At 41.8% G+C, this 72,089-nt stretch overlaps 2 protein-coding genes and 1 pseudogene across 8 annotated transcripts in view; 1 reads left to right on the top strand and 2 right to left on the bottom strand.

The window, feature by feature from the left end:
* Kansl1l (KAT8 regulatory NSL complex subunit 1 like) overlaps positions 1–14,507 on the bottom strand; it is an 88,583-nt gene extending 74,076 nt beyond the window's left edge. For 4 of the 7 annotated variants that reach the window (XM_038338403.1, XM_038338408.1, XM_038338409.1 and 1 more), the window contains exon 1: positions 14,378–14,507. The gene's annotated coding sequence lies outside the window, so the exon portion shown is untranslated. Of the gene's footprint in view, positions 1–873; positions 1,192–12,981; positions 13,956–14,377 lie in introns of those variants that run through there. The other 3 variants (XM_038338405.1, XM_038338406.1, XM_038338404.1) reach the window with 3 other exon arrangements.
* Positions 14,508–28,560: 14,053 nt separating this feature from the next.
* On the bottom strand, positions 28,561–59,101 carry Acadl (acyl-CoA dehydrogenase long chain). Its single transcript, XM_038338959.1, has 11 exons — positions 58,959–59,101; positions 51,345–51,500; positions 49,812–49,949; positions 49,202–49,366; positions 45,334–45,400; positions 42,176–42,340; positions 41,527–41,628; positions 40,077–40,190; positions 33,676–33,803; positions 32,392–32,478; positions 28,561–29,202 (listed from the first exon to the last, which is right to left on the bottom strand). Exons 1-11 carry the CDS (start codon positions 59,033–59,035, stop codon positions 29,109–29,111), a joined length of 1,293 nt encoding a protein of 430 aa, XP_038194887.1. The 5' UTR covers positions 59,036–59,101; the 3' UTR covers positions 28,561–29,108.
* Positions 29,433–29,532, top strand: LOC119822038 (annotated as a pseudogene).
* Positions 59,102–72,089: the final 12,988 nt, after the last annotated feature.

Here is a 72,089-nt window from a genome sequence, read left to right as displayed (position 1 = left end):
CACTTGGTGAGAAACCTTTACAAAGGCAAGCCAGTACCACTAACCTCCCCAATAGTACACTTAAGAGGAAAACTTCACAACATGAATTTTAAGTTTTTAATGACATTTAATACACTGGAACTATTATATTCCTTTATTTTTTCAACATTATATTATTATGTGCACCCAGATGCTAGCTCTAACTGTACTTCCTTCACTTTTATTTTCTGCAAAACACAAGTGATCCAGAAGAAAAGGTGTAAAAAAAAATTATTTGTTACAAAAAATAATCAGAGGGTTAAGAGCAAATAGCCAAGTAGACAGTATCTACATCATATAAAAGGGAATTATTAATAGCTGGGATAAAGAACCCCTATGAATAAGTAAAAGACAAAGAAAGAAGGCACTGTAGATAATAATATCTAAGTGCCCATTAACATATACTTGCTTATAGTAGTAAGAAATGCCTATCAGCAAAGCGAAGTCCACGTTTCTAAATACCAAACTTACAAAAATAACTTGAGTTTGAAACATCACTTACGATGAGGAAGAAGGTAAGCAAAATTTCTCACATTCACTGAGGCCACATATTGGTTAGGCAATTTGTACACAAAGTAGAAAATATGAGTAATGGCTATAGAACCAAAACATTAATTCATTTTATCAACTTAGTTATAAGATTTCAGAGAGAGAGAAAAAACACGATGGAATAATATACTAAAGTGAAAAGAGTATCTGTATGAAAAGACTTTAACAGTAAAAGAGGTAAAGAACAGTGTAGGCACACAAACATCAGCTTTATACTATATGAAGACAACACAGACATAGAAGCATATCATGTGTATGGATGCTCAATCTTATACATCATAAAGTGAACTAGAATACCCAGCATACCTGTAAGAGTAGCTGCATCAAGTTCCATGAAAGAAAGTAAGAGTGATAGTTTAAGAGGGTTTTCATTTCCACTATAAATTTTATGATTTTGGGAAAAAACAAGTGTTAAAAAATATTAATAACTAGATGATAAAAATATGGATGTTTGTATATACACACTTTATGTAAAATGTCTCATATAAAATGTGCTTATAAGGCCAGGCAGTGGTGGCGCACGCCTTTAATCCCAGCACTTGGAAGGCAGGGGCAGGAGGATCTCTGTGAGTTCGAGATCAGCCTGGTCTACAAGAGCTAGTTCCAGGACAGGCTCCAAAGCTACAGTGAAACCCTGTCTTGAAAAACAAAAAAAAAAAATGTGCTTATAGTCTGCCTTCAAATTTGAATTATCCCAAAATTCATACACTTTTGTATAACTAAGCAATGATCTCTAGATATAAAAGATTCTCATTCATCCGAAATGTTAAAGGGAAAATGAAAAAAACAAGATTGGCTCTGATTTTGATAGAAAAAAATTACAGAACATCAGGGAAGTGGTGTTAAGAGCACTTACTCTTGGAATGGACCCACTTTCTGTTCCCAGCAGCTACAACGGGAAACTCATAACTGCCTGTAACTCCACCTCCAGAGGATCTGAAGCCCTTCTTCTGGACTCTGAGGGTACCCACATACATGGCATACAAACACACATACGTATTAATAAGAAAACTTTCTTAAAAAATAGGAGAAAGGTCTCCCAGGATTTAAATAATAATTTGATCAACTCATTGACCTAAACTTTATAATCTAGAAAGCCCCACTATAGTATTTCTATCTCTTACCCCACTCACATTTCTCTCAGTGATTTAGACAAGATGCTATGGATAAACCAAAGTGGCTAGTAGCAGGGACCATAAAGTAAAATATCATGAGGTAAAAGAGTTATTAGTTCATCTTGGGTCTTGGATAAAGACAAGGAAAAACTACAACTACAGCTAAGTAGAGTAAGAACATATTAAGAAAGAGAAGGAAAATAAATGCAGAGATTAAAGTGACTAAGGGCCACTCCCATAAATGGTCCTTAGTGAGGGAGGGGGAGGGAAGGGGAGAGGGAGGGAGAGGGGAGGTGGAAGGAGTAGGGAGGGGGTGGAGGGGGAATGGAGGGAGGGAGGGAGGGAGGGGGCAGAGGGATAGGGAGAGAGAGAGAGAGAGAGAGAGAGAGAGAGAGAGAGAGAGAGAGAGAATAAATGAGAAACTTATAAGCTGTCTGTTAAACTAAATGGCTCCTGAAATGACCTTAAGAACACCTGCTGCATTTGCATCTGCATAATCTCTCCTCTTGAATATGAACTAGCCTAAGTAGTGTACTTCGGGTTATTGAATCCAGCAGAAATAAAAAGATTTTGGATTAAGCCAATGAAGAGACTGGCTCCTCCACCTTACTGTAGGCTTTCCCCCTTAGAAAAGAAGCTAACTGCTTGTCTGTGAGCTGGAGCAACCCACATGACAAATAAATGTGAATCATCTCGACACAAACTCTCTCCCAGTCAAACTCTGAGATGACTGCAGCACTGCTAACACCTACTTAGAGCTGATGAGAGACCTGGGGAGAGCCAAGACAAGCCAGAAAATAACGTTTTCAATAACCAAATTTGGCGGAATTTTGCTACACGCGAACAGATAGCTACTTGTTTAAGTTACTTTATTACTTGAGATTATAATTACATTTTATAACTACATTTACCATGAAGATCTTTATATTATAGTCTCCAGAAGGAAAAGCCCAGACATATCACAACCCCTACTTAAAATTTCCATGAGGTTCTACTGTGTAATATTTCCAAATGTATCCTTATTTGGAAAAAGAAAATACCCAAGCAGAAATAATGTGTACTATTTGTGTTAGACCCCCTGTCAGCTGACATGTGGGTGCTGGGACTTGAACTTGGATCTTCTGGAAGAACAGGGATGTTCTTAACCACTATGACATCACTCCAGACCCTAAGAGCAAGTTTTAGTCTATGTTTTAATCTTCCAGAAATTAAGCAAGTACCAAATCAAACAATCTTTTGATTTGGGTTTATTTTTGGTTTTTGAGATATAGCCTCACTATGTGGCTCTGGCTGGCCTGGAACTCTGTAAGTAGATCAAACTTACAGAGAGAGAGATGCCTACTTCTGCCATCTAAGTTCTAGGATGAAAAGCATGTATCACCAGACACAGTCAAAAAATTAGTATTTAAAACAGTAGTTTAGGTGCCTTTGAGAATAGTCAAAACGTTTATGTTTGACAATGTGAAAAAATTAAATGTGCATATTACTAAAAACCACTGAGTTTTATGTCACTCATGCTAATTCTGAATGATAGCTCCGTCATCATGTGGGTTTCAATTAATTTATTCTTTGTTGAATATACTTTGTTAGCACACAAAATAGATAACTGGATTAAGGAAAAACATAAAAATGATGATTTTAAAAGCACACAATAGTGGATAATTCTATAAGTTCACCTCAAGATAATATTTTATAGTTCAATATAATTGCAGTTATTTCATAGAACTTAAATGCTTATCCTGTGCTTTGGAAGTCAACTTTAGAAAGGCAGAAAACTTGGCTACAAATCAAGCAATCTGTCTTTATTGAGAATGTAACAACCAGCCACACTACATACCTTTTTCATGTTGAGTACTTACAAACGACAGCTAGAAAACTAGTTTTAAAAAATTAAAATGCACAAATTTATGGAAATAAATTAGTTTGCTTTCTTAAAGGCAGAAAACAAGAAAATAATCCCTGAGCCATAAATCTGCATTGGGTAGAAAGAAGCTAGAACCTTCATCTCCACCTAATATGTACTAAATCTGAAAAATCAACAATTCATTTAAACTTTCATAGGTAAACATGTGTGATACTATCTTAAATACTAGAAAGATGCAGTGAGCATGACAAATAAAAATTCTACCGTCATAAAGTTTACAATAGAGGAATATGTTAGAGAGAGGAGAGGGGAGGGAAGGTGAGAGAATTTATTTTAAAGAACAAAGAACTTTTTTAAGCTACGTTCATGTGAAACATGGCTATAACATAAGTGTGGTGATTAGAATACATTTGAATAGTTGGTCTCCAGTTGGTGCAACTGTATGGAAAGGATTAGGAGATGCGGTCTTGTTGGAGATGTGTCACTTTGGGCAAGCTTTGAGGTTTCAAAAACCCACACCACCCCCAGTGTCTCCATCTGTCTGTCTTGTGCTTGTAGATAGAGACATGAGCTCTCAGTTACTGCCCCAGGGCCTGCTGCCCACTGCCAGGCTCTCCATCATGATGGTCAGACTCAGAAACTGTGAGCCCAAATTAAACTCTTCTATAAGTTGCCGTGGCAGTGATGTCTTATCAGAGCAATATAAAATCAAGATGATTAGATACAATATTCCAATAAATAAAGGTTTGGCAAATGTTTACAAAGCTTAAGTACAAAGCATGTTTATATTGGCACCAGGGCACACTGGTATAGATGGATGGGGTGTGCCTCTCAAGGCTTCTCTCTTGATGATGTCTGCTCTAAGACCTCAAATAACAACAAGCTAATATGAATCTGAGATGGACGCCTTCCACTCAGAAAGATCATATAAAGCACTGGGCAGGAATGAACTTGGTGTGCTTGAGGAAATAGCTATGTCCACAACATAGTGACTTCAGAAAGAACAGAAAATAAGACCAGAGCAGATAAATATATATGATATAGCCGGACCACTGAATTTTATACCTAAGCTGAAGAAGAGTCATTAGAAACGTAGGTGAGAAGAAAGACATACATGGATCTAATCTACATGGGAAGCAGAAAAAGACAAGATCTTCGGAGTAAATTGGGAGCATGGGGACCTTGGGAGAGGATTGAAGGGGAGAGGACAGGCAGGGAGGGAACAGAGAAAAATGTAGAGCTCAATTAAAAATCAATTTAAAAAAGATTTCAAAGTATAACAAGGGATATAAAGTTCAGGTTGGCTCTTTGGAGGCCATTTTAGATTTAATTTCAACATGTGAGGAAGAGCAAAGACAAAATGAGAAACTACACATTTTCTTAACAGCAACAAGCAAATTCTGCATGTAATTAAAGTTTAATTACCCAGCTATTTTAGAGCATCTGATGAAGCTGGTACACACTGACAGAGCCCAGGTTACAGTGCTCTGACTTAGGATATTTTGATGTGAGCTGGTGCAAAGGTCATACTCATTCAGTAGAAATCATAATTCTAGTTTGAAATTTTGATTTTTCCTGGACTCAATATGTATCAGGATAGCCTCAATGTTGGGCACACCTGCCTGTAAGCCATACAATCACAAGGACACCACTGATACTCTGCAGTGTACTGAGTTGCTAAGCTATGAGGTTTGATAGGTGAGGTGAACTAAATATAATTTTGATTTTTTTTAAAAAAGAAATTTAGGTGAGGAAGTAAATTTGATTGATTCTAAGAGAGAGAGACAGAGTGTGCACGAGCAAGTTAGCTCACTCTGGCTGTCCCTGGAATGCAGGGGAACCAAAGAGGCAGTTTCTGAATCAATGCAAGCCTAATTTGTTGCTTGGATTAGTGAGGTATTAATAAGAATTATGAAAATTCAATTTAAATGTTTCAGGTAGAGTCAATAAAACTTTGATGACCAACATTTTACAGGGTTTAAGAGGGCAAGAAAGGAGGAATCAAAAGCAACCGTTGGTTTTCTACCTTTAGCAAATGCATGGTCAATGGTGACATTTTGGAAACAAGACATACTTGGGAACCTTCTTGTTGTTGTTGTTGTTGTTGTTCTTCAAAGTTTTGTCAGGGTCATATTATATTTAAAGTATGTATCAGCCACCCGTGTGGAATCAGCCAAACAAGGCTAGAGTTCAAATGAGAGGTCAGAATTAGACAGTACTTGGAGAACTCATAGCATATAAACAGCATTTACTCTACAGGAGTTTACCTACGGATAGGGTAAAAACTAATTAATGAAAGTCCTAACAAAGGCTCAAAAACAAATTCTACAGATCAAAAATACAGTGTCAGGGCATAAGAGATAGCTCAGCAGGCAATGATGCTTGTCACCACCAGAGCCTGCAACACAGACTAAGGAGCTTAGTAATGGTTATGTGAAAGGACTACAGGAGAGGACTAGCTTGCAAAGGAGAGCAAAACAATAAATGGAGGGTGAGTACAATCAAGACAACCAAGTATTTAAAAGTGCATACTAGGTCAACTAAGAACAGGCAAAGGTGAGCAGGAATATTACTCTCAAGAACACTGCTGAGAAGCCGCCTAGCTTTCGTTTCTGGTCCAGTAAAGTTAACTGTAAACTAAAGAGCACTGAGCTCCAGTCTACTCCCCCTTTCCAGCTTGGAGAAAGGGAAGACCAAACCCTCTCCCCGTCCTTCTGAATCTCCAAGTCAGAGAACACTACAAGGCAGACCTAACCACCAGACCATGTGGTATCATTTTATTAAATGTCTGACATCTTATTATTAGAGTTCATTTTAAACAGCACATCATATCCAGCTTTCAATTAAAAAGCTTACAAGGCACTCTAAGAGGAAAAATATGGTTTTAAAAGATGGGATCACCAGAATAAGAATTTAAAACAACTGTAATTAATAACCAATAGGCTTTAAATCAAGAGGGGGAGGAGAGACGACACATAACCGATAAGTAATGCGAGTAAACTAATGAAAGTCCTAACCAAGAGTCAAAAACAAATTCTACAGATCAAAAACACAGCCCTGAGCATAAGACAAGCTCAGCAGGAGAAGGCGCTTGTCACCAAGACTGAAGGCCTGAGTCCAATCCCCCAGACTCACACAATGAAGTAAGAACACAGTTAACACTAAAGAGACATCAAACCAGATTAAGGAAGCTCAGAGAAAACCAGCAGAACAAATGTCAAATCAATTCAGATAACTTTAATTTATATGATTTGTCACTTAATAAATTGTGTTCAAGTATTATGTGAAATTACTTACTACATAATAGTATGTTCACAGCAAATAATGTATTTTAGATTATATACTAAAATGTCTTATCATATTTGTTATATGTCTGTTTATGGTGCAAGTTCCATGGAACACAGTCTTGCCCTGTAATTAGGACAACTCTCTAGGGCTCATCTATAACACCAGCCCTTGGTTTTAGAGTGGTTCTTACACTGGATAGTAGTACTGGATAGCCTCAATTCATAGTCCTTCTATATCAACCTGCATAGCGTGCCTAGTTTTTTGGTTTTTGTTGTTTGTTTTTCCCAAACAGGGTTTCTCTGTGTAGCCCTAGCTGTCCTGGAACTCATTATGTAGATCAGGCTAGCTGCCAAGTTGGAGATCCACCTGCCTCTGCCTCCCAAGTGTTGGGATTGTACCTAGTTGATAAAAGAACAGATTTTGTTTATTTAGATGGAGATAGAGACCTAAGCCACAGCTCATGCTTGAAAAGTAAGAGCTCTAATACTGGGCACTATTTCCAGTCTTGCGTCAGGTACTCCTCTGACAGAATGAACGCTGCCTGGGGTTTCAGTGTTTCCAATAGTTGGGTCCTAGGATATTGTTTAGCCCATGGGAAGCTTTTTTCTTTTTATTTTTTTTCTCCTCAGGCAGTCTTGCTAGTGATATGGACTCTTAATTCACCATACTCTTGCCTCTACAGGAGAGAGCTAACACCAATGACTCACACAACAGGCTCTTAACAAAACAGCTTCAACAAACACCAATCCTAAATGATAAAACTGCTCTAAAATTTTAACAAAGGAGATTTATGAGGCATTTTGTTGCTAGGTCATCAGGTAAAAAGGTTAGAAAACATCAACACAGAATGGAACTGCCCAGAAGAAATATAAATATGGTATGAGCTACATATGTTATTTTAAACTTACTACCAGACATTTTAAAAATAATTATTTTATTTAGCAAATGAAATTATGTAACCAACATAAGAATTTCTTAATGAGATTATATATATATAATAAATGTATTAAATGTATAATAAATCTTCAAAATCCAGAGTTTCTTGAGAACAATCTTAATGTAGCAAGAGCCTCATTTCAAATGTTCAAGTCTGTGTGACAAGAGATCACTGTACTAGTACATGTAAAGTGTACTGTTCCTTAAATAACCAGGAACCAATCATTAAGTACAAAATTTCAATCCACAAATTTATCTCAACCAAATATACGTATATTTTAGGCACCTACAGCAGTCTAGCCAATACAGAGAAGAGGAAACTCCAACAATTCCCTAAAAAGCATCTTGATCAGCTTTTAGCTACACACAGGACAGGGAGATTTAATCCTAGCTAAATCTAAAAATGGTTTTCTAATTACAAAACTAGTGTGTTCTGAGATTCCAGACACCATTACTATTGGTGAGAATTATTTACTTTGTGTGCACCCTAGATACTCAAGTACAATGCAGCACTCTCCCCAAGTAGTTTAGTCTAACGACCTCAAAGCAAAACAATTGGGAAAAATAAGACTTTTTTCCCTGCCAAAGACACACTAAAATAGCAAGCTAATAGGATCTTTTAAGTGCATACTACAAGGTTAAAACTGCCAGTAGTCTTTGAAAGAAGACAGTTCTTCTGCTAAGGCAAGAGCTCCTAATAATCTAAAAACCAATTATATTTCATTTTTACAGCCAACTGATTTTTCAGCTTACATTTCAGTTTAATTTTTTTTTAAATTTTTCCAGACAGTTTCTCTGTGTAATAGTCCTAACTGTCCTGGAACTCGCTCTTGTAGACTAGGCTAGCCTCGAACTCACTGAGACGTGCCTATCTCTCTGCCTACCGAGTGCTGGGATTAAAGGGATGTGCCACCACCACCCAGCCAGTTTAAATTTTTTAAAAAAATTCATTCATATCTTCAGACAGAAATTCGATGGTTTTACAAGTAGCATAAAAGAACCTTATCACAAAACCATAATAGATAATCTGTCAGGTAAATAACCCTTCAACAAACAACCCAGATCCAAATATATACTATTTTTACAAGACTGAAAAATAACAATAAGAGATTTTCTAGAGGACAAGCAAACATGTATAACTTAAATAATAAACACTTTACAGTTTTTATTTTTGTATAAATTAATTGTATTATTATAAAACCAAATTAATCCATCAAAAACTAGATTATACTGTTAAATCTACACCATAAATTCTAAAAGTCTATAATTTGATCCAAAGGACATTCACTGAGAATTCAAAGTTTACTTATTCTGAAATTGTGCTATTACAAATAGGTTTTGCCTTATCCCCAGAATGTTTTCATTAGTAGCTTAAGCTGTACTATTAAGAATCACAGCACATCCATATTTGAGTCTAGCATTAACCAAAAGTGATCTAATCCTCTGGAGATTGTGAAATACAGGAAAACCAGTTACCCTTTAAACCCTGCATCTATATAGTGAGATAGCTGCGAAGGAAATTACTATTGCGTTGGTTCACACACTTAGTAGCCCAATCTTTAGAAACTAATAACTTACATATTTCAATTGATTTTGACATTTCCTGAAAAATGTTTAAAAACCTCACACTTAAAAATATAGATTAAGGCCGGGCGGTGGTGGCGCACGCCTTTAATCCCAGCACTCGGGAGGCAGAGGCAAGCGGATCTCTGTGAGTTCGAGGCCAGCCTGGTCTACAAGAGCTAGTGCCAGGACAGGCTCTAAAAAAGCTGCAGAGAAACCCTGTCTCGAAAAACCAAAAAAAAAAAAAAAATCTAGATTAAAAACCACTATTCCTCCTGAAAAATGATTATTAAAATTAAATCTGATTTCCTATCCCTCGTATTGCTTCAGATTTTTGTTGTTTTGTATTCTAAAATTTAAACAAGCATTGCATATTGTTTTTGAAAAATACTCTCTCCAGTTTAACCCTAAACATTCAATCTACTTTTAATTATAATTTTGATAAACCCTATTCTTTTAAAAGCATAGTGAAAGACACAAATCCATCTATAAAACTATGATGAGCAATGATGGTGCATGCCTATAATCCCAACACTTGGAAAACAGAGGCAGGAGGATCTCTGTGTGTTTGTGACCCAAGCTGGGCTCTCAAACTTTATGAATAATATAACAGAATTCAAATTTTCTAACTTGTTTTTATAAAGGCAAAATACAAAACCACTAAGGAGAATGAGTTCACACTGGTTGAATTTTTATCTCATAAAACTAGAAACTAGGAGCTGGAGAGATGGCTTAGGAGTGAAGCACACACATGTTGCTCATGCAGAGTGCCTGAGTTCGACCCCCAACACCAAGGGAGGCTGGCTCACAAGCACCTGTAATTCTGACTCCAAGAGATCCGACAGACGCCCTCTTCTGGCTCCCATAGGCACTGCACTCACATACACAAACGCACATGGCACTCAGCTAGCTATAGATGATTAAATTTTAATGTTTTAAAGTATCAAAAAAATTAATGAAAGCCGTAAATAGAAAACACAATGTATTTCCAGATTTCATTAAATGTTCTTTTAGGGGAATTCGGTTCTCTACAGAAAACTCTGCCGTAATTGACATGAGCTGAATAAAGTTGGCTCAGCACTTTGTAGTCTATGATGTTTATAAGCAAGAGCTTCTACTTTGAAAACTATGCCTAAAAAGGAATTATCATTGAAGACTAAAGAATTTCATTAAAGATAAAGCCACTTGGGTGGCCACAGAACAGATCAAACAGCTCATCCTTGAAGCAGAACTCTTACTATTCAGCTCTATGTGCATGACTCATAATATAAATGAGCTTTATTCCTCTGCACATAAATTTGGATGCAGAAATTTACGTTTAAAAATGCATTATCACACATAGGCCCAGTCTGTTCAATTTTACCTCATACAGTTCAACACTGACTAATGACCTACTACCATGCACACTTCTGGGGGTCGGTTTTGAATTACTAAAAACATACCTAAGAATTCTGGGTCTTGTAGAGCTAGAAAAGAACCTGAAACATTGTTAAGTTCATAAACAATGTAAAATAGTAACAAATTCTCACTGGTATAAATAGCTGAATTTTCACATCAATATAAAAATAAGTGTTTTTGAAAATATAAAAATAACATCTGGTATTAAAATTTTCCATTGTGGCCAAACAAAATTCCAACACTAAAGAGAAACAAGAAGGTAAGCTACAGGCTAGATTGGACTACAGTGTGACTTCGAGGCTGACTCAGGTCTCACGGTAACATCCTGTCTTTAAACGCGCGCGCGCGCGCGCACACACACACACACACACACACACACACAAAGAAAAATTCCACTGTGAATTATCTTCAATTTTCACTAAACACTATAAACTAGCAAGAAGCCGGGCGGTGGTGGCGCACGCCTTTAATCCCAGCACTCGGGAGGCAGAGGCAGGCGGATCTCTGTGAGTTCGAGGCCAGCCTGGTCTACAAGAGCTAGTGCCAGGACAGGCTCTAGAAACTACAGGGAAACCCTGTCTCGAAAAACCAAAAAAAAAAAAAAAAAAAAAAACAAAAAATATAAACTAGCAAGTATAATGATATCATTTTTTACTATCACATTTTTTTAATCTTTCGTAACTAGGAAAGGAACCAAATTCTGTAAAATGTCCATTTAGCGCAACATTTAAGTGAAAATGGGGGGAAAAATCTTAAAAATTATATAGTTTCTTTCCACTTCTAACTCTAACATCCTGAATAGAATATGACGGATTAGGAGTTATCGTTTGTATGTTATTCTGTAACAGTGAAGACTTTCAGAGCAGACAGGAGACAGGCTGCTCGCACTCATGTCCCGCTGCCATTTATACTACATAGCAGCCTCCTTTTTTCTTCTGTAACAATTTGATAAAGCAGATCAATACCAACCTCAAATGTAATCCTAAACCTAAAGGAAGCAGCTCCTACTCCTTCAACTGTCACCTAATGTAGTAGAGACAGGCTCAAGGGAAATGAACAAGAAATATGTGAAGCCACGAAAGACATCATGAAAACAAGAATGGCTTACTACATATAAGGTTTATGTGATAGATTAAAGGGCAGCAAAGATTGCTATAGGTAGTTAAGCAGGTAGGCTGTCAAGAACAATTGGAAATAAAAAACTTTAGACACTACCATCTTATTTGTCTAACAGAATCTATGGGAGAAATTTAAATGATTAGAATGAAATTTTCCTGTTAGCTCCTTGGAAGAGCGATAAATGAATAAAGGAGGTGAAGCCCTGTGAGTAGTGACTCAGCAGAAAGAGTGAAGAGCTTGGCTATGCCATGCTCACAACAGTGGAAGTTTCTGGAACTTATAACAAGTACTCCAATGGCTCAATCAACTATGACATAATCAATCAACCAAGACAAAAAGGAAAGAGACAATTTCCTGACTTCTCACAGGCTTAAAAAAATAAAGTCAAAACATTAGCAGTCAACTGGCAAGTCTTCATTGTGCATCCACTATTTGATACACCGCGTGCAAATATGAAAGTTTTCTCTCAAGTAGGTAACTAACAGTAAGTTAGGAAATTCAACAGTTACACATTTATGTCCCTAGTTAAATAAATAAACCAGCACTGGGTGATGAACAAAGATGTGACAGGAGGCACATTGATACCTCTATGTGAGTACATTAATACCACATTCGCAAAGCTGGGGATGTCATAAGAGCATAAAAATAAACATACCACTCAGACCCAGAAACTCCTCTCTTACAAATCTACCTTGTGGGGCGGAAAATGTAGTATTTTAAAGATCTTACAAAATATTAGAAAAATCCCAAACATCTGCCAATAGGAAAAAATTAAAATATACTCATATGATGAAACGTTGTATAGCTATTAAAATTATTTTTCAAAGAATATTATTAATATTTAGGAACACTTAATGTTTCTGAATTAAAACTAACTGAAAATGTATGCTCTAGTTTTAGGAAAAATTACACACAGATAAAAAAATACAGAGAAATAAAGTTTTCCAGGCAATTTTATATGTAAGAAAATAAGCAGTTATTATTTGAAAAGACATCTATTACCAAGAACCTATAAATATTTGATATTTACAGGCTAAGATTACGACTTTCACAACATTTAAGAAATTATTCTAGAAAGGCCGAGGAAGGGGAGTAACACTGTAGATCTAAACTACGAAAATAATAGCAGACCTTGCCAGTGATCTTTAAAACCGGGAAGATAAACAAAGTTACAGCATAGTTAGGGCTGGTGGCACACGCTTCCAAAAGTCAGCTCTAAAAGGACTTGGACTACACACAGCAAGTTCCAAAGTCAGCCTGTGTTACATGCCCGCCCTGAAACAAAAGTGCAACAGATCTGTACTAAATCGAATATAACTTATTTCTCTGCTTACTGTGAAAATCCCGAATATATGCTAGCTTTGTTAAACCTGACGTTCTGTTACACCACATTACGAGATTTACAGTCACTAAAAAGCACGTGATCTTTATTACACTCTTTAAAGGCAGGGACCATATTACGAAACGGTTTACTAGAGGAAACAGCCGTATCGGCAAGGCTGTGACTTGCCCGAGAAAACAGCGAGTGAGTTCTCTGCAAACCGCAGAAATCAAGCACCGGTGTTAAGCCTCTTAGGCAATCTGTACTCCACACCTGCACCCTTTCCCCCTCCTCCACTGTCGATTTATTTTTAGAGCTACTTTTCCTACCCCCAAATCCTGCCTAGTTTGCCAGCTGGGTGCTCAGTCAGAATTTCGGGTAAGTTCGGTTGCTAACAAACTTGTCCCATCCAATCAGGATCTAAAACCTTCGACACGTTAAACAAGTTAAAGGCGGCTGCGGCCGGCGCCCGCTCCCCTCAAGGCAGAGCCCCGCAGCTCCTTCCCGGGGGTTCGAGACCACACGACGCCGGCCAGCTTTATTTCCCCTCACCAACGCTACTTCCCTTTCCCGAACCGAACCCTCCTCCCTTCGGCACCAAGAGCGACACGAACTCGGACGGACGTGTTACTCTTCAGCAAACCACTACAACCCCTTCCATCCCCAACAATTCTAAAGGCCAGACCCATAACGGCCCAGAACAAGGAAAAAGAAAAGCCGCTGCTGCTAAGGCGGACAGCCTGGCTCAGCTCTAAACTTCCACACCGTGTTCCCCACGCCCGCCGCGGAGGCTCCGCTGCTCCAGACGGGGGCGGGCCGGGGGAAGCCACATGTTCCGCCTTCTGCGCACGCGCCAGCCAAAACAAAAGGGAGGCGAGCCAAGCCCCGCCCCTCCCACGTGACTCACGTCCAGGCCCGCCCCCTGCCCCGCCCTCCCCTCCCCGCCGCGGCTGCCAAGGCTGTTAGGTTTAGCCGTTTAAATTTGGCTGCGATCCGACCCCTGCCCCGAAGCACGGCCCCGGGTCGGGGCCCGGAGTCCAACGGCCAGGAGGATTCGGGGTGCAAGGGGACTGCCCGGCGGACGCCGAGCCCGCGAGTCCGCCCGCCCGGCGGTCTCTCCGCTCTTCCCGCCCCGCGCCGCCGCCGCCGTCCCCCGCCGAGGAGACCCACCCCCCTCTGCCCGCCGCTGCGACGCCGGCCACTCGCCTGCTGGGGCGCCCTGGCTGCCCTCCGCCGCCGCACCTTCGGTCCGGCCGTGGTGGGGTCCTCCCGCCTCCCCCTGCCCGGGGCGCCGCCGCCTCGTCTCCAGAGCGCGCCCCGCTCCCGCCCCGGCTGAAGCCGCCGCCGCGGTTTAACAGTCCGCCCGCTGCCCGCAGCTCCGGGCGCTCGGGGGACGGAACCCTGCCGCCGAGGGGGGGCGGCGGGGGAGGGCGGGGCCCGGCTCCGGCCAATGGCAGCGGGGGAGGGGTGCGCCATGCAAATGAGACGGGCGGCGGGGAAACCCCGGCGGGGGCGGGGCCTGCGGGAGCGGCTGGGAGCGTTCTGAAAGCGGCCTGAGCGCGGTGGTCGAACTCTGCCCGTGCGTTCCGCTCGGCGGCTGCTCGGCGCTCTCTCCGCCCTGGGAAGAGCTAACCCCGCCGGTCGGACTGCCGAGCGAGCCGAGCCACTTCCCGCTGCGGTTTCTCTAGGTCTGAGACAAACGCGGGTCTGCGCGTCCCTCTCCGCTCCTCCGCAAGCCTGGGCGTCCCGGCCTGGGCCGGGCAGAGGGTTAGCAACCTTCCTCCGCTGCCGAGGCCCGTGTCTCCGTGCCTTTGCTTGTCTTTAGGGCTCAGAGACTCAGATCCCAAGTCCTCCTCAGATCTCGGACCTCCTAGAGTCAACTAGGTGACAAATCTGCCGTGGGTACTTTTGAGATAGTTTATGACTGAGAAGCGCTGCAGTTAGAGCGTTAGCGCAGAAAAGCGGGATTGTAGACGGAAACGGTTGACTAGAGAGACACAAAAACATCTCTTGAGTCTTGCACCTGGTCCAGCTTGCGGCTTTACCGTTGATCGCACCCAGGCATTTCCCCAGGCTTGAACTTGAGGCTTAAGAAAAAAAATAACCTAAATATAGCTACTTAGATAATAGAAGCTTTGCTAAGCAGATTTTCACTGGAATGCTTTAGGGAGTGGAAGGCACTAGGATTTTAGATCCAGATTTATCATTATTTCTACCTTTTTATTTGGAAGGGATCACAGGGCAGGGCCGTGGAGGAAGCGTGAAAAAGTGAAGTCATCAGGAAGTAATACTTAGACATTACCAGAATTGGAAAATTTGCCACTACTTCTCTTTCTAGTACATCAAGACACATAGCTGAAATAATGTTTAGGATAAACTGTCTTCAGTAGGGAATAGTTACAAAATTTATTCAAAACAATAATCGCTCAACATGGGTCAAGGGAGACATTTCAGGAAATATTAAAATGAATTAAAAATCATGACCTAATGGTGTGTTGGAGGAAAAATTAAACATCTACTGGCTATTTGTCACATTTAAAGGGCTGTCATAGTCTCTAAGTATGGAAACAGAGTAAAGCGTTTAAATAAAACATGTGGTGGGGCCTGGATTGGTGCATATGCGAGAGGTGGGCCAGCCTGGTCTACATGGTGAGTTCCAGGACAGCCATAGCTTTTTACCGAGACCCTGTCTTTAAAACAAAGTTGCATGGTGGAGGTAGTAGCAATTTGAGAAGTCAAAGATGTTAGAGCAGTTGTAAGATTTTGGATTCAAAACTCAAAATTCATTTTAGAGGCTTCAAAAAAGAGAGGGAGGCATCCATAGTAACTCAGGAAATATCCTTAAAGGGGCAGTAATTTGTATCATACCATTAGAATAGAAAACAACATTGCTAACAACACTGTTACATCATAAGTGACGAGGTCTGTGGGTGTGCCACGACAAGAGAACCCTTGCCCAGCATTAGTGAGGGGCCCTGGGTTCAGTTTCTAACACCCCAATGAATGACAAGGAACAAATTTAAAATGGAAGTAATTGTAGAGCTGTAGAATGACTGGAGCCCCCGGTGTCTCCTGCAAGTTAATGAGATGTCTGTTGAGAACATTTTGTGGGGGTTATAAAGGAGATACAGCAGTAGTTAGCCTTGCAAAATACAGATAAAACCATAACAAGGCTTTAAATATATTTCCTAATTCAGTCATCAAACATGGTAAGAAGTAGGTTGGTTTCTAATACTCTGGGCCACTTTTTTTTCTTTTTCTTTTTTTTAGCCAGCCTCAGTCTGCCAGATTTTTGTAGACCTTACATAAATATTCCAGTTCATGAAACCGTCATGTATGTAACATATTAGGGAATACTATTTTCGGGTGTATGACTTTTGTTTATGCTGCATTTGTTTAACTCTGTGAAGCTGTGTCACTGTGCCTGTCTAAAACACCTGAAAGTCCTAATAAAAAGATGAACGGCCAGTAGCAAGGCAGGAGCAAGAATAGGCAGGGCTAGTAGGCAAGGTTATAAAGAGAAGGAGAAAACTAGGAGGAGAGAGGAGCAAGAGAACAAGGAGTGGAGGAAATCAGGGCCAGCCACCCAGCTGGTCATGGAGAAAGAAGAAAAAAGTAACAGAAAGAGATAAAAGCTCAGAGGCAAAAGGTAGTCATGTTAATTTAGGTTAAGAAAAGCTGGTAAGAAACAAGCCAAGCTAAGGCGTGCATTCATAGCTAATAATGTGATTATTATTATTATTATTATTATTTTATTATTATATGTGATTTATTTGGGAGCTGGGTGGTGGGTCCCTCAAAAAGCCAAAAGAGTAAAACATCACACTACAGTAACATGTTCCTCCTCCTTTTATATTCAATTTTATGGTGATCCAAGAGTAGTAAGAAGGAGAGGCTATTTAATGGCATGGGTTTGAAATATACTTTAAAAAAAACACAAGGAAGAAAACAGTAATTTCTGTAGCCTATTTTGTAACTAATTTCATAACTAGTTGCTGTAGTTTACAGAGTGATACCCCTCACTTAACTACATATTAAGCACATTGGTCTCGATAGGAAATACTATCCTAAAACATATTTGTTATAAGTAGTATAAGCACTCCAGCTTTTCCAGAAACCATAATGTTCTAAAACTTTATATGCTAAGTCATTTGTAAAATGGTTTTCTATTTTACTTATTTAACAAAATCCTGAAAGAATGCATGTACTCTTAAAAATCAAGGATCTGTTGTTTTTAAGACACATGAAAAGAATTCAGGGTCCCAAGAAAACTATATTATGAGGAGAGAGAGGTAAAGCTAAAGACCCAGCAAGAGCAAGGAGAAGAGAAGGGCACGGTTCTTGCTGACATAATTATGAGCTGACTGGAATCCGTAAAAACACTCAGGTAAGCGATATTGCCCGCGATTTCCTGAGACCGACTGCACGCTGGCAGGCATTCGCTCAGGCACTCCTTCCATTCAGGAAGCACCAGGCAGCACTTAGGGGCCAGCTGACACAGTGATAAATGCCAGAGATAGAGATCCACGCCTGGCTTCAAGCAACTCAGCCAAGAATGGATTACAAACACAGCCTTTTGTGTCTCCCTTCTCTGCTCTGTGTTTCTTTATAGCACTTCACCATCCAACATAACACAGATTTTTATTTTCCTCTCCCTGGTCTAGAATGTAAATAAGGTCCATGAGCTCAGGCCATTTTACTCAGGGCTGAATCCCCAGAGCCTAGGCCATGGTTCTCAACAAATGGCGAGTGGAAGAAGATTTAATTCTTACACTCTGCAGTTCTCTACTAATCTGGGTTTAAAAAAAAAATAAGCTCAGTGACAGCCAAGTATCAAGACACTAACAGTAATAAGTGGCCAGTCCTGGATTTTAGCAGTCTTGACTGGATCCAAAGCTAGCCTTCTTGCCCAACTGTCATAGAATAGGCACATACGGGAGTTTGTTACCGTTCTTTATATTTCTGTGCCCCCAAACAACTGTCTTCCACTGTCGTATATACATCCACATATTTATGATAAAACTCAGGCGTCTAATGTGAGGCAGTAGAGGTAACAAGTGCTCCTCGGGTCAGATTAAATTTGAACTAACCAGTACTTATAGCTGAAAAGGAAGAGGTATGCAACAGGACTATAGGAACGAGGACTGGGTACACGAAAAGACAATTCTGGCCACAGAGGTAGGAGAATAAAATATAATTTCCTTTGTTGTGAATCTCTATATTACTTTTATCTACAGTAGACTAAATTGGAAGCAACCCTAAAATATACCATCTGTAAAAGAATAAGAAAAGTGTGAGGTGTCTATCTATTCTATTATAGAATGCCACTGTGAAATAAGTGTTTTTAAAAGTTTTTTCATACAATATATTTTATCATATTCTCTCAACTCCTCCTAGATCCTGAGTTGTTTTTTGTTTTGTTTTTTTTTAAGTGAGCATACAAAATAACGGGTTCCATTATAACATTTGCATTCATGGATGAATCCTAACCAGAATGCTGAATGAAAGAAACCAGACCCAAGAGAGTAAACCGCACAATCCCACTTATGTCAGGCCCTGGGAAGACAGTGCCAGGAATGACAGAAAGCAGACGGACAGTTGCCGAGCTGAGAACTGCCTGGGTCGGCAAGAGGCGGGGTGGAAAACATGCTGTCTTGATCCTGGTAGAATGGTGCAAAGTTCATCAAAACATTTAATACAGCAATACACATAGATTATATTTCACTAAATTCTCCTTGATGAAGTGGACACAAATATCAAGGCCTCTAGTCCATAAATTGAAAGCTACTCTGTATTAGGAAAAATAGGTTGTGGAGATCAGAAAGCCCAAGATAGTGGGTCCAGCTAAGTGGTGGAGTACATGCCTAGTGAGTGCCAGCCCTATATTAAGTCCTCAGAATCAAAAGCAATGGTTTCCCTGGGTTGGGAGGGGTGGGTGTGGAATAGCAGTGCTATGGCTTAAACCTAGAACATCATGCGTGCTAGGTAAATTCACTACTTGACCTCCTCCTCACCCTCTTTTCTTTCCATTTGGTTGTTTTAGTGTATTTTCTTTGAGATGTGTTCTAAGTTTCCCAGGATGGCCTTGAACACACTGTGTCACCCAGGCAGTGAACTTGTCATTCTCCTGCCTCAGCCTCCCGGAGTAGCTGGAATCACAGGCCTCTACTCTAAGCCTGTTTCCGTAATACATAAGCAAACAGTCCATTTTAAGAGCCAGCGAAATGCACTATGCTCCAGAGCTTGTAACACCACTGACCCATCAACAACCCAGCTTCTGCTACCCTTCTGTCTATCTGTTCTCAAAGGCCACGGCTTTCCCACCATTACTGTTCATCTCCCAGGTACCTGAGAGAACAGGAGTTGCAGTGGTCCAGCAAACATTCTACACACTCATCATGTAAATACATGTACAGCAGCAACGGAGCCCAGGAGGTGCAGGTGTAGCAGTTCAAATACATTTTCTCCCACAATATAGGCCTTTTTAACTTATTTTTTATCACTTTATAAATAATACCAATCAAAATTTCCACTTCCTCCCCTCCTCCCACTTCCCTCCTACTCCCCTACTCACCCTCCCACCTCCCCATCCAGTCCTAAGAGAGGGCAAGGCACCCTACCCTGTGGGAAGTCCAAGGCCCTCCCTCCTCCATCCAGGCTTAGGAAGGTGTGCATCCAAATAGACTGGGATCCCCAAAAGCCAGTGCATGCAGTAGAGATAAATCCCAGTGTATAGGCCTTGTTTTTAAGAAGACAATATGTGTTGGTTGGATAGTGGTCTCCAACTTGAAAAGTGGGTTCTTGATGACTAAGTTAAGCTATTCAGTCTTGCATCTGCCCTCCCTCTGTCGGTCCAGTTTTGTGAGCCCTTCAGTATTTAAGCTAAATTTGATTTGGGTTTATTTGTTAGATATCCTATCTAACATCACTTACTTTATAATATGGTAAGGTAAATTTGTAATGAACTTAGCTTAAAGGAAAATACTTATGGAAAATTTAAATTTTTGATACTAAGACAGTTTCCAGGGAGATTTCATGAAATGGCAAAAATAAATAAATAATAAAGCGCTGATAGTAGGACCTTGAAGCTGGAAAACTTGTGCTAAACAAATGAGATGAGTTCTGGGAATGAGGCGTGACTCCACCACAGCGGCTGTGGGAGAGCAGGGAGGTCGCTGCCATGCCAGATAGAAGGCACTTTCATAAATGATGGGTCAGGACAATATTCCTCAGAATTACCCGACATCTGGTATCTATTTTTGAACAATCTACGAGAGTGGGGAAGATAAAATCGGTCCAGCTTATAATTGTCAAAGACGGGTGGCACATGTGGTTCGTTAAGTGCTGCTCTGTGCTTCTTAATGTGTCTGACATGTTCCCTAATAAACAGAAAAACAGGAGCAATTTTTCATGGGATGCTCCCCCTTTCTTTTAATTATTTTAAGACATGGTCTCATGTCTTTTCGGCTGGCCCTGAACTAGCTATGTAGCTCAGACTAGTCTTTAACTCTTTTCCCTCCTGCACCCACCATCCACGTGGGCTGAGCCTTAAAGCTGCTCTTCAAGAATAAACAATTTATACATTAAAAAGAATAATGACTACAGTTAACTGAAGTCCATCAAAATTTTCAAAATTCAGTCAGGCATATTGGTTACACTTTTAATCACAGGACTTGGAAGACAGCAGCACACAGATCTTTATGAATTTGAGTGTTCTAATAGCCAGTTATAGAACAGCAAAGTCTATACAGTAAAACTCTATCTTTAAGAACAAAACAAAACAAACCCATGAGTTCTTACTAATCTAAAATTAATCATTAAGATTAGAAGTAGCTAAAACACATAATCAAAAGAAATAAAAGAATGAAGATTATTTTGTGTCTCTTATTTATAAATTATAATTCAGGATGTAGCAATCATGTACCCCTTCAAAAAAGGACTTGGCATTTTCTTAGAAATACATTTAAATGTCAGATATAATGGCAAACACATGTAATCCTAGCAATAGGAGGCTGAAGGAGGATTCTGGCCTTAATGCCTGCATGGGCAATACAGCTATCTATTGTGATCTCATGACAGTTGCAGTAAAGTAGGAATAAAAAGAACATTTGAGCCAGGTGTGGTGGTGCATGTCTGTAATCCTAACCCTCTGCAGGCTGAGACAGGAGGAGAAGTTCAAAATTGGCTTGTTTGTACAGCAAGACTGGTTTCAAGCAAATATAAACCCTAAGCAGTTATTGGCAATTACTGGCAGTTGGGGGAGAATTCATTTTTCTTTAGGGCTATGGCTGGCCCTACACTCATCTATTGCAGGCAGCACTAATTGGACTCAGTGGGTTATTTTAAAACGAAGGTATAAGGTGGTAGGGAGAAGGCATTTGGTTAGATGCAACGATACACCGTACAGATGTAAGAAAATGGCAAGAATAAATAGTAAATATTTAGAGAATGATTGTGAGAGAGACTTAGCCAGCTATGAGATCCATGTCAACTTTTTTTTTGAGACAGGGTCTCACCTTAGTCCAAGCAGGAGTGGAATTTGCTATGTAAACCAGACTGACCTCAAACTCCTGATCCTCCTGGCTCTGCCTCCCTCCTGAGAGTGGCGACCACAGGCGTGCACTACCACACCCAGCTTGACAACAACTTTTAAGACCAGGCCTCTCTAGGACTGAGCAAGGATGATCAGTGATTGGGTATTTCTGTCCAATCCTGGAACACACTAATAGGCAGTCAACTCCACAGCTTTCCTTTGAGAGCTTGGCATGGTTTGCCCCGTACACTTCGTGGTTAAGGGATCTGTTCACCCTGCTCAGTACAAACTCCTCTCCTTTCTGTGTGTCACCCACGCTACCTCTCAGTAAATCTCTGGAAGCTCTGCTTCTCAGCTGCTGACTTCTGTGAGGCCGGACAGACACAGACAAAGCAAAACTATTAGAAAGTTCTTATGAAATGCAGTTAATGAATACAAAAGGAGTGAATTTAGAAGAGCAATTTCAATTACCAATAAAATAACAAATTATTGATGTTAAGGCAAAACTTAGGATACTTTGTGCACATATCATATTAATACTATCTGAATTACCTGAACAACTTCAGTGTATGAGAAACTGCATGTGTGTATGATGAACTGATATAGGAATATCTACAGCACAGCTTACTAAGTTATCCCGGGGAAAGGACTGAGCCCAATCTACATCTCTACATCTTTCAATTTATAGGAACTAGAGAAGATAGAATAATAAACAGAAACCATCATGAAAGATCAATGAGGCAAATTAATAATGGTGGATAGTCTACAAAATAAACCAATTTTTTGATTCCTAACAACTCAACTTTATGAAGGAATGGGGAAAATATGTGCATGACACTTTAGTGATGAAATCTAAAAGCAGTTGAATAAAGAAGTCTAAATGAACAGACGCTTATTCATGCCTGGAAGGTGCCAGCGGCTGACACTTTTCTTTACACTGACTGGAGATCCAACTCATCCCAAACCAAAGCTCCACAGGATTTTTTTTTATATAGGTATAGACACGTTCATTAAAAAGGTATATAGGGGGTGGGGTGGGGTGGGATGGGGGGATGGGGGGATGGGGAGAGAAAAGTGTGAAGTGGAGGATGGGAAGAGCTTGAGAGAATAGGATGGTTGGGATATAGGAAGGGTGGATATGGGAACAAGGAATTATATATCTTAGTTAAGGGAGCCATTCTAGGGTTGGCAGAGACTTGACTCTAGAGGGGTTCCCAGGTGTCCAGGAAGACGCCCCCAGCTAGGTCCTTGGGCAGCTGAGGAGAGGGTGCCAGAAATGTCCAGATCCTATTGCCATACTCATGAATATCTTGCATATCACCATAGAACCTTCACCTGGCATTGGATGGAGAAAATGACAGAGCCCCACATAGGAGAACCGGACCGAGCTCCCAAGGTCCTGATGAGGAGCAAAAGGAGGGAGATCATGTACAAGGAAGTCAGGACCGTGAGGAGTGCGTTTACCCATTGAGACGGTGGGACAGATCTAACGGGAGACCACCAAGTCCAGTTGGAATGGGACTGATGGAACAGGGGACCAAACCGGACTCTCTGAATGTGGCTGACGGTGGAGGAGGACTGAGAAACCAAGGACAACGGCAATGAGCATGAACTCTACAGCATGGACGGGCTCACTGTGAGCCTTGTCAGTTTGGTTGCTCACCTTCCTGGACTTAGGGGGAGCTGGGAGGACCTTGGACTTAACATTGTGAAGGGAACCCTGATGGCTCTTTGTCTTGGAGAGGGGTGGAGTGGGGGTATGGGTGGAAGGGAGGGGAGGGAAGGGGGAGGAGAAGGGGAGGAGATGGAAATCTTTAATAAAAAAAATGAGAAAAAAAGGTATATAGGGTTTAAAAAGAAAAGCAGCCAAAGCAATTTTGAAAAAGAACAAAGCTAGGGATATTCCACCATCTAGTTTTAAAACCTCCTAAAAGCTTCCAAACTCAGGATAGCAGCAGAGGAATTAGTCATAGGTCACTGCAACAGAACAGGGCCCACAAACAGACCCAGATAAACATGGTCAGTTGGTGTCTAACCAAGGTGCAAAAAGCAGTTCAATCATTAAAGATACTCTTTAAACAGTTAACATTGGAACACTCAAACACAGACTGAAAAAAAGTTAAAATATACTTTTTTATACTGTATACAAAATTACTCATACTGTATACAAAATTACTGAATGAGCATAGATCTAAATGAATAATACAAAGTGTAAAATTCTAAGAAAAATACAGAAAAACTGAATGGCCTAGGTTTTCAGTAAAGAGTTTTTAGATGTGATAGCAAGTATAGGATGTATTCAAAAATGATCATAATTCAAACATTGAGAACTTTTTAATGGAAATAAATGGTGAAATATGAAAAGGCTACCTACAAATCACACATCAGACGGGATCATCTACCAAGAACAACATGAGCCAGCGTTCAAGCCACACAAGCCAGGCTTGAGCAGCAGCTGCATCAGCAGAACGTCCTGTGACCTGTGATTCCCCTGGAACAGCACGGGAAGCCTGTGAGGTCCTGCTGCCGGACCCCGACACGGTTTCTCATGGCCTCGCTAGTGCCTGTGAGGTCCTGCTGCCAGACCCGGACATGGTTTCTCATGGTCTCGCTAACGCCTGTGAGGGCTTTCTGCCTCATCACCCTTAAGCATACCTACAAAGTGCTCGGCAGCAGCAGGGTCATCAGACCCCATTGGTTTCAGTTCACTCTGCTTTAAGGACACTTGAAAGCTAGTACTTTTAGCTACTCTTTACTTTCTATGCTAGCAACAATCCAAGTCTAAAAATACCTACTACTAGCACATACCGAGAATGGGGGAGGGGAAGTGGGGGGAGGAGAGAGAGAGAGAGAGAGAGAGAGAGAGAGAGAGAGAGAGAGAGAGAGAGAGAGAGAGAGAGAGAGAGAGAGAGAGAGAGAGAGAGAGAGAGAGAATCAGCCTGGCTTAGCCCTGTGTTTCACAAAACCTAAAGTAGACACTTTCCAAGCTCAACATTAGGAAAACGCACCCCCCAAAAAAATATGGTCAAAAGATTTTCGAGTTTTATCCCATGCTTTTTCAGTCTCAGTCCAGCAAGCCTTGGTAAGCTCCGAATAGATCAGCCCCACCATCTCAGTGGATGGGAGCACCCCTTGCAGTCCAGACTTCCTTGCTCATGTTCTCCCTCCTTCTGCTCCTCATTTGGACCTTGGGAGCTCAGTCCGGTGCACCACGGACAATGAGGGCTGCTGAGAAGCCAAGGACAATGGCACTGGATTTGGATCCTACTACGCATACTGGCTTTTGGGGGGCCTAGCCTGTTTGGATGCTCACCTTCCTGGACCTGGATGGAGGGGGGAGGAACTTGGACTTCCCACAGGTCAGGGAACCCTTACTGCTCTTTGGACAGGAGAGGGAGGGGGAGTGGAGGGGGGAGGGGGTAAATGGGAGGCGGGGAGGAGATGGAAATTTTTAATAAAAAAAAAAAACCCAAAAAAAGATTTTCGAGAACTCATCAAAAAAAAAAAAAAAAAAGACAACAGGTGGAAGGAAGATAAGCATTAAGAAAAGCTGTCCTGACTTCAGTAGGATCAGGGAAATGCTTAATGAAAACCACGAGCCATCAAGGGGCTGGAGAGAGAGCTCAGTGGTTAACAGCAGTTGCTCTTACAGAGAAACCAGGTTCGGTTCCTAGCACCCACATGGCAGCTCACAACCATCATCAGCAACCCCAGGTCTTCTGGCCTCCATGCCCACCAGGCACACACATTGTACAGACAGACATGCAGACAACACCCATATGGACATAAATTCATTAAAATTTTAACAAGACACGGTATATGCCTTCTGTAATAGCTAATATAAAGGTGACTCTTAAGTGGATGGCTAGGAGGTAAATGGTACAGATGTCTAGAGAAAGATTGAAGTACTTTTATCCATGCAATCCAACAGTTCCCTCCTGGGAATTTAACCTTAAAACGCTAGATTTAACTTTAACCTGGACCAAGATCTCGCAAAGGGGAATGAATAATAAATAAACTGTGGTGTACTCATATGGAGACACCGCTTAACACCAAAGAGGAGAAAGCTATTGATTCATGCAAAATGCATGAGTCTCAAATGCAGTTTTCTAAGACAAAGACTTTCTCAAGAGGTTATATGCTGTGTAATTCCGTTTATATCCGTGTCCCAAGAGGACAGAACTGTGATGGCAAAGAGCAGATCAGTGGCTGCCAGGGGCTAAAGGTATGGGAAGCTATGACATAAAGACCACAAGGGACATTTTGGTGAGCATTAAACTTTTCTGTATCCTGGTTGTAGTTAGAGCTGCATGAATCTATGAGAGCTGAAATAATAAATCTATATATGCTAAAATTCTGAGAGCTGCAAAAAGCATTTTCAGTATATACAACAAAAGGAAAAATATCCATTATTTTTTAAAGAGATAAGGGGAGAAAAGATAGGGTAACTCTAATACAAGAAATTTAAGGGTTGATGAAAACAAATGAGATCTTAAAGTGTGTGTGTGTGTGTGTGTGTGTGTGCGCGCGTGTGTGTGTGTGTGCGTGTACGTGAGTGTGCATGTGTGTGTGCACGTGTGCATGTGTGTTATAGATGAGTGCCAGTGTCGGCCAGAGGACGGGATTGGATCTCCTTCGAGTTACTGACTGTTGTGAACCATCTGACTTGGATGCTGAGAATGTAACTCTAGTCCTGTAGGAGAAAATACCCTGTTCTAAACCACTAAGCTATGTCTTCAGCTCCCAAACAGAATTTGTAGGTCATCCTTAGATCCTAACTTAAACAAACTAACCTCCCAAAAGGCAATTTTTATATAATCTGGAAATTGAAATGATCCTAGAATTACATGTTAAATTTAAGTTTCTGCAGTATGATAATAGTTGGCTAGATAAAAAAAACAAAACATTTTCATCTGTTACATATGTATTCTGGAGTACATGTGGGTATGAAATAGCATTAAATCTGGGGCTTGCGTCAAAAGACTTGAGGCCGAAAATGTCTATGCTAATGACTGCAAATACAAACTGGAGATTGGTTATCCTATGCTTTATTTTTAGTATAATTCTAACTCTCCAGAAATCTTTCTTGAAAATAAAAGGTTTTAAATAGTATTTTTCAACATTTATTATAAAGCAGTAGACACAGGCCTGCATTTGTTCTCAATCTCAATGTCAAATTTTTCCAATGACTCCAAATAAATGCTGTATATGCCAAAAATAATACTGACATGGAAAAAAACAATCTAGAAATCATATACTTTCATCAATAAACTACTAAGATTACTAGGTTAGTAAACATTTGCAGTTAGATTTTAAAATAGCAACTCAAAGCAGTTTTCAATGACACCATCAGGAAATAGGGGAAAGGTCACTGTAAAGCGACAGCTTTGATCCTATGAATCTCAGCCTCCAGACAAAAATCATCCAAGCCCTTAAACTCTCATTAATATTTACAAGGCAATGCTTCCTCCTGCTTGCCCAGCTTGCTCTTTTGAGCGTTGTTATTATTTATTGTTTCTTGAACAGTCAGCACCGCATGGGATTCAGATGATAAATTTCTTCCCTGGGGGACACTACACAGTCACACAAACAGAGCACAAAGACTACAGTTGTTTAAGAAATTAATGCCAAATGCAAAACTGAGGAGCACATTCCGATTTTTTTAAAATAAGGTTATAAATTGTAAGTCCTAAGGGAAGAATACTCATTCAAACCCATGGCTGTCCACCTCCACACTGCAGTCTAAAAGATGTCAAAGGGGTAAGGGAGAGTTCTAGCAAACCCTTTAGAGCTCCTGTTGGCAGGAGAGACGTATAAGTTGCAAATGTAAATATTTAAGAAGAATTTAGGGACTAGAAAGATAGCTCAGTGGTTGAGTGCTTGCTGTTTCTGAAGAGCATTGGAGTTGAGTTTCCAGCACCCATCCTGGGTAGCCCACAGCCGCTAAAACTTTAGCTCCAGAGGATCCAGTACCCTATTCAGTCTCCATGGGCACTAACACTAAGATGCATATATATTCTCACACACATAGAAAGAATTAAAAGTAAAATCTTATTTTTTAAAGAAGAGTTTAAGCCTGGCTTAGTGGTGCATGCCTTAAATCCCTGCTCTTGAAACGGGAAGCAGAGACAAGCAGATCACCATGAGTTCCAGGCCAGCCTGGTCTACATAGCTTTTCCAGATCAGCCAAAGCTACATAGCGAAGTTTTCTCAAAAAAAGAAAACAATTTGAACCCTTTTAAATGTTAATAAGTGTATATAAAAGGAGTTCAGCTGGCAACAATGAACCCAGAGCTGTGAATTATGAGGGAAGAAATATCCAAAGATCCCACCTCTCATCTGCTATACCCATTTGTAGAAATAGTTGAGCAAGAGTGTATTTCCATTTTACAACTTCTCACTGTTATACTATGCACAGAAAAATCAAACTACTACAATGTCAGTTTATAAACTATTTTTCATAATAATTATGTAAGTCTTAAATATGATTTTCCCACACTCATATTTTAAGTGCTTACTTTTATCATACTTAGCCTACCTGGAATGTTCAAACTCTTACTCTTAGTTCGTAGGAGGGTTATTCCAGGCTTCCTTCCCAATGTGTTTAACAGCCTAGTTTACAGAAGATGCACAATATTTAGTAAATATAAATAAATCACACTGTTGAAAAATAAAAGCCTCTGCTTTGATACCTACCAACCTTTTTGGATTTATGGATGATGAATTACTGAGTTCTCCTCTTTAAGTTGAACTGCAACGGAATCTATTGAAAGCCATGTGTCTTATCTAACAAACTATGCATCTGCATCAGAACACATTCTCCTTTCTCAGTGCATCATACACATTCAACACCTGATTTGTTTTAAAGTTTTACTTTATTTTTAATTGATACATAATTGACTATGGTACTGTTTGGCCTTTTCTGAAGAAAGGGTTCTAGTCATTGTTTAAAAAGCATGGGGTGGGTGGTAAGACGGTAGAAACCAATGGTCTAGGGGATTTGGAACAAAAAGTAGCTGAAATGACTTTCTGTGAATTACAATTATTTTGCCTTTTCAAAGTCTGTAAGTATTATTGTTATAAGAATATAAAACTATTTCTGCCTCAACTTTAAGGATCACAGTGATTTATGCTCTTCAGAATTTGAAAGACAAGATATTAAGGCTCTCAAGTTAGAAAATTTTCGATATTACTCTATAAAAAAAGGCTAAGGCTTTTACAGCATAACTTTAGACTCTGCGGGTTCAAAAGTTTTATCGTTATTTTTATATTTTATTTCCTTCTTTTTAACAACCATACATAAAAACAGCTTTCCTATTTCCCCCTTTGCAGGTTACATTTTATCTCAAGGAGATCTGAATCCAGATTAGCTGTAGGTAATAGGATGGGGATGTAGGCAGCTGTCTAGCTGTCACTGACGATCTGTCTTGCGATCAGCTCGCGCATTATTTCGTTGGTACCGCCGTAGATCGGCTGAACCCGAGCATCCACGTAAGCTCTAGATAAACGAGAAGAAAGTTGAATTGATATAAACATGGTAGAAATGTTAAGTTCTAGATAATTGCTAATTATTTAACTAAGGAACGCTCAGCAGTAAGTGCTCCTTATAACTGGTTTTTCTAGTCCAGCATTCCTACTAGGTTGGTATACTAAAAGCCATTAAGATAAGATATGATAATTCAAAACAACACAGGCACACTATCATAATTTTATAAAATTGAGCATATAGCGCTCGCTTCGACAGCACATATACTAAAATTGGAACGATACAGAGATTAGGCCCCTGAGCAAGGATGACACGCAAATTCGTGAAGTGTTCCATATTTTTAAACCAGCCTACAAACCACAAACCCAGAGAACCTAGACAACAATGAGGACACTAAGAGAGACTTACATAGATCTAATCTACATGGGAAGTAGAAAAAGACAAGATCTCCTGAGTAAATTGGGAGCATGGGGACCTTGAGAGAGGGTTGAAACAGGGAGGGGAGAGGCAGGGAGGGAAGCAGAGAAAAATGTAGAGCTCAATAAAAAATCAATAAAAATGAGCACATATAACAACAACTTGAAAAGTCTATGTTTAGAAATGCATACAACATCTTGGTTTCTTATCTTTTAGTCTCCCCAGAAAGTTTAAGTCAACTGACCTTAAGGAAAAAAAAATAACTTATTTCCAGACATTCCTTTTAATTTTAATCACTACAACCACCACCTGATGCTTTAAAAAATTATTTTTCCCCCAAAGTCAACAAGTAGCTTATCCTGGGGGGTGACTAGGTCACTCTTGTCTAAGTGGCTGGGCCCACTGGGACACACACAAGCCCATGACCAGGGCCACTCTCCTCTCATTCCGCTGCTGGGAGAGAACACTGACGAACACAGGGACTGCACTCAGGACCCTGATCGGTGACAGTTCTGCCACTGAGCCACGTCCCAGGCTTAGGACTCTCGTTAGACAGCTATGGTAGCAACCTCTATTTTCACTCCTTCTCCTGTCCCTGTAACCCTCTGGAATCCAAGGGAATACTCACTACTGCTTTGCAGGCTAAAAAGGAGAGTTAGAGAGGCTGATGCATTTGTTAATTAATGATCACCATTTACTGGTGACATAGCTGTCCGACTGGAACAAGAATGTAGGTGTCTCGCCTCTTTGGCAAGAGAACTCTTATTAGGTCACAGTGCTTTCATTGTCCCAAGCCTGTGGAACTAGTTATTGAGCTCTGGACTTTTCATGGAAAGAATATGTAAAGGCCTTTCTTTCTCAAATACAAAATTGGGGCTTTAACTGTTTAATTTCTAAGACAATATGTGCTAATTTGTTGGCATATGACCAATTTTGAACTCAGACTTTCCCACATCTACCAAGGTACTTTGCAGATAAGTAAGTAGATCCTCGTTTAATATTTACCTCCACGATGAACTGCATTATAAGGGAATTAGGACGCTCAGTACTTTCTGAGATCTATGAACTCCACTCCCAACCCTGGAAGATTCTGTTGTTCTCTACATCCTCTGAAGCCTTTCCTAGCCTGCCTGCCTACCCGTGCAATCCCAATGCTTCAGACATTTTTGAGCTGGGTTGGGTATTTATTTTTCACATTAAGGAAGTTCTACCAAGATATGCAATGACAGACCAGCAGACCTTTCATAAGTTACCTATTAAATTTACTAAGATTAACAGAGAAAGGCAGTAGAGAAATGTTTAACTCCAGTGAAGTTTTCTGTCTCAGCTTCTCCACCTAGCTAAGAGATTTTCAAGGGTCTAATGCTAAACCTAAGAAATAAAACTAAAACCAACTCACATGCCAAGACTTAGCTATCTAAAAATCATAAAAGGGAATAAAACACACCTTTTACCTATAAAGCCAAGACACAATAACTTATCTATCACTTTCTCCACCTCCCCACCCCCACACTAATAATGTCGCTTAACCTGGGGGAAGTGTGAGAATCCCGAGTTGGATGATTTCCTAAATAAAAGTCTGTACACTATAGCCACACATGGTTTAATATGTAATTGGCTTCTTGATATCATCATTTCCCACATCTTGGGGGAAAGAAAGGACGTCCAGCCTGACCACCCCCTCAAACTTCTGCAGCCAGGATGTCCAGCCTGACCACCCCCTAAACTCCTGCAGCCAGAACGTCCAGCCTGACCACCCACTCAACCTCCTGCAGCCAGGACGTCCAGCCTGACCACCCCACCCCCAAACTCCTGCAGCCAGGACGTCCAGCCTGACCACCCCCTCAAACTCCTGCAGCCAGGACGTCCAGCCTGACCACCCACTCAACCTCCTGCAGCCAGGATGTCCCCACTCCAACTAGCTACCCTCATACTGTGAGCCAAAACCAACCCTTCCCTCCCTTCAGCTGCTTCTGTTAGGGGATTTTATCCCACTAATAAGAAAAGTAAGTAATGCAAGGAGTGTGTGTGTGAGATAGACAGACAGACAGAAACAGACAGAAGGGGAGATATGAATAACTTAAGGAATCACTCTTTTTTAATAAAAAGGTATATATTTTAAAGCCAAGCATCAAATTTAAAAGTATGCTGGACTCTTCGTTATCTTTAAAAATAAATCCTAATGAGAAGCTAATAAAATAAAGCCACTTGTGTTTGCATAAACATATTCACTGAAAATGCACATTTTGGTATACTTTCCCTATATGTTTATTTACTATATAAGGTACAGTAAGAAAATCTTATTTCTTCATATCCTTAAGAAAAGCATCAGTCAGGTGGTGGTGGTGGTGCATGCTTTTAATTTCAGCACACCAGAAACAGAAACAGGAGGATCTCTATGAGTTCGAGGCCAGCCTGGTCTACAGAGCAAGTTCCAGGACACCCAGGGCTACACAGAGAAATTCTGTCTTGAAAAGAAAAAAACAAAAGAAAAGCGCATAGTAAGAAAGGAGAGAAAGAAAGGGTGTGGGTTTGGTATATTGTAGGAAAAAAATCTATTTAATTTTTTTTAAAAAATCAGATTTTTTTTTTATGTAAAGAAAGAAAGGCATCATAGGCTAGGTGTGGTGGTGGCTCACACCATTAATACCAGCACTTGAGGCAGTGGCAGGTGGAGTTGTGTGAGTCTGAGGCCAGCCTGATCAGACAGGGTTGTACAACAAGACCCTACCTGAGGGTGGGGAGAAGGGAAAGAAAAGAAGCATTGTAGACCCCCATACTTACTTTGCAATCGGGTACTCCCACATATATCCCCAGCCACCATGGAGCTGTACACACTGATAAGCTACGCTGTTTTGTAATTCAGATGCCCTAAATGATGAAAATAACAAGCAGAAAAAGAGATATAGTTGAGTTGGTAGAGTACTCACAAATCCTACAACACAGAACTGCAGTGGTAGTGTCTGCCTGTAACCCAGCACTCAGGAGGTAGAGGCAGGAGGATCAGAAGCTCAAGGCCAGCCTTTGCTACATAGTGACTAGAAGGCCAGCCTTGATAATGAAACCTTGCCTTTAAAAAGTTCTCTCACTGCTCAACAATTTATACTTTTCAGCACCATTATGTTTATAAGCCTGATATGTTCAAGAACAGGCTATTAACTATGCAAAATTCTCTTTCCAAAACCAAAAATATGTAAAATTCTTTTTTATACCTTTTCCCGTAAGCCAAAGAACGTGTCATAGTTTACAGAATGAAGTGTAAGCGCTTGGTAACGTCACATTCCTCTTTAATCTCATAATCTGGTCATTATAAAATCATTACACAAAGCACCGTTCGTGTATTTCCCCTGTCTAGCAATGAGCGAACTGAACTTGAGTTAATAAATAACAGTGGGAAAATTTTTATGCTGCTTTTGGGCTAGTGAGAAGAAATGGTTTTTTGTTTGTTTGCTTTCTTCTTTAAAGAAACTATCTGATTTAAACCACACTTGCACCTTAAAACACATAAACACTTTACAGGGGTCTGTTCTCAAACTCCCCTTTAGCCGCATTGCTAACCATCCTTAATCCAAAGGCAAGCTTTTCTAAACTCAATAGGACTTTGGTCAGACAGTCGATACTTAAGCATTTTCTTAGACCTGGAAAACACCCCACATTCTGTCCAACCTAAGACCTTCCCAGATAACCTAAAGCTGTCCCCAGAGACTTATGTTTAGTTGGAGTCACTTAATGGAACTCGACACCGCAAGCCTCCCAAATTTTATCCTTCTATTCTGTCTCACTTTGCTGCCACTCTTTAGATAATTTGAAATTGAACTTAACACTTGAAGCACTCACTGATCCTACTTCAAGCTCTTAATAGTTCACCTTTAACACAAGTGATGAGTTACATACCGAGCTGAGTAATTTTTAGGGCATCATAAACAAACCCAGTGGGACTTTCCAGATTATTTCAATGCTACTTTTCACTTGCAGACCTCTTCCTTTAACGCCTTCAAGGTCTAAAGTCTGGCAGAATCCCATAGCCATCTGAACAAACACACATTTTAATTACAGTAATGTGCATACCAATATTTTGCCATGGAAGCTGAGCCAGAGTCCAGACGTTTTGCTTCATGCAATTGCAGACAGCTGTCCACAAAAGCTCTGGTTACACATATGTTGGTTTTTAATTCTGCTAGTTTATGCTGCACCGTCTAGAGATGAAAGGGGGGAAGGAACATATTAAAAGCATAGATTTGAACTCAGCACCTCAAATGGTTACATAGGAAAAAAACTTTAAAGCAAAAAAAGTGAAACTGCCGGGTTTTTCTTCCAATAAAAGGGTTAACAGAGAGAGAGAGAGAGAGAGACCCCTGTATCTTAGCATTTTAAAAAGTGTAGCAAATAAAAATAGGTAAGCACCTGGCATAGTTTAAAGGAACCTGCTTAAAGAACATCATGATTTAATGTGTTAGCACCATCTTGTGGTAGGAGCCATCACGTACAGCTACTAAAACACCCAGTTTCCTGGGGGTTAAACAGGATTTACTGTGTGTTAATGAAATTAAGGGTATTTCCCTACTGTGCCTCTTTGGCCTACAGTGAAATAATAAAATAACATGATAGATGGGCAAGATGGATTTATCTAATCACAACCATCATCAAATACTTATTAGGTTAGTAAGCACAGTACTAATAATAGAAACGGAATAGGTAGTAACCTTAGCCTCTCACATCCCTCTGGAAGGGTCTCATGTAGCCTCCAACTCTTCTGAATGGTCTTATCTGCAAGTGTTAATAACTATGTGACCACCCTCGCCTGCTCCTCACAGAGAGCAATAAGCTTGGAGATCATTCTGTTTAGACCATTCTCAACTGTCCTGATTGGTCTTCCTTCTGTCGAGTTCAGTTTCACTGTTCCACTGTTCCTTGGCTCTCACACGCTGAGCTTTGAGTTCACATCTGTTCTTGCTGGCACCAGCTCTTGAACCTCCTTCAGGAAGCTGGCCTGGACTTGGGTAGAGCCTCCAAATGCATACCCTATTCTCACTGAGGTCAGAGGCCCATCTGTGGCCAGCTGCCCCTCATTTCCTTGAGAAACCTACAATTTGATCATGCTGCTGTGGGGTGTGTGAGACGCCCATTGTGGCCACAGGCAGGCACACCTGTGGAGGCTCAAATTAAAACTTGGAAATGAACCTTCAGGGCCCACAGGCAGGCTTGAGCTCTTGAAGGAGGTTGTGAGAGCCGTCTATTAGGGCTTTGTGGTCTACTTTTATACTTGTGCCCATGGCAATTCTCAAGGCATAAAGCTGAATTTTCAGAGTGGTCAGTGCAGTGCCGGGGTACAATTTCGGTACCCCGGTACAATTTCAGTATTTGTTCATTGTTGGGAAACCAAAGCACAGGAATAGAGCACTGGGGGACTGGGAGAGAGCTGGGTATGTCTTCAGTGGGAACTTTGCGGAACTGATGCCTCGAGTGTGCCTTTGCAGCACTCTCTTCTAGAAGGACTAACTGGCATCTAATGATTGCAAGCCAAGCTGTAGCAAGGCCAGCAGCATCCAGCTTCCACCAGGGAGTCCAGGCATCCAGGGAGTCCCAGCATGTTCCACATGCTGGGCGTGGCCAGATTTTTTCTAGCTTCGTTTCTACCTCTGTACATCCTTTGGCCGGATATCTATCTATAATCAACATAACGCTCCCCCTCCCTCCTTACACGTTCATGTTTACAAAGAGAAACATCTGAAAACATGGTCAAATCATTTTCTATAGACATCCAAAACCCTGGGCCATGAATTCTAAGTCTGCCGCTGGCTTAAATCTATGACACTATATAACATTTTATTTGAGAGAAAGCAAGCTGGGATAGAGAGGAAAATCAGACAATTCTCAAGAACTGTTGCCCCATATGATGTTACATATGAGGCTTTATGCACAATTTAGAATATGTAAAGGTCACGATCTTGCTCATATGAAAGCTATTCTACACAAATGCTGGGAGCTTCTAGAAGCTGAAGTTAAAATTCAGACCCACTTAAAATTCTTACTGCAGCACATCCACTAGGTCCAGAGGTCTAAAAATAACAAACGCCGCCGAGTACATAATTTACTGTCTGAAGATAAGGAGATTAAATATTTACATATTCTTGGCACTGAACTGGGAGCGAGTGAACAGAACTGGTCTTTGTTCTTCACCAGAAACAGCGTCATGCTTCCCGAAACCACTCAACTAGTGGCTGCGAAGGATAGCATCACCCATTGGTAGGGCGCTTCTCATGAATGACCAACATGCTCACTGGAGTATCTTTAGTGGTTACAGATACCTGCTAACAGTAAAAAGTGCAGCTTGACTTTAGAGAGATCTTAGCCATGCACAGTGGCATAGTGGCATGGGTCTTAAATTATATAGCACTGGAGAGGCAGAGGTAGGGGGTCAGGAGTTCAAGGCCAGCTTATACTCTATGAGCCTGCCCCCCCCCTCTCTCTCTCACACACACACACACACACAAGAAATCTCTGTAAGCAACTAAGTGAACTGACTAAAATCTCTCTCGACATTCTGAATGAGGGCCAGGCGCGGGCTCAGCCATCAAGGCACTTTCTGGCATGCCTGCTGACCTGAAATCCAATCCCTACGACCCACATGGTGGAAGGAGAACCAGCCCCCACAAGTTGTTTTCTGACCTCCACACACTTGTCATAGGTGTACATAACCCCCCACCTCCCCCCACACACTTGTCATAGGTGTACGTAACCCCCCACCTCCCCCCACACACGGTAGGGGGTGGAGAGGGAGAAAGTAAATAAACTAAATATGTAATTTTTTTTTTTTTTTTGGTTTTTTGAGACAGGGTTTCTCTGTAGCTTTGGAGCCTGTCCTGGAACTAGCTCTTGTAGACCAGGCTGGTCTCGAACTCACAGAGATCCGCCTGCCTCTGCCTCCCGAGTGCTGGGATTAAAGGCGTGCGCCACCACCGCCCGGCTAAATATGTAATTTTTTAAAAAATTAAGCAATAAATAACACTTATCTTGGAGCTTTTGGATTTGAAAATGCCTTGGAATGGTTAGTAAGCTGAATCACTAAAACAAAACTGTGAGTTGTTATAAGCATATATCATGATTTAAATATTTATTAAAAATGAACTCAATTTGGTACCTAATCTTACTACTAATTAATACCATATTTAAGGTCTTAGGAAGTAGACAGTTTTTGTTTGAAGATATTGACCTGAAAGACATCTTTTCCTTTTCCTATATCTTTCACAAATAGCTTGTCTTTAGAATCAATAGTATGTACCACACAGGAAATGACGAAACACGCTAGTTAGTAAATACCATCCCACCTTCACTTCACTGCCCACAAGTGACTCTGTGGCTGGAGAGATGGCTCTGCAGTTAAGGGCACTGACTGTTCTTCCAGCGCCCACATGGTGGCTACAAACGTCTCTAACTCCAGTTCCAGGGATCTGTCGTACTCTCTTGACCTCCATGGGCACCAGGCACAGGAAACCACATGGTGCACAGACATACATGCAGACAAACGCCCATACACATAAAATAATAATGTTTTAAAGAATGTAAATTCTAGAATAGAGCATCTGTGTTGTTTTAGTTTATCTCTCTGCCCTAACTGCTTTATAAATAAAGATAATAGTAATAACTATTATATAGTTATGAAGAAAAACATAAAACTGCATTAAACACGGCGTCTAGAAATGGAAAGCAGTTAATAAATGATACATATTATTGTTATTACTAACATCTGAGTTATGCAGTTTTATCAGTTATTTCAGGGTAAGCCATGCGCTGTGGTTATCACCCATGCAGTCTTGCTGAAACTCCTGTTCCTTATTATAGTAACACTCTAGTCTACAAAGGAGATGAATTCTGTGATATGGACCTGAGTAGGCAGAAGAGCCAAACGTTCAAGACTCAAGACTTATAGAAAGAAAGGAAATATAATTATGTTAAAGTAGCATTTGGCCAAGTGTAGCATGGTATGTACAGGTTATCAACTTCAGTTACTAGAACCAGAGCGCGGTCAGCTCTAGAATAAAAGATAATAGGGAAGTATTAGTCATCTGTGTTACTGCATGCATTTCTAACTTGAATTATGAAAATATTTTTAAAAAACGTACAAAAGAAAATTGAAAGAAATCCCAACATATTCTTACTAGGAAAACAATAGAACTTTACATAAAGATATGAACCTTAGGGAGCTGGTGAGGTGCTCAGGGAGTGAACAGCTTCCTACTTAAGGATGAGGACCTGGGTTTGGATTCTCAGCACCCACAAAAAAGCCAGGTGTGCTAGTTTGTCCCTGGAATCCATCTGCACACGGTGGGCACACAGACAGGTAGACTGCCGGGGTCCACTGCCAACCACTCTAGCCAAAACAGTGTCAGGTTCAGTAAGAAACCTTGTCTCAACAAACAGCCGAAAAGCTGTGGAGGAACACACTGCATCAACCCCTGGCCCTCATACACGTCTACACAAGCGCACTGACCTACACATTCGTGCACGTGCTTACCCCACACAGCATACACACAACCCCACACAAGTATCGAGACCAGTGGCTCTCTGCATTGCTCACACTGCTACCCTTCAACCGAGTTCCTCACGTTGTAGTGACTCCCAACCATAAAATTTTCCATTGTTACTTCATAGCTGTAATTTTGCTACTCTGATGAATCGAAATGTAAGTATCTGATATGTAGGATAGCTGATATTTGATCACTGTGAAAAGGTCACTCGACCCCAGGGGTCGTGGCCCACAGGCTGAGAGCCGCTGATTGAAGATTACTACTGCCACCTACTGAAAATCTAGTGAACTACGTGTGTTTTGTAGGAGGGTAACACAACCCATGCTTTGAAAAACAGGCATATTTATCTTTTGTTATGAAAATAAAATATAGTTATGTATTGCTTAACAAGGTGCATCAAATAGGCCATTAAACAACTTCACCATCGTGTGAGCCTAATCGGTACAGGTCAGATGTTCGGCGGAGCATCTTGACAGGCAAGATACATGGTGAATAACGGAGTCTGAGGATTCCGCTGGTGTAACAGTATTTTAAGGTAAACTTCCTTTAATGAAAGAAGTAATTCTGCCTGAGACAGTGACAATAAGTATAGCATAAAACATGAGCAATAAAATTTATTATCAAATATTACATCCTGCCTGAGTGCACTGTGTGTGTCTACACGACTGATTGGCTGCTTACACCAGCATCGCCGCCATCACGTGGAGCCACCATGTTATGACTGGCACATCGCCAGGTCTTCCGTGCAGTCCATCATTCATGACTGCACTGCTATACATACACTGTCATAGTACATGACTATATTTTAAAGTATATACATTTATTTCTTGTATGCGTGTATGTGTATATGTAGTATGTGGGCACAAACATACCACAGTGCCTGAGTTGAGATCACAGTTTTCAGGAGTCAGCTCTGTCCTACCACGTGGGTTCTGGGACTCGAACTCAGGTCACCAGACTTGGTGGCCGGTACATTTACCCACTGAGCCGCCTCACCAGCCCCCAGGACTGCGTTTTAAAGGAATCCTTTTCTTTTATGGAACAAGAGCACAGATCTACTTCCTTTATGGTTAAATGTCTAATAATATGCTTTGTGGATTATTCAGGAAATATGGGTAGAGATCTATTTATTATGTCTCTGTGTGTGTGTCTGTGTGTGTGTATGCATGCACATGCCCGTGGAAAGCAATATTCCAAGTACCTTAAATGCACTGCCCCATCAAATCCTTACAGCAATCACACAAGGTAGGTACTGATATTATTCATAAACAGAAAAATATTTCTACTTTTGAATAAACACAACTCTTATACACTTCAGGAATTTTTCATAGTAAGTTTTACAGTTTTGCATATTAGATGAATTTCTAAAGTTTACAAACAGGAAAATATTTCTTCCAGAACATAGTTTGCCTTGACAGTAGAGATTTCGGGAGCCATGTGAGGACGTAAGCACACTTGGCCACAGCGCTCAAAAGGTTATTCCTGTAATGCTATGCAGATGTCCCATTACTACCTCCCCTCCACAAAGCCGCTCCAGCAGGCTCATTCGACTTTAAAAGGCTCAGACTTAATGTCAACCCTCAGCCGCTGGTGATTAGTTCCTCCAGCATGGTGACTGTGTGGTTCACACAGGAAAGCAGGGAGTCCAAACTTGCATGTCGCCGTCCCGGTCTTCCCTGTTGGCCTCTGCGACAAGCCTCTCCTGACCTGCCTTTTCTCTTCTCCTTTCCTCCTCTGCTTCTTGTGTGATCTTCCTTTTCTACGTCACCATCAAGTCTCAGTTTTCTTTGGGATCTGCCGTTGGCCCTCCTCTCATCTCGGTGTTCCTACACTCTCCTCTAGGCGTCCTCTCTACTGTCATGTTTCTAAAGCCACCCTGCGTCAGAATTACACTTAGCATTTCACCCTGACGCAGCTTGATGACGGACTTGATAAACTCACCTGTATGTGTGCAACTGTTTTCCCAAAAGCTTTTCTCTGCTTAACATAGTTCCTGGTTTCTTCAAACATGAACTCACAGGCAGAAATTGCCAAATCTGCAATTAACAGTCTTTCCTGGAACCCAAAATTAAGCAGTAAGCATTATTACATAAACAATTTTCATACCATTTCAATGAGTCCTATAAAAAAATTGCCTTAACAAACTACTAAAGGTCATGTTTTAACTTCCTTCTTGGTGCTAAGAAAAGGCTTCCCAGGTCTGTGGTGATGGTGACACAGCTAACACAAGGCACATGCTGCTCGGTTTTTATCCACACTGTCTGCACCCACACACGGAGTTAGCGCCCACACAGTCTGCACCCACACACGGAGTTAGCGCCCACACAGTCTGCACCCACACACGGAGTTAGCGCCCACACTGTCTCCACCCACACACGGAGTTAGCGCCCACACTGTCTCCACCCACACACGGAGTTAGCGCCCACACTGTCTCCACCCACACACGGAGTTAGCGCCCACACTGTCTCCACCCACACACGGAGTTAGCTCCCACAGTCTGCACCCACACACGGAGTTAGTGCCCACACTGTCTGCACCCACACACGGAGTTAGCTCCCACAGTCTGCACCCACACACCCACACACACACACACACACACACGGAGTTAGCTCTCACACTGTCTGCACCGCACACACGGAGTTAGCGCCCACACTGTCTACACACACACACACACACACACACACACACACAGAGTTAGCGCCCACACTGTCTACACACACACACACACACACACACTGAGTTAGCGCCCACACTGTCTCCACCCACACACGGAGTTAGCGCCCACACTGTCTGCACCCACACACGGAGTTAGCACCCACAGCTGACTTTTCCTCCTTGTCCACTACACACTAGTGCACGGATGGAGCACTGTTCCACAACATCCTCAAGTCCACAGCGCAAATTCTTCCAATCAGCACAAAAGTAGCTTTAGTCGCCGAATTCCACCACGCTGGGATTTCTGTATTCTACTCTACTACTGGAGCCACTGGCTTCTGTAGCCACCATCGGGTGGACACACTCACACCAGCATGTAAGCGCCAACAATTAGGCAATTCCGACCCCAAAGCACAGACTGTGATGTGACGGATCTTTCTGTTGAACACTTTCTTCCCTTTGAGTCACAGTAATTTACAGAAGACCTTCACTTAAGAAGAAGCCAGAATCATTGCAAGGAAGAATGACAGAAATAAAATACCTGTTTTCCTTACTTTGTTTACATTTTGGTTGTAAACAAAAATGTTACTTCCTTATCTGACCTGTAACAGTGGTCTTTCTTTATATGCAGTTTGATACTCAGATGCCTGTTGTGGATCTATACGGCTCTTTATTTCTGTTCAGTATCTCACCGGAAGTCTCTAACCAGAAGATGGCCGTGTTAGGCATTTAATACCTGTGGGAGTTCTTGCATGAGGTAGTAGAAGCCTTTATTCTCTTCCCCAAGTAGGGCACTAGCTGGCAGTCGGACATCTTCGAAGAATAGTTCTGCCGTGTCCTAAGAAACACGGATCAAGCAGAAAATGCGTGCATTGGTTTCACAGTAACACTGACAATTTCCACAGAAGACGAAACAAAGACAAACTGGAATGGACGTGTGGAGATGGAGCCATAAGCGAGGGCGTTGATCTAATTCCATCTCAAGCCACCGTGTGGCTTTCTCTCGGCACTCCAACCGTCACTCAGGCCTTGACACTGTCCAGTTCTCTAGGTCCTGGGAAGGGAGAAATTCTACCACACATTAAACATGCTTTCTGGTAATATATACCAAAATACTCTTATTACTGCAAAACTTTCTAAATTTCACAGACGGTTATTACAATTACAAAAGCTAACGTTCCCATTTCTTAAACAGATACTCAAAACTTCCTGACTCCTTCCCATTGCTGGGCACAACCAAAGCAGGGGAATCACAGAAGTCCCTGCTGTTTCTGAGAAGGCATCCTGACAACCCGCACGGGAAGATGCCAGAAGGACGCTCCATATCCGCTTTCTGGCGGAGAGTGGACAATGAACTTCCAGATCCGATTCACACCATCACCTACCTGAGCTTTCATTCCCATCTTGTGCAGCTTCCGGCCCTTGATAAATCCTTTCATTCCGTTCTCCACCAAGAAGAGGCTAATGCCATGGGCAGGCGATCGAGCTTCACGATTGGTTATGGCGACCACAATCACAAGGTCACTTAACCAGCCATTAGTGATGAACACCTGCAAACACCCAAATGCACTGTAATGCCCTGTGATATTCTGCTGTATGAGCAAGCCAATCCTGGGGGAGGGGGAGTAGGGAAATGTGCAAGAAGACTAGCACAGGCAGGAGGGGCTACCCCATCTGCATACACAGAATGGCCTATTCACAATGAAGGGTAGCAAACAGCAAGGGGTCACCATGCAATACCAAAGTGTACACATTTCTCCACATTTGATGAATAAAAGGAAACGAATAGATTATGGCTCTAGAATAAAACCAAACTTCCCATTCACTTGGTAAATTGAATTTTAGAGGAGAGCCACAGAAAGGAAAAGAGAATTGGCTTTTAAAAAGTAATTTAAATATACTCTTAAAAGGATGGGTTTTTGAAAAGACAGTTTGGGGTAGTGTTTTGTTTGTTTTTTTTAATAAAGATTGACTACTTTCAAAATGGTCTAAATAAGGAAAGCATTATAGCTATCGGATACCTCCTTTTGCACCTTGCCTGGCTTAGTCACCTACTGAAACCCCATAGTTGTCTATTATTCATTTCTATGAGAAAGGAGCTCACTGGGTAGCTAGCCTCAACTTGTGTAGCCCAGGCTGGCCTACAATTTAAAATCTTTCTGCTTCGGCCTCCAAAGTGCAGGGAATAAAGAGAAGTTAGGTGTGTACCTCCAAGCCTAGTTAAGCCACATTCCTTGATATGATCTAGACCTGCACGCCTACCTGGATTCCATAAAATGACTCATGACCACAGCACATCCTTCCCACCCCATACTCCTACCCAATAATGACTTACCCTCCACGGCAGCAGACGCTTTTATCAACTACACTATCATCTGCTTCACGTTCAGATCGGCATGATTCACGCTGGTCCGCTTTACCGTTTGAGTCTGTTTACTTCCTTTTCTCCTGCTGACATTACCTTGTTTTCCCAACCCTCACCAGTTCTTGCACAAGGTTCTATAACAGCTCTCACTACAACGCTATTCCCCATCAGGTTCTCAAAGGGGCCGTTCAAAGGCAGCCTGATCCACCACGTCCACACTCCAGCATCCTTGAACAGCTAGGTTTCCAAGCCCACTCCAAACCATTAGGGCAGGTACATTAAACTCCTCCCAAACAGAGGGCGGTTTACTCCTCCTACCTCTTCTATCCTCTTAGCGGTCTCCATTTTCTGTCCCCACCTCAGCTCTCCTGAAGCCAGGCTTGTCTCACACACGTGTCCTTGAAAACCGCACTTCCTCCCCACGAGGCCCTTCCTAACTGACAGAGAGACTCCTCATCTAGGCCGGACTAAGGTCACATCACCTAGACTTCTTCTCAGTCCTCCACATTGAGTTAGGCACTCCTAATGTACCACCAACTTTTCACCACGCCAGGCTTGGTGTTCTGGTTTCTACAGCATTAAAACCAGGGCCTTGAACATAGTAGGCACCCTCTCTCCATATCCATAACAGCTAGGACACTGCTTCTTAAAGTATATTTGAATAATTCAGTGATTCATGGCAGTCTATAAAAGGAAACTATCTAGGATACAAGATACACTGTCTTCAACTTTTGGAGACTCACAATCCACACGACCACAGAAAAGAATGAGAAATTCTCCACATTTTTCCAAAGTTATTCTGTACCGCAGCTGCTGTTTTCCTGTGCAGGAACTACTCATGTCAGAACACAAACTGTTACTAGACACTAACAACATAAGTTAGAAAATCAGATTTTAAGGAACATGACAGTACCACAATATTATTTGATTTTATAAAGATAAAAGCATTAACTTAAAGCATATAGAAAAAAATTTAAAAACAAACACAGCACAGCTGCATATGCTTGGACAGATAACACAGGAGGATCATGAGTTCAAAGCCATCCTGGGCTGTGTAGCAAGACCCTGTCTCAAACAAACAGCCCAAACAATAACAATGTCCACCATCTCCCACCAGCCACAGACTGATAATATTCAATCAAACAAGAAAATTCATCCACAAACAGGTCTTATATTAAAAACAGACATCTTTCCTTAACACCGAGTCCACTGGAACATTTCTCCTCGGGCACGCATTTGCTCTTGAGCCAGCTGTACCTGCTTGAGGAGTTCTCCACGTCTATCAGTAAGTTGATTCTCAGAAGAACCGGAGGATTCCTGAAATCCTATTGCCTGCGCGTTTATCTCTTAAGATCTCTTGAAACTCTCTGATATTTATTTGAAACCTTTTCTTTCAATCTTTCTTTTTTCCATTTTATGTTTGGGTGTTTTATTCCTGCATGTATGTCTGTGCACATGCATGCTGTACCCACAGGAGCCAGAAGAGAGGAGCAGATGCCCTGGAAGTGGACTTACACCATGTGGGTGCTGGTAATGAAACCTAGGCCCTCCAGAAAAGGGACTAGGACTCTTAACAGTTGAGCCACCTCTCCAGCTCGCTCTTAATTTGTTTTTATAAAATTTACTTACTATTTATTTGTTTGTTTACATGTGTGAGGTTTCTCCTCCGTCACTCTCCACCTTGTTCTTTTAAGGCAGGGTCTCTCCTTAAACCTGGTGCTTGCATTTTTCACCTATGCTGGTAGCCAGCAAGCCCCAGTGAGCCTCTTGTCTCTGTCCCCTTCAGCGCTGGGGTTAAAGATGTGCAGGAAACCACACCCACCTTCACCCAGTCTTTCATCAGCATTAAGTTCATCTGTCCCACTCTGGGGCAACAGAACCTTTTTCCATTACTGTTGCCACCACCTCCTCCTCCTCTCTTCTCTGTCTCCTTTTCGGTTTGTCAAGAGTTATTTGGAAGCTAAAAGAACCTTCACAGTATTTGTAGAAGGTCAAACAACATGGAACATAGAAGAGGCTAGCTATAGATTCTGCCATATAAAAACTGTAAATGCCTTACTACCCTGAAAACTCAAACAATTCTCGTAGTGATCTACAAGATCACTTGATCAAACAAGTCCTTAGAGCGATCATCTCATCAGGTATGTGCAGGCTTTAGAGAATTTCTTCTTTACATACCTTGCTTCCATTGAGAATCCAATCACTCCCAGACCTTTTGGCATTTGTTCTTACTCCTTGTAAGTCACTACAATGGAAAACAAAGAACAATCAATTGGTAATAATCAAATTGTGTTAAAACTATTGCATAAAGTATCATGAATTAAAAATCCTAATATTAGAAATGGTCACAGAATTGCACTAAAAATACATCTGACATACTTTAAAGATCTTACATGGATGAATATATGAAGATTTAATGAACTAACTAACCAGACTCCGCATGACTCACAGAAGTCCAACTATATTTAAGAACTCCAAAGTAGACAATGGTGACATGTTAATAAGGGTTGCTAACTCCCTAAACTATGAGTCAACATGTACTTATTTGCCTTTATTTGGTTCTTATTACTATCTTTTCATCAAAAACATAGGCATTTAAAGGACAGGGGCTAGAGAGATGGCTCTGAGGTTAAGGGCACTTGCTGCTCTTCCAAAGGATCTGGGTCTAGCTCCCAAGAACCCATATGGTAGCTCATGGTCATCTGTAAGTCCAGTTCCGCCTTCCTCTTACCTCCATTGACACCAGTCATACATGTGGTATGCATACATACATGTGGGCAAAAACAGCCATATACATAAAATAAATCTTAAAAAGTTAAACATTTTTCAACTGCCTTCCTCCTAACAAACTAACTCTAAAAGGAGTGTATCTTTCTAAATATCAGCAGTGAAGAGCACTGGCTGCTCTTCCAGAGGACCCAGACTGAGTTCCCAGAATCGGCATTAGGTGGTTCAGAACCACCTGTAACCCCAGCTTCCAAGGAACCCAATAACTTCTTCTGACCTTCTGGGAACCTAAATTCACATGTACACATCCACCCACACTAATATAAATACACATAAGTTAAAAATATAAAAGAACATTATTCAAAGAATATATCCATTTACTTTTGGTCTTTTGAGGCAAGATTTGCTATATTGTTAGGCTGTCCTATAATTCACTATGTAGCCCAGCCTGTCCTCCAACTAAGAATCCTCCTGCTTCAGCCTCACAAGCACTGGGATTCCAAGTGGCTACCATGAGCCCTGGTCTTCAAAACTAATTTATTTCCTGAATGAACATTCTTAAAATAAACCTTTTTAATATTTTCCAATGTATATAAACACACATATGTAATATATGTATTTTTTTATAAAAATAGAACCATGATTTTGATCTTTATAGCTAATATTTTTCTGTGAGATAATCTGTTGAGACAGGGCCTCTCTATTATGTAGCTCCAGCTGTCCTGGAACTTGCTTGTAAACCAGGCAGGCCTTGAACTCACGGAGAGATTCACCTGTCTCTGGTTTAAAGGCATACACCACACCCGGCCCTATAAGATAATTTTCATTTACATAAGGGCTTTTTTAAAATTACATGCTTTATTTAGTGGTGTGTGTGTGTGTGTGTGTGTGTGTGTGTGTGTGTATCTGACTGTCTGTCTGTGTATGTGTGTGTAAGCATGCATGTGGAAGTCAGAGGCCAACTTTTAGGAGTCACTTCTCCACCATGTGAGTCAGGAGAAGAGATCAAACGTAGGTTATCAGACTTGGTAGCAGGCGTCTTCACCCACAAAGCCATTTCACCAACCCAATCTTGAGTTTTTCATTTTCATTAATACTCTACAAAGAATAGCACAGTGCATAACTAGTCCACATTACGTTATTGTATGTGATTCTTGTATTTTTATACTCCATAGTCCTTAAAAAACACTTTCTACATTAGGATAAATAATACTACCCACCATTTCAAAAACACCAGGTCCCAATTTGGGATACATCCATTACATCATCTGGAAAAGCACCTGGCAGATGTGGCCAACTTAAGGATTTCTGAGGCAGAATGACTATCATGGATAAGATCTAAATGTTACAGATATCCTCAGGAGGGGGACAGCAATGTGACCCTCAGTAATAAGCCAGGGAATGCTAGAAGCCACCAGGAAAATACAGGGGAAAGGAGTGAGCTCGTCCCTTTACCCTCGAGGGGCTGTATAGCCCAGCTAATACACTGATTTGGGTCCAAAGGTACCGTACAAACGTGGATTCCTAGGCCCGGAAAATGTGAGTGAAACTCATTTAAAAGCTAAACAATGTCAAATTCCAACGTTATAACTTTCACCATTAGGATTGGTTCCTAATCTGTACATGGTAAGTAGCTGCTCCAGAGACTGGAGAGACGGCTCCTCTGACCCAGCACCCACACCAGGCAGTTCACCTCAGCAACTCCAGCTCCAGAGAATCTGATGCCCCCTTCTGGCTTCCATGGACACCCATGCACAGACATCGTACAGACAGACACAAACACATAAAAGAATAACAAAGCCTGCTTGTTCCATGTAGAAACATAAACAGGTGAAAAGGTAATGGAACAGGTTAGTGGCTGCCCTTTAAATTTGCCATGATACACATGACACACGGAAAATGGTTTAAACAGATAGAACCTCACAGTATCCTCAAGTTTACCTCAGTTTTCCTGATTCTAACACTGAGACTAAAGGATTTCCACATCACAGGCCTGGCGTCATAGTATCTCAGATACAAAGTAATCATCAATTTGCTGTATATACTTCTTTCAAAGAACTTTCTCATTTTGTTTTTCGTCCTAACATGGGGGCCATAATAATTCTCTATCTTCCATGAATTACTATCGCCAAACAAGGATGTGAGAACTCAGTGTGCAAACACTAAAACCCCACAGCATTGTGCAAATACAACAAAGTCACCTGTGGGCACAGGAGAGGAAGGGCTGGCGAAGCGGAATGGTTTCCAGCAACTGCAAACATTTTACAAAATTATTCCCATCTTTATCACTGTGTGTGTGTGTGTGTGTGAGAGAGAGAGAGAGAGAGAGAGAGAGAGAGAGAGAGAGAGAGAGAGAGAGAGAGAGAGAGTATGCCAAGGCACGCCCACCTTGTGGAGCTCATTTTCTCCTCCCACCTTTATGCACATTCCACTCAGGTTGCCAGGCTTGTAACACAAGCATCTTTACCTGCTGAGTCACCTCGCGGGTCCAGCAAGGGCAACCTTTCTATGAGGCCAAACCTAACCCATCTCTGACGTACGGCAAAACAAACTGTGTGTGTCCCAGCTCTCTAATCTTTCCCTCTTATACATGTGTCCTTGTTTCTCAACATTTCGACATTCTTCTTCATTCAAAATATTTTTGGTTTCGCGCACTCTTCTTTTTAAGATGTACAGCCTCCACAGCCTGTGTCCAAGAGTTTCAAACAGGCATCTTTAACAGCCCACTCAACACATCCAACTTAAAAAAAAATACATCCTGCTAAAGACTCACCTCATTCGTTAGTACTGTTTTCATTACACCACAATATCTTGAACATAGAAGATATTACAACTGTTTTGCCACTATTTGCATATAAAATGCTTGTTTTCTGACTGTAGTTTCACATTGTGAATTATGCTGTGTTCACTTTCATCTGGTATACAGCTCAGAATCGCCTATAAACTACAACCATCACCTAGTACACATAGGGACTTGGGGAATTGGTCCAAGGACTCCTATTCCCAGTTACAAAAACCTACAGATAGCTGCATAGAATCCATATACATATGCATACATACTTTAAATTTTAATTTACAGATTATTTATAGAACCCAGGCCAATGTAAATATTGTATAAATACTTGCTATGCTTTCTAGTGACTAATGACAAGAAAAATGTTTACATATTCTATACAGATGAAAATATTTTCAATCTGAGATTGCATAAATCCATGAATGCAGAACCCATATTTATGGAGAGCTGTGGAGTACACCTAGGAAATATTTTCTGTTAGGATACTGTTTCCGGGAATTTAAAACCAGCTAGATGTTGACTCACCTTCCAGCACCAGGCTCCGTCATTGCTATGGCGCCGATGCACTTGCCTGCTGCCATCTGGGGGATGAAGCGTTCAATCTGTTCCTTTGTGCCATAATTTGCAATATAGGGCATGACAATATCTGAGTGGAGACTGAACCCAGGGCCTGTGCAGTTTGAGTATGCTCTTAGAACAAAAAGAAAGTGGAACCATGAAATAGCTATTTGGTTAAGTTTCTCTAATTTTCAAGTTTACTGCCTAGCGTAACAAAGGTCTCACTGTGCTGGGTTTTTACAGCTGCCTTCTCATAAGCCCATCACTTCCCAAGTGCCCTTTCTGCTTTCACTACCTTTAAGTTGTGGCTCTAACATGGTGATGGTGCTTTAGGAGCCCCCGCCCCATAGGCACTCATCTGATGAACTAAGAGATTAAACACCAACCGCCTGCAAGTCTATTACCCCAGCACTGCAGCTGTCTTAGTATGGCGAACAGCTTGGGGATGGGTTCTAATCCAACTGCGGTCAATTTGTGAACTTTCTCTACTGTTTTCCTCACGAATTTTATGATTAAGCCCCATGGCTGAAGGACAGCTCACAAAACGAGACCTCACTTTAAATGTCTCCATACTTACTGCTCCTCCCAAGTAATGGCCGTTGAGTACAAGTCTCCACCAATCCCGCCATGCTTCTCTGCGATGTTGACGCCCAGCAGTCCTTGCTTGCCAGCTTTCTCCCACACCTCTCTACTCACTTCTCCAGCTTTCTCCCATCTGCAAAAACAAACTGGACGTCAAACAAACTTCTTGAAAATTATGGAAACGGCCACACTAGGCACTTGAGGTTTGGGTAGGAACATGACCTTAATTTAAGGTAACAGACGACACGGCCACGGGCCTTTCCATGGTTCTTGTGTCGTTTCTCCTTTTCTTCTTCCTCAGCATCGCCACCTTTTGCCCCTCCTGATCTACTGACGAGACCTATAATGTATACCTGCTGCTCTCATGGGTGCTTGATGCTCTAGGGAACAAGCTTAGTTTTCACCACATAGCCATGAGATCTCCCTAACAGGACTTGGAAAGATTAATTTCCACATATTTCCTGAAAATACTGAATTTAAACTGGGCATGGTGGTCCTCACTTTTGATCCCAGCACTGGGAAGAAGAGGCAGGCGGGTTTCTATGAATATGAGGTCAGCCTGGTCAACATAGAAAGTTCTAGGCCAGCCAGAGCTACATAGACCTGTCTCAAAAAATTCATAAAAGCTGTTCTTAAATAATATTTAAAATCTATTTGCGATGTAATAAAATTAGTGAATTTTGAAACACAACAAAGTTCTATTTTAGTACAAATGAGATTTTGTTCAATAATAAAATGATTAATCAAGAGATGCTGGTACAGGGGGCTGAAGAGATGCTCAGTGGTTAAGAGCAGAGGACCTGGTTCCATCCCTAGCACCCACACAGTTGTTCCTTAACTACAGGCCCAAGATGCACAAGGTCTACAGAAATGCATTCAAGCAAAATGCTCATACACATTAATAAATCTACAGGACTTCTTAAAAACAAAATCAGTGGTAAAAAATACTGAGAGGTGACCAATGACCTACCAAGTGGAACTATGCTGCCCTTTAAATATTTACATACTTTAATTCATTCATATCAGAAGAAGAAAGATTCTATTAGTTCACTCAGCTGCCGACTGAGATGAACCTGGCACAGAGGTTATACCATGTGTGCCCAGTGGACTAAGGATTTGACAATTGGCCATAAGTTTTTTTTTTTCACTTGTTTTTTTAAATGTTTTTCTTGGGTTCCCTTGTAAATCCACAAACTTTCTCATTCTTGAATGACACACTTTACAAGGCCAAATATGACGGCACAAGCTTGTAGCCCCACACACTCCGGCACCTGAGCAGAAAATATTTGTGTCCAAGAACTCAAGATCAGTCGGGTATATGGAGTGATATATGAGGACTCGAAAGTAAAATTAATAATAGTAACAGTATTAATAAAATATTTACCAAACCTAGATACCTATGATCTCAGCAGTATTACAGTAAACAACAGTGAGCAGGCAAAGACAGCACTCTCTGCGTCCCGCGCATGGCTTCCTCGGAAAGGGTCCTTTCCTGTGTCACCTTCTAGTGGGGAAGCAGGGCACTTACTCTGTATGGTACGGAACCACTTCTTCCTGGAAAAACTTCCTTACGCTTTCCCGGAAAATGTCGTGCTCCGTGGAAAAGATTCTTCTGATTCCAATATCAGTTAATTTTTTAGCGGAAGGGGTTTCCAGGCGTGCTTCTGCTCCAGAATGAGAACATCTTGAAGAAACATGCATTAGGAAGATTAAATCAACCTTTACTCTTGATATCCAAATGAATGCCAGTGAATAACATGGAACCCTGAGATATGCTTCCGGCAGGACCTCCTCACCTCCTGGATCCCGTCAACCTCCTCCACCACCCTCCCACAACAACTGAAAAGAAAACAGCACTTTGTCCCAGTTCAACTGTCTCCATTCAGAAGTCTGCAAGGTGGAGCATGCCACGCTCTAATGGCAGATGTGAGCTAGGTGAGTACACTGTTTCCAAACAGCATATGGACTAAACCTAAAAGTCGAGCACCACAATAGAATAACAGTAGAAAACTGACAGTGTGTTCATTGCCATGCATTCAGCATGGCTTGGGAGCTGGTTTCAGCAGGTATGCTGGATCCTACTTGGACTCTTAGAGAGAGGCACACATCCCATACATTTGTTCAAAACAGTTGCCATCGGACATAAAGCCCACTACTGGGTAGCCAAAGAGCTCCAGAGAGCCAACGAAGGACTTAAAGATCTTCCAGTCTTAGTTTAGTAAAGGTCAAAGCGTGTGTCACACAAGAGATTGGCCACCATGCTTATGAGGGTCTAAGGATTGAACCTTTCTTACAACATACAGGTGATGGCAACATGGTAGCCAACCTGGCCAGTCATCAATAGAGAGAAGTTCTGGAATCCTGTGGCTATCACATGAGCCTGAACAGCAAGGCAGCTGCATACGGCAACAGACATGAAGTTCTTCCCTTTTAAGGCCGCGATGAGACCCCAGTGCTCACTAGCTGCCCTCTACCCCATTGCTGCTGCTTTCTAGTAAGTAAGTCTTGGTTTTCACCAATTTGTGCCAATGCTGGGTCTCTCAAAAAGTTAATTCATATTAAAATGTAGAGAAAACTTTTTTCTGCTGTGTGTTAAGTTCTAATTTAGGTTTATCTCTTTCTTGGGTCGACCCATTTTTTCATTAGTCTTTTTCTAGAAAAGATCCATTTCTTAATTACACAAAGTAGAGCTGATGATTTAAATTACTTAGGAACTTTTGATAAAACATTAATACTTGCTTCTGAAACAAGTTAATACCCAAACCAGATAAAGATTAGTTAAAGACCAAGCTCTGGAAGAGCACAGACCCCCTCATGGTAAAAGTCATAAAAAAAGTCATAGGGATGAAGGAGCATACCTCAGCAGGACAAAGACTATATATGACAGCCTATAGTCAGTATCATGCTAAACATAGAAAAAAAATCAACCATTCCTGTTAAAATAGAAACAAGACAGTGATTCTCTCTACTATTTAATACAGTGCTTGAAAACTTAGCTAAGCAATAAGACAAGAAAACAAAATAAATAGGACCTAAGTAGAAAAAGAAATTCAAGTATCTCTACTCGCAACCTTAAAGACTACCAAAAAAATGCATAAACCCTCTCAGAGCTAATAAACACCTTCAACAAAGTAGCAAGATACAAAATTAACACACAAAATTCAGTGGTTTCCTATATGCCATTAACAAACATACTGAAAAAGAAAACAGGGCACAAGTCCATTCACAGTACACACACACACACACACACACACACACGCACGCACGCACGCACACACACACACACACACACACACACACACACACGCACGCACACACACACGGAATAAACTTAACAAAGAAAATAAAAGACTTCTACAGTGCAAGCCTTAAGACACTGAGAAATGAAACCCAGGATGACAGAACACGGAAAGGCTACCTATATTCATAGCTCAGAAGAATTAATATTATGAAAATGCCTATTCTATCAAAAGCAATCTACAAATTCAATGCAACCCCAACAAAAAAATTCCTGGGCTATTTTTCAAAGAAATAGAAGAAATGCTAAAATTTATTTTATATATTTTATATTGGAGGAAAAAATATATGGAGGCACAAAACAACAAGGATAACCAAAGCAATCCTGAACAAAAGAAACTGCTGGAGGCATCAGCACCTATCTCAAGTTATACGGCAGAGCCATCGTAATAGAAACAGCACAGTGATGGCAGCAGAACAAACACACAGATCAATAGAACATGGGATACAAACACACAGAGAACAATAGAACATGGGACACAAACACACAGAGAACAATAGAACACAGGACACAAACACACAGAGAACAATAGAACACGGGACACAAACACACAGATCAATAGAACACGGGACACAAACACACAGATCAATAGAACATGGGACACAAACACACAGAGAACAATAGAACATGGGATACAAACACACAGAGAACAATAGAACACGGGATACAAACACACAGAACAATAGAACATGGGATACAAACACACAGAGAACAATAGAACACGGGACACAAACACACAGAACAATAGAACATGGGACACAAACACACAGATCAATAGAACATGGGACACAAACACACAGATCAATAGAACATGGGACACAAACACACAGATCAATAGAACATGAGACACAAACACACAGATCAATAGAACATGGGACACAAACATACAGAGAACAATAGAACATGGGACACAAACACACAGAACAATAGAACATGGGACACAAACACATAGAGAACAATAGAACATGGGACACAAACACACAGAACAGTAGAACATGGGACACAAACACACAGAACAATAGAACATGGGACACAAACACGTGTGCAGGCAACTCCAACTCCCTGATCTCTGGTAAAGATGCCAACAAGCATACATTGAGGAAAAGACAGCATCTTCAGAAGATGGCACCAGGGAACCCATATAGAGGACTAAAACTAGATTCTCATCTCTGAACAGGCACAAAGCTAAACTCCTAATGGATCATGGGCCTCAATTTAAGATCAGTATCTCAAAGCTCCCATAGGAAAAAGAGGGTACTGTAGTGAAGAGGTGAACTGGCCTGCTTTTCGTCCCACCCGGCTCCGGCATGGCTAGCTTAGCCCCGGAAATAACAACACACAAACTGTATTCATTTAAACACTGCCTGGCCCATTATATCTAGCCTCTTCTTGGCTAACTCTTATATCTTGCTTTAACCCATATCTAGTAATCTGTGTATCACCACAGGGTCTGGAGATTCTAATCCACGTCCATCTTGGGCCGGAGCTTCAAGGCGGTTGCCTGACTTTGCTTTCTTTCTCCCAGCATTCTGTTCGGTCTGCTCCACCTATCTAAATTCTGCCCTATCAAAAAGCCAAGGCAATTTCTTTATTAACCAATGAAAGTAACACATAGACAGAAGACCCTCCCACATCAGGGTATGCTTTAACACACAGGTATGGTTCAGGGTTTTCTAAATAGGACTTTGGTAGCACAGAGCACAGGAATAAGATTAACCACCAACAAATGTGACCTCATCAAACTAAGGCGTTGTTCAACTAAGAAAACTGTCAATCAACTGGAGGCAGCCACCCACAGAATGGAGAAAATCTTTGCCAACTCTACATCTGACAGAGGCTTAGTGTCTAGGAGATACAAAATAAATCAAGCAACCCAATTACAAAATGGATTATGAAACAATAGAAAGATGTCAAAAGAATACACGCCAAAAAGTAAAGTCCTAACGAAGTGTTCAATGTCCTCAGCCATCAGGGAAATGCAAATTAAAAGCTATTTTTAAATTCTACCTTACCTCAAGTCACCAGGACCATCAAGAATACAAAATGACAGGCTGGGCGTGGTGGCCCACACCTTTAATCCCAGCACTCTGAAGGCAGAGGCTGGTAAATCTCTGTGAGTTCCAGGTCAGCCAGGGCAACACAGAGAAACCCTGTCTTGAAAAAACAAACACAAAACAACAAAAGAACACGAAAGGACAACTACCCCTGGGCTGGGTTGTGGGTAAACCATTATATACTGCTAGTGATCAGAAAGTGGAAACAGTGTAGAGTTTCCTTAAAGAAAAGAAAGTAAGAGAGAAAACTAGAAACAGAACTACCATATGACCCAGCCATGCCACTCCCGCTCATATGCCCAGAGATGTGTATCCTATCACGGATTCTTTTTCTTTGTTTCTTCTTTTAATTTAGTTATTTTATATCCCAAACACACCACAGTTTCCCCTTCCCCCTCCTCCCATGCCCTCCCTCCACCTCCCCTCCCCGCTCCTCCTCTATTTTCGTTCAGAAAGGGTCAGGCTTTCCATGAGTATCAACAAAGCATGGCATCCCAAGTTGTGGGAAGACTAAGCACCTCCCTTGTATTCAGGCTGAGTAAAGCAATCCATTGTGAGGGAATGGTTCCCATAAGCCAGTCAAAGCATTAGGGACAGTCCTTGCTCCCATTATTAGGAGTCCTAACAGTAGAGCAAGCTATGCAACTGTCACATATACATAGAGGGCCTAGGTTAGTCCCACGTAGGCTCCACGGTTGTTGGTTCAGACTCTGAGTTCCTATGAGCCAGGTTAGTTGAATCTGTGGGTTTTCTCGTGGTTTCCTTGACTCTTACTCCTCCAATCCTTTTTCCCTCTCTTCAGCAGGATTTCCTGAGCTAGGGATAATGTTTGGCGGTGTTTCTATCAGTCACTGAATGAAGGCTCTCTGATGATAAATGGAGTGGTCACCAATCGGATCACAGGAGATGGCAGTTTTAGGTTTCTGAATCCACTATTGCTAGGAGCCTTTGCTGGGGTCATCCTTATAGATTTGGGGGAGTTTCCCTGGCCACAGGTTTCTGCCTGGTCCCAAAATGCACCTCCTTTCCAGTCATTTCTTTCAGAACTCTCCCCCTCCATCCACGCCCCAACCTGATCCCTCATGTTCCCATCCCCCTCGGCCCAGGGAGATCCATATGTCCCCCTCTTGGGCCCTCCTTGTTACCTAGCCTCTTTGGGGCTATGGATTGCAGCATGGCTATTCTTTACTTACAGCTAATATCCACTTATGAGTGAGTACACACCATGTTTGTCTCTCTAGGTCTGGGTTACTTCAGTTTCTAGTTCTATCCATTGCCTTTAATCTTCTAGATGTCATTGTTTTTAACAGTTGGGTAGTACTCCAATTGTGTAAATGTACCACATTTTGGGGGCATCTAGGTTGTTTCCTGGTTCTGGCTATTATGAATAAAGCTGCTATGAACACAGTTGAGCAAGCAAGGGTCATTGTGGTTTGATTGAGCATCCTTTGGTATATGCCCAAGAGTGGTATAGCTGGGCCCTGAGGAGCTGGGTCTTGAGGAAGATTGATTCCCAATTTTCTGAGAACCTGCCATGCTGATTTCCAAAGTAACACAGAGATTCTTACACCCATTCATTGCTCCTGTACTCAAAGTCAGAAAATGAAATATGCCTACAAGTCCAACAACAGATGAGTGGATAATGAAAATATATATTACCCACTTTTCTGTTGCTAAAATACCATCGCCATAGAAGAATGATCTATTTGGGTTTATAGTTCTAGGGGGATGAAGGCCTTTCGCCATCCTGGTAGGGAAAGCGCGGCAGTAAACGCGGCTGGGGCAGGAAGCTGAGATCTCACATTTGAACCACAAACACAAAGAAGAGAAACCAAACTGGAAATGTCTACACAGCAGGGCCCCTCCTAAACCTCACTAGAGGAACCAAACTGGTGGCCAAATTTTCAAAAGCCCAGAGGGAACAGGGCACAAGACTTGCAGATGGCCACATAGATCACAACCATATCAATGAGACATAAGTTCACTTTATGTTGCTATTTGATAAACCTTTTTTTTTTTTTTTTTTTTTTTTTTTTTTTTTTTTTTTTTTGAGACAGGGTTTCTCTGTGTCATTCTCTGGCTGTTCTGGAACTAACTCTGTAGACCAAGCTGGCCTTGAATTCACAGAGATCCACCTGCCTCTGCCTCCCTGAGGGCTGGGATTAACGGCGTGCGTTACCACCACCACCTGGCTAAACATTTTAAAGTACCTGTTCTTCCCTACAGTTTTCCCATACATTGGTCTTCCCTCCACATAAAAAGAATGCTAGGATCAGGATACTGTGCTTCTTAGATTTACGTGGGATCGTTTAACAATACAGAGACAGAATTTATGTGTAAGTCTGCCTGGATCTTAAAATATTACATGAAAATTTCTGAAATATTTCTAAGCACGGAGAAAGAGACGCACCAGACATAAACGTTCCCCAGTTCAGGCAAAAGCGCTGAAGGGAAGGCGCAGTGGACAGAAACCAAAACATTCACTTGGCAGTTAAGTTTGTTGGAACACCTATTTTCAGTTTTGAGACACCTGTACTGAATAAATCAACAAACTTCAAGTTTGTCTATTGTTTTCTCTGCCTTTTAAGTCAGGGTCTCACCAAGTAACTCAAACCAGGCTTCAAATTCCTACGATGTCCCGGCCAGTGCGCTACCTCTTTAAAGCCTCATTTACATAAAAGCAAGGAGGAAGAAACGAAATAGCACAGTCAGGCCCTGGGAGTTGGCTATAAGTACTTGCTCTTTGCTTCACCTAGGCCTCATTCCATAAACGCAGAATCAGGCGGCTTTCAACAACATCGTTCATCATAATGCTCGTAAAAGTTTACGAAACCTATGACGGTAAAACTGTAGCTCCTGACTGTTTTCCAAAAGTCTCCAAGGTAGTTCCTCCCCATAAGTGAATCAAAATAAGACCTTATGGGCGGTCTTTAAGTTTAAGAGCGCGAAAAAGACCTGATCAAAAAAGGCAGAACATCGCTTTTTCATAGCGTTCTTGAGACTAGAAAACATTCCGTTCTTAAAGTCCTTGGAACTCTTTCGTCTCCTCCCCCCCCAACCCCATGGGTAAGCATTACCACACTTTTATGGTACTTCACAACAATGTGCTAATTAGTGCATTTAAATGTCCTGCCTCCCTAATTAACAAGGCTTTGAGTTTCCAGTTTGCTTTATCCAATGAATGGGTTTTAGGATAGGTAAAACTTTTGATCTCAACATAAATACCCTTAATAGTCCATAAAGCTCTTCCAAGCTGCTTATTAATCCCTCTACAGGTAATCAGTTTAAGGATTTGCTAATAAATCTACAGCTAATTTATCAGATGGGGCCCACACCGGGACGCTGGAGTCGGAATTATTAATGTTGCAGCCGTCTTCCGGCCCGCGACTCCGCACAGAGTCCCAAGTTCACGGTCAGGTTTGACAGTCGCCAGCCTGTTCCAAGTGGGCCAAAGGCCTCAGCTACACGGTGGCAGCGCGCCCGAAATGTGACCGCCTCCGCTTGGGGCAAAGCTGGGGAAGCCGGTCCCCGGGACACCCGGTAGGACGCGGGGCGGGGCCCGGAGCGAGCATTCAGCCGGAGCTTTGCCTTTGGGGGCGCGGAGGTCCGTGGCGGGCAGCGGGGTGGTGACACCCCGAGTTCGCGCCGCAACGGGCAGCTCCAGGTTCCGGAGGGAAGGCCCCGGGAGCGTCGCGCAGCCCCGGCTCGGCCTCAGCTCACCACACCCACACCCCATCTCCGGAACGCCGCGCCCCCCGCTGCCCTCACCCCGGGCTGGACCCGCACTCACCGGGCGGAGGGCGGCGGGCGAGGCGCGGAGCGGGCGCTCAGGACGCGCAGGGAGCGGAGCAGCAAGCGCGCAGCCATGGCGGGACAGCCGGCGGAGGACTGGGCTCGGGCTCCGCAGCGCCGCGGACGCAGGCGGGACAGCCGGGCGGCGGGGCGGGCCTCGGGGGGACAGCCAACTGCGGCCGCCGGGCGGGGCCGCCAGCTCGGGCGGGGTCTGCGCCATCCCCGTCCCGCCCCGGGACTGAGTGAGGGAGGGCTCCCCAGAGGGTCCTGACCGCTTTGTGGAGCACCCAAACACCCCAAAGATCTGCACGAAAATGTGCAGGAAATCCATTTCCTAACACTGGAGGGCTCACTTCACATAGCCAACTATATGAATGCTCTCTGTAAAGGATTATGCCGGCTTTTTGTTTTATTTTGTTTTTTCCTTGCTAAAGTTTGTAGCTACCATGAGGGGGAAATATATTTGATACGGGGGAGGGGGACTTAACAGTTGGTTTAATTCTCCAATAGTACTTGAACTCGTATAAGCGTATAGAGTCGTTTCTTTTTCTTTTCTTTCCTTTTTAAAAGTTCAACGAAATTTGTGGTAATTAAGTGTATGAATTTGACATTAGGATGAGAGGGATTTGAACTCCAAGAATGACCAGATTAGATTTCTAAGGAGGCAAAGTAAGGGGCCTTTCTAATTCAAGAACAGTCACCGAATCTGAAATATTGAAAGAGAAAGATATTTTGGGTTAGAAACCAACGACTGACAGCTTTCTGAAAGGAAGACATACAGAAATGTTTAAAAGGAAACTCTAGTACTTCATAGAACCAACAATCTGGGAAGGCATGAAGTCTTGTTCGCTCTTTTAATTTTTAAAAATATTTTAAATTATATTTATTATTTTCTGTGTGTATGTAGGTGTGTATATACATCTTGGTGTGTGTGCATGTGTGTGTGTGTGTGTGCATGTGTGTGTGCGCACATGCACATGGAATTAACAGTCTATGTCAGTAGTCTTCATCAGGTTTCTCAGTAAACCCAGAGCTTATAGATTTGTCTGGCCTGTCTGGCCAGTGAGCTCCAGAGATCTACTTGTCTCCCATCCCCTAGAGCTTGGCTTCCAAACTCAGGATAGTCCAGCTAATGCATGGGTGAAGGGGTATAAGGGATTCAAACTCAGCTCTTCGCTTTACCCATAGGAACCCCACCCCCAAAGTGTGTGAACCAGTAGTTCCCTCCAAAGGTCGTGTGTCTAAAGAAATGCCAACAGCCTGGTCTACAAGAGCTAGTTCCAGGACAGGCTCCAAAGCCACAGAGAAACCCTGTCTCGAAAAACCAAAAAAAAAAAAAAAAAAAAAAAAAAAAAAAAAAAAAAAAAGAAATGCCAAATGTCGCAGCACTTCAGCTCCCAGAATGCTTGCTGATTGAATTCTCCACCTGTGCATGCACTGGCCTCTGCCCATTTGAAGGATGCTCATATGATCCTTTACAACTGAACCCTCCTCATGCCTCTCTCCCCATTCAGTGAATGAAGGCCAATAGTGCCATGTAAGCGGCACTGAGAAACGTCTACGAAGGACGTCTCTGCGGTTATTGGGCCTTAATGATGCCCTTCAATGCTAAGCCCACAGCTAGCTATCTTTTTAGTCTGTTGGTTTCTAGTAGGGCTAGAGGTACACATTCAAAGAACATTTCTTTTAGAGGCTAAGAATTAATGCAAAGTCCTTAGGGAAATCTTCTGATTTCACAGTCAAGGATTTATCAACATATACAGATATCTGCTTTATTATATACACATTTTCATAAACAGAAGACCCAGTGATTTTTTCTTGCTTCTCCACACTGTCTGACTGACATCTGAGCCCAGGTGGTTTGGACTCTTACCACACCACCTTAAACGGCAAGCTTTCCGGATTGCTATTTGGCTTCTAACCCTGCTATTGTGCAGCCTAAGCTTAGATAATCTCCTGCCTCTCTTTCATTTTTCAAAATTAAATGAGCTCAAAGTCAATATTTACATCCAAATTAATTTGCTGGCTTACTGAGAGAAACGTCAGACCTGAGCAAAGTTACTCTCCTGTTTGCCCATTCCTCAGACACTGACGTTCTGGCGTGTTTGCTGCACATACAGAGGCCTTTCTGAACCGTTTGAAGACCAATTGTATATATTATGCCTCCTTCTCTCTCCTGTTATTTCCTAAGAACAAAGGAATTACCTTAATAATCATAGTAAAGCTATTGGATATAGACACTTAACACAGTAGAACTCTAGTGTGTTTGTTGAGACAGGTTCTCACTTAGTTCTGACTGACCTAAATCTTGCTATGTAGACCAGGTTAGCCTTGAACTCACAGAGATCTGCCTACCTCTGCCTTCCAAACACACACATAATTTATATTCATCCTGCCACTAGGAAACAGTGGCAGATTAATGTGCTACCATGCCCAGCTTAGGTAAAGTTCCTCAAAAGTTTACAGTCTGTTTCCAGTTTCAGCAAATCTCCAGTCACAACCTCTCCTTGCCATGAGCTTTGAAAAAGAACTCCCCCCCCCCCCCCAAACCAGGCCTGGTTTTGTATCCTGGTCCTGGAATGAACTTCAGGGCCTTGTGCGCCTAGCAGACACTGCACACTGAGCAATAATGGCTCCTCCCCAGGACAGTTTCCTCCTCTGGTCACCATGCCCTGGTCACCATGCGCCAGGTGTCAGGTAACCTAGAGCCGCTCGCTTTGCCCTGCTCTGTTCTGTTTGTTCTACTTGATTAGTTTTTGTTTCATTTTCTTTCTGTCTTTATCATTCACCTTCTAGAAGTAACTTAATCTGATTGTGTTTGGGGTTTTTTGGTTTTTGTTTTATCTCCAGTGTTTCTAGTGGCAGAATTAATGCAAACCACATGTGTCCTTGGTCTTGTTCCGTTTCTTCATTAAGGCTAATTGGAGTCAAGTTTGGTTACGATCTTGTTCTTCATGTTTCTTTATCATGAAGTTACTGTTTCCTTTTTATGAAATAAAAACAAGGAAGTAGCTCTCTCTCTCTCTCTCTCTCTCTCTCTCTCTCTCTCTCTCGTGTGTGTGTGTGTGTGTGTGTGTGTGTGTGTGTGTATTCCTGGGGCTAGAACTCAGGCCTTCCACATACAAGCAACAAACCAGCTTTTAAGCATAGAATCAGCTGTGATAAAATGATACAAACGGTTAAACAATAAAGCTGAGCAGTTGTGATCTTGACTTCCTTGCCTTTTCATCTTATCTTATGGCGTAATAGGAAACACATGGGCAAGAATATTCTAGACTGAGGCTGAAAAATCTTCTCTTGAAGTTCCCTAATCTCTCAGTGTCTCCTTTCCTTATTTGCCACATGGAGATATTAATAGCATCTAACTCACACCCTTGTTGCAAAGCTAAAACAAAATATGTAGAGAATCCATTCTGGGCTCAGTAGGAGACAGTACACAGTAATGTCATGACTGTGTCTGCTGACCCTAAATCTAAGAAAAGGGTATGCTCTGCCCAGGTTGCCATGGAAACAAAAAACAGAGAACCTGACCCTTCCTCTGATTCAGTTTCCATGCCTTCATTTAGGAAGTGATTGCAGCAGCTGATCCTGCTAATCCTTGTATTTTTCTATTGGACAATTTGAGTGGTCCTTGTATTGTTTTTTAACCCCAAGAGGGAGAGAATGGGATAATTATCTCTTCTCTTCATTTCTTGTTCTTTCCATCAGAGAGAAAACTAGACAGATAATGTCAAAGCCTCCTTTAGTAACACTATTTAGGAAAATTCTGATCTCAATATCCTCTAATCCAGAATTCATAAACAACACAGGGTTTTTTTAAGTTGATGTTAAAATAGGTTAAAGGACAAAGGAATTTCATTTGTCTATAGTCTAAAACCAAGTACTATTTCTGACTTGATATTTTGATCTGGTATAAGCAGTTGTTGGCAATGTTAAACTTTAACCTTGTCATCTTCAGGGAATCAGAATATTCATTTCTCAAGGGACACCATAACCTCTAGGCCATGAGGGATCAAGGGGTTGACCAAGTACTTGGAACCTTTACAATTTACTTAGCTATGAAAATGAATAGGACAGTATCTCTGTCTAACAGTTCATACATCAAGATAGCAGGAAATGTCAGGAATGTAGAACCAATAAATGGGCTAAAGTTGAGAGGTAATGTGTTAAAAGAGAAACGAGACAGATGTGAAAAGGTCAGGACTCAGCTGGAATCTTCTCTAAGTGCAGAAACTTCTATAGCTTGCCTAGATTTTCTGAGGCTAGTATAAATATAAATATATATATATATGTGTGTTATATCATATTGTATATTACATATTATGCATATATATATATATATTAGTTGGAACAGGTACTGGGAGGCATGAACTTGTGTGTCTAGCATATAGTATTTAAGCCTCTGTTTACTCAATATTGAAGAAAAATAGTACCTGTGTCACGCTACGGGACAATGATCTGTACCCTGTCACTTGTATTTTAAATCAACGCTGATTGGCCAGTAATCAGTCAGAAAGTATAGGCTAGGCCACCAGGCAGAAAGTAGAGGCAGGGCAGTGAGAATTCTGGGAAGAGGGAAGTTTTAGTCTGCAGTTGTCACCCAGACAGAGAGGAAAACAGACACAGGGCAAGCAAGATGTGACTGCCTCCCCAAAAAAGGTACCAAGACACATGACTAACACAGACAAGAATTATGAGCCAATATAAGTTATAAGAGTTAATAAGAAGCCTGAGCTAGTAGGCCAATCAGTTTATAATTAATGTAGACCTCTGTGTGATTTCTTTGGGACTTAACTTGAAAGACCCCTGAAGAGGACCTTTCCTCAGGAGGAGACCCCGGGACCCAAGGATCAAGCCGAGACCACGGATGCAAACTGCAAGAGGTTAATTAGGTAGTCACAGTTACCTGCGGGCGGTAAAGTCACTCAGGAGACTTGCGCGCCGCTAGGCAAGGTGACCCCCCTTTTTATAGGGTAGGGGAAGCAAAAGCGCGCCTACAGAAGCAGATGCCTGGTTATAGGGTTGTCATTGGTGGATTCAAATAGGGTTCACCTTGGAGACATGCGGGGAACTCAGGGGGGGAAGCAAAAGTGCGCGAACAGAAGCAGATGCCTGGTTACAGGGTTGTCATTGGTGGATTCAAATAGGGTGGTGGGTTCACCTTGGAGACATGCAGGGGACTCAGATAATAGCTAACTTGGCCCTATCTAGGGTGTGGAATGGGTCCCAGGGACTTTCTATTCCCCGTTTCGGGCCAGATGGCTGACCACAGATATCTTTTTGGTGCCTAAGAGCCCTAACCTTTCATCTGTCCTGTTTGTGCAAGCCCTGCAAAATGGCGTTACTGCTGCTAGCTTATTGTCTTTGGGTAGAGGTTTCAGGGGTCTTTCAAACTGAGGGAACTGGGCAAGACAGAAACCCCTGTCAACAGTGTCATAAGATTGTTGTGGAGATTTCTGCATAATGGAGATCAAGCAATGAGCATAAAGATAGAATTACCATAAGCACTTGTAACTAATATTGTCTTTCATTAGAAATAACCACATTTTTGTGTAGTGAGAAAAGAATTTTAATTCAAGAGCATTTTTTTCTTTTCAAATCAGACATCCTTTGCTTATCTTATGTGCTATATAGTCTTTTTCAACCTTTTTCCCTCAAATTTGTCTTCAACTCAGAGATTAAATTCCCCTGCTTACAGTGTTACAGCCACTCCTCCCGGAGCATTGACTTATCTGTTGGCGGAGAGCTTGGTGGCCTGCAGGGAAGTACCGGAGCAGGAGCAGAGAGTTCCATAGGCAGAGTGAGTGCCCGTCTGAGGCACTGGGCCTGGCATGGGCTCCCGAAACGTTAAAGCCCACCCCCAGTAACACACTTTCTTCATGGAGGCCATGCCTATGCCAGCAAGTCATAAACACCGAATCTTCTAATCATTCTCGAGTAGTTCCACTCAGTGATGACTAAGCATTCGAATATATGAGCCTATGAAGGCCATGCTTATTCAAACCACTACAGATGTTAATCCCATTCATGGAGGCTCTGCGCTCTCACCTTCGTTGCTTGCCAAAGTCTAGAACTCTTAACACCCTCAGAATATTAAAATTTTGTTCCATGTGAATATTTGGGGGTGTGTGTGGTATAAACACTCAGGCAATTGCAAGAACCCATCTTTGCTGCTCATTTAAAAAAATTCTCAGTTCGGTTCCCAGCACCCACGACTGTCCCCCCAGGTACCTTTATTAGGCCGGGCGGTGGTGGTGCACGCCTTTAATCCCAGCACTCGGGAGGCAGAAGCAGGCAGATCTCTGTGAGTTTGAGACCAGCCTGGTCTACAAGAGCTAGCTCCAGGACAGGCTCTAAAGCTGCAGAGAAACCCTGTCTCGAAAAAACCAAAAAAAAAAAAAAAAAAATTCTCATATGAATTCTTATATGATGGGATCTGCTCATAGATTTTTTTTATTCTGTTCTGTTTCTCTACTTGTTTATGTAGCCTTGGCTGACCTGAAACTCTCTATGTAGACCAAGTTGGCCTCAGATTCACAGAGATCTGTCCGACTGTGCCTCCCAAGTGCTAGGATTAAGGATATGCACCCCCACACCCATCTAATTGCTTATTCTTTTTAAATTTAACTTATTTATTTATTTTATATCCCAACCAAAGTCTCCCCTCTCTCCTTTCCTCCCATCCCCCCCCTGACCTCCCCCAATCCACTCCTCCTCTGTTTCTGTTCAGAAAGGGGTAAGCCTTCCTTGGGTATCAACAAAGCATAGCATATGAAGTTATGGTAAGACCAAGCACCTCTCTTTGTATTTAGGCTGGGTGAGGCAACCCAGTATGAGGAATAGGTTCCTAAGAGCTAGCTAGCCAAAGGTTTAGGGACAGCCCCTGCTGCCACTGTTAGGAGTCCCACAAGTAGACCAGGCTGCACAAGTACTAATTACTTAATTTTCTTCTTGATCTCCTTACATATTTTGGAGAGATTCCTGTGCCTTGATTATGGATCTCCCTGTTTTTCGTTCTTTTTCTCCATTTGCTTTTATTTGGGGTAGGTGGGCTCTGCTATGGTGTAGTGATGAGCTGCAGGGCTTCATTCCTGCCGCCCAGCTCCCAGCCACCAGCTAGCTTTATCCGAAATAATTACACAGAAACTGTATTCTTTTAAATACTGCCTGGCCCATTATTTTCAGCCTCTTATTCACATCTTTCTGTAGTAATTAGCTGTGGGCCGGCTTCCCGCCACCTGCTAGCTTATGTCCCGAAATAACAACACACAAATTGTATTCTTTTAAATACTGCCTGGCCCATTATTTTCAGCCTCTTACTCACATCTTGACTAACCCATATCTAATAATCTGTGTAGCACCACAAAGTGGTGCCTTACCAGGTAGATTCTAGCATATGTCCATCTTGGGCTGGAGCTTCATCTCGTCTGGCATCTCTCTGAGGAGAGGCACGGTGGTCTGACTAACTTAGGAGAGGCGTGGCATCTGACTGATCCTTCTACCTCACTTCCTCTTCCTGTTCTGTCTACTCCACCCACCTAAGGGGCGGTCTATCAAATGGGCCAGGCAGTTTCTTTATTAGCCAATGAAATCAACTCAAACAGAAGACTCTCCCACATCATTTCCCCTTTTTCTGTTTAAACAAAAAAAGAAGGCTTTAACTTTAACATAGTAAAACTACATATATATATATATATATATATATATATAACTACATATAAAAAAGTTATAAAGCAAGAATTACAGTTACAATATTTATATCTACTTTATCTTTTATCATAACTAAAGCTATAACTATTGAACCATTCTTCAACTCCATCAAAGACTCCAGAAGGATATAATACTACCTAAGTAAACAAGAAATATGCAACTTTCAAACTCTAGAAATGACAGAGACAACTTGCTGCCTGGACAGTCACCCAAAGTTCCTCTGTACCGTTGTGGCATCCATCTTCGGCCTACAGGCCCATAGTTTCCAGCAGACATTTCCATGAAGCAGGAATTTTCAAAGGCAGTTCAGTCACTATCTGCTGTGTCCTGCAGAATGTCTCGCAGACTCTTTCATGAATCAGGAATCCCAAAGAATCATCTCACCTTTAGGCAAGTTCAGCAGTCCTCTCTCTGCTGGTTCTTTGTGTTCAGTTTATGGAACAGTCCAGCCAAGAGCAGTTTCTTGCACAAATGGCTGTCAAACTCCATAAGGATCCTCTTTGATGCCCATCTTCCTCTTGAAGTAGATTGGTGCTGCCAGGAGCTGACGTGTCTCATTGTCATGAAAAGCCTTAAGTTATTAAAACATTTTAAATGCCATATTCTATAGTCTTTGAAAGATATGAAGAATGCCTATTTAACTTAAATATATATATATCTAGAAAATCTAACATGACTACAAGCTTTACTATTATTGATGACTATCCATCAACAACCTGTATTTCCTAATTATACATTACATTTTAAATGAACTACACAATCACAATACCTTAATCAGTATCAGAAATACATATACATATAACAAAATTGACCTTAAAATCCATACCAATGCAAATTACTCATATCTATATCATATCCCCCTTTAAATGTAAAAGAACACTTATAAACAATATTTGGGAACATGGGCGCAGTTATTTCTCTCCAAACTGCTTCCTGCTGAATGGGGACGCTGTTAATCAGATCTTTCATGGTGTAACCTGTGTGCCAGGTTCATCTCAGTCATCAGTTGGGTGAAGTAATTTTCTGAAGGTGTTCACAGCAACCTTTCAGGAGGTCGTGGTCTATCATACCATATTGGGGTGATAGCAATCCAATGGGTCTCATTTTCTGTAAAAATAAAAGAAGAATCTCTTTTCCAAAGCATCATATCCTTAGATCCAAATTTTAAAGTCAAGGTATTTTCAAAATATCTATTCTGGATTAGTTCAGCAGCATTTATAAACAAATATCTTTTAGCAGCTGTTGCTCCTTCCTCAGCATTCAAACAATTCAAAGAGAGCATAATAGCATACATTATCAAGGTTCTCTGTGTATTTTCCATCTTTGTGCAGCTTTGTTTTAACCTCTATTTCTTTTATTTTTACTTTTACTTTTTGAAACAGGTTCTCTGTATATCTTTGTCCTGGAATAACTCTGTAGACCAGGTTGTCCTTGAACTCTCAGAGATCCACCCGCCTCTGCCTCCCCAGTGCAGGGATTAAAGGTGTGTTCTACAACACCTTGAACTCACATAGATCTGTCTGTCTCTGCCTCCCAGGCATTGGGATTAAAGGTGTGTCCTGCCACACCTTGAAGTCACAGAGGTCAATCTACCTCTGCCTCCCAAGTGTTGGGATTAAAGGTGTGTACCACCACAACAAACTACTTTCTTTCTTCCTTCTTTACCCTAAGAACTTTAACCTTTAGCATGCATATATTTTTAACACACTATAAATCATTTAGAGGTTTTCTTTGTTTTTGAATCTCTCTTTACTTTATCTTTCTCTCTCTCTTTCTGACCACACAAGTCTTTAAATTACTGAGCAATATGGGTAGGATTCAAGCCGTGGCTTTGCCAGCTAGATCCATCCCATTCCTTAGCTTTCCAGCCTCATGGCAGAGGTACTTGCTAGAGCCATTTTTATTACCACAACTCTGTGGCGTTTCAAGGTACTTGCCAGCAAGCAAGCTGCAACAGTGTTAAACAACAATCAAAAGCTCCATAGTCAGGACCGCCTGCTTGAAAGAGTCGGAGTTTGCCCTGGCAGGACGGCCCAGAAAGCTGACATTTTAAAACAGCACAACTTTTTTCTTGCTACAGCTAAAAACCGAAAAACATGCATTCAGCTTTTCATCAACACCTTTTAAGTGTTTCGTGGCAGGACCTCTTAAAAGAGCTGCAGGTTTTTGCAGCTAAAGCTGAGTCAGGAAGCCTCTCTTAGATGAGAGCTCTTGCTCTAGCAAGCAAAGCCAAACCGGAGAAATTGCTGCTACCGAGAAAACATGCTTTACTCTATTCTTTCCCAAGCTTTCTCAAGATTTCTCAAGCTTTCTGTGGATCCAGTCATCCACGTGGGCGCCATTCTGTAGTGGAGGGGCTGTGGGCTGCATTCCTGCCGCCCAGCTCCCAGCCACCAGCTAGCTTTATCCGAAATAATTACACAGAAACTGTATTCTTTTAAATACTGCCTGGCCCATTATATTCAGCCTCTTATTCACATCTTTCTGTAGTAATTAGCTGTGGGCCGGCTTCCCGCCACCTGCTAGCTTATGTCCCGAAATAACAACACACAAATTGTATTCTTTTAAATACTGCCTGGCCCATTATTTTCAGCCTCTTACTCACATCTTGACTAACCCATATCTAATAATCTGTGTAGCACCACAAAGTGGTGCCTTACCAGGTAGATTCTAGCATATGTCCATCTTGGGCTGGAGCTTCATCTCGTCTGGCATCTCTCTGAGGAGAGGCACGGTGGTCTGACTAACTTAGGAGAGGCGTGGCATCTGACTGATCCTTCTACCTCACTTCCTCTTCCTGTTCTGTCTACTCCACCCACCTAAGGGGCGGTCTATCAAATGGGCCAGGCAGTTTCTTTATTAGCCAATGAAATCAACTCAAACAGAAGACTCTCCCACATCACTATGGTGTACCTGCAGAGTGAGAGGACAGTGTGTGGGAGTTGGTTTTCTCTTTCCACCACACAGGCTCTTGTAACACCCGATTCTGTGTTACCCCCTTGGTACAGTTCACGCGCCACTATACCTTAGGCGAGTCGGACAAGGGCCTGGAGATTGAAAGAACACACAAGGAGACCTGGGTCATTCGAAAGGAGATCTGCCGAATGCCGTTTATTTAGCCTTGGGGAAAATCTTATATACCCCCACTCCTGCCTAAGGAATTCCACCCAGGCAGGTGGGAAATTACCATATCTAACTGCTGCACAAGGACTTCCACCTAGGCAGGTGGGAAATTACCATACCAACAATAGAGTCAACAATGCCCTACAACAAATCACCAGGCGGGGCAGAGGGAGCACAGGAACAAACAGGATGCTTAGTCATCTGACCAGAAACTGTCCTCAAGATGAGCCCCAGGAACTAGGGCAGACCCGGGCCCTACAGGCTCTGGGTCCTCATACTTGCTGGCAACTACCTTTCTCTCCCGAACCGTCTTACCCACCCAACTGCCTGTTTTTCCAAAATGATATTTTCACAACAAAGTCTGGGTTTGGGATTGGGACTTGGGCGTGTTGAGTACAAAGGAGACTTCACTGCTCTGCGAAATTTAGTGAGAAAACCCCAACACCTGCCTGACTGTCCAAGCTCAAACCTTCTTGGACCTGAGTACTTAGCAGATTTTACTTGTTGAAAAATGAGGGGAAGAAAATACGTAAGAGGTGCTAGTGCTGAACCTGAGGGTAAGAAAAGACTATCTTTTGTGACTTCCTACCCTGAGGCAAGTGATTGAGTTTTGTGTCCCAGGGCCAATTTTGTTGCCAGTGTTCTCCAAGGAACAGGGCCAAAACTAGCAGAATCTAAAAGCATTCTGTCCTTGGTGGCTGTGCAAGGTTGTGTCAGATCTCAGGATTCTGGCTGCTTGCCTGAAGGTTGAATGTAAGTTCTATATAAATCTGTGCTTCTGGTGGCTGCAGGAAACAGACCTGCTAAACCTACCTACTAGGCAGACAACAGCAGGAAGCCCCAAGGTGTTTCCTCAGACTACTCCTTCAAACAAAATGGGAGCTGATTATTACTTACTCAAAATTTGTGGGGCCAAAACTGTCCCAGATTGGGGGATGTGGTATATACATTTTGAGATATCTTGGGATATATAAGCACAGAATTCTCCTGTATTTTATACAGATCTGCCTTTCTTCTGACAGTCCCTATCAGGTGATTGAATTTGGAATTTGTCACTGCTTCTATCTTGTGGCTGTTCAAAGAGTGTTGCAGCATTTAGGATTTTTGAGTCAGTGATGCTCAGCTGATAATAATTTTCTTTTCTCCCCAGAGGGAAATGATAACTCTAAATTATACTGTCAGCATGAGTTTTTATCGAGCTCCTTACGGATAGAAAGTGGGTTATCTGCACTATAATGTGTCACTTTTCCAACTGCAGAAAGTTCAAGAAAAATGTTAACTTTATAGAAAGATGGTCAAAGAGTTTATAAGCAACATCTCATTCTCTCCATTAAAAAGGGTTTATAAAATCTTTTGGGGTAGTATCTTCGTGATCCATGGTTTGACAGTATTTGTACTTCAAGTTTCATCTAATTAAGCAAGAACAATATAAGCTTAGGAAAAGTTTGAATTTTTACAAATAATACTATGCATACACACACATAAACACACACTATATATGTATAAATATATATAATAAAATATTATGCACACATGGGGCTGGGGGAAGGGAGGGAGACTTTATTTTCTCTTTTGTCTTAGGTATCACCTTCTATGACTGTGATATTGTAAGATTAGGACTGTACTAAACATCTTTGGAGCTTAATAATTGCATTATAATATGTAAAAGTAGAGTGCATGTTTCCTTTTTATTACATCTGAACTTTGTTCTACAATACAGACTGTTCCTGATTCCTGGGCAAGTGTACAAGTATTCATTGCTTCGTAGGTTTGTGTCTCATTCTTAAGATCCAAGATTATAGGGTTTAGCTGTGAATGCATTCAGGGCCTGAATTCAAGCATTCTTTATTCCTTACTTAGCTATTAAAATGCAGAAATCGCTTACAATATTGGCCATTCGGAACTTCAATTACAAATTACATGCTTAGTGGCAATTACAACACTAACACAATAGTAACAGATCTGGGGTCTCTGAGCAGAATTACTATTAGTTGGAAATAAGAAACTGCATTTCTTTTATCAGGATACTTCAACTTAACTTTAAGCAAGTATTTTACTCAAGGTGACCACTGTTGTGAATGAACCTTCACCTATTAGTTACATACAACTTTTGGCAGATAGCAGTAACTAACTGTGGAAAAGTTCAAGGGAGGGAGAAGCTGTCCATTTCGTCACAGTATACTCACCTGGGAGCAAGGTCACAAGAAAAGCAAGTTTCAAAGCTGTGTCACTATGTATGCAATTGCTGAGCTTAAATCTGTCAGCAAGCTCAGGATGGTTCACAGGAGAGATTTGA

Source organism: Arvicola amphibius, chromosome 8 (assembly GCF_903992535.2).
Source record: "Arvicola amphibius chromosome 8, mArvAmp1.2, whole genome shotgun sequence".
Taxonomy (NCBI): domain Eukaryota; kingdom Metazoa; phylum Chordata; class Mammalia; order Rodentia; family Cricetidae; genus Arvicola; species Arvicola amphibius.
Note: the sequence above shows the minus strand (reverse complement) of the source record. Positions and strands in the feature narration are given on the sequence as shown.

Bases quoted from the DNA above. Each gene is read 5' to 3' on its own strand.
- Acadl (XM_038338959.1), bottom strand. From the start codon at position 59,035: ATGGCTGCGCGCTTGCTGCTCCGCTCCCTGCGCGTCCTGAGCGCCCGC. The intron at 49,950-51,344 runs GTAAGTGCCCTG...TTGTTTTTGCAG, and splicing joins GTGGTTCCGTACCATACAGA to ATGGGAGAAAGCTGGAGAAG. The intron at 49,367-49,811 runs GTAAGTATGGAG...TTTTGTTCTAAG, and splicing joins GCCATTACTTGGGAGGAGCA to AGCATACTCAAACTGCACAG.